This window comes from Ziziphus jujuba, chromosome 8 (genome assembly GCF_031755915.1).
Source record: "Ziziphus jujuba cultivar Dongzao chromosome 8, ASM3175591v1".
In the NCBI taxonomy this organism is placed as follows: domain Eukaryota; kingdom Viridiplantae; phylum Streptophyta; class Magnoliopsida; order Rosales; family Rhamnaceae; genus Ziziphus; species Ziziphus jujuba.
The window spans coordinates 7,027,936-7,100,024 of NC_083386.1; the positions used below are offsets into that span (position 1 = coordinate 7,027,936).

Here is a 72,089-nt window from a genome sequence, read left to right on the forward strand (position 1 = left end):
TTTTCTTTTTTCTTTTTCTTTTCTTCTCCCCACATGGGAAAAAAAGGGGGGACGGGCATGGGATTTCTTTTTTTCTTCTTCTTCTTCTTCTTCCTCCTGATGGCCTCTCTCTTTCGGTCTGCAATTTTTTTTTCCTGACCATCGGACGGCCACATGCTCTAGGCGACGGGACGGCCCACGGCCAGGCGAGCTCAGCTGTCGATTCTCCGGCTGGTTGGCCGACGGATGCGCTGGGATCGGTGCCCAACATCGGCGGCCGGCGTCCTCTCTGTTGACCCGTTTTTCGGCGGCTACCGGCGGCATGACTAGTCCTTTCCCATGGCTCAAATCTTGCTCATTCGTGAGATATGACAAGAGCCCATTTCGGCAGCAACTTCATGGCAGGATTCCGGTGACCTCCGGCGGCGGTTGGACCAATTGAAGGTACCTTCTTGACGCTCTCATCATAAGCTTCAAATTGGTAGCTAGAATGTGAATTATAATTGAGTAATTAGGAAGTTGCCATTAATGGAGTTAAGTTGTGTTTATGTTGAAATTGGATAGAGATTGGACAAGTCCTTAGCCAATTGCCATTACATTTGGGTTCTTAATGATTGTTAGAGGCTAAAGGAATGGTTAATTTGAATTAATTGTCAATATATTGAAAAATCCCAAATTTGCAGTTTAGGCCATACGGTTCATCTGATTTTCTATCAAATTAGAGTGGACAATGTTGATAATATTACGCAGAAGGTGTAAAAGGATTGTTATAGATTTTGTGAGTTTACTTGTTATGTTGATTGGAATTATTATACAAAAATTATAGTTAGCATGTGTATAGATTGATATATATATATATATATATACACATGTACGGTAAACATATGATGCATATATGTATGTATATATATATACACATGTACGGTAAACATATGATGCATATATGTATGTATATATATATTTATTTATATGTATAGTTAATGGGCATATACATATATATATATATATATGGAGATGTGTGATGTTATATGAAAATACATAATTATATATATGTGGATATATATGTGTGTGTGTGAATATATATATCTATGTACTTGTGCTACATATGTATTTTATATCATTCAAAATTTTGAAGTATATCATATATGTTTTAAATTGTAAGAGATATTGTTATTTGATTTTAATGTGATTTAAATACATTCGTTATATAGAATTTATTAGATCATATGTGTTCAATATTTAAGAAACTGCTATTTAAATTTATGATGCTAAGTTATGTTGATTTAGTATATATATTGCCTCATATTTATATTTTGGGTTGTTAAATTATGTATATTTTGTGTTAATTAAATATTTGAAGAATGAATTTTATGTGTTGGATATTTAACTAAGTAATTATTTATATTGAAAATGCCAAATTGTGTTGAATTGAATTATTGTGGAAGAGACTAATTTTCTGAAATTAAGATTTAAATTTTATTATGTTTATTGATGCTAAATGGAAATTTGGTTTATTAAGGAATTCTTGATTTTTATTATTATGATTTAATTGTATTCATTACGTATGAGCAATGTGTTTTCATTTAATTAATTGCATACTATTATCAGTGGATTTATGCTGGTGTTATTAAAGAAAAATGTGGGATGGTGATGGTATAATTCCCACGGTGAATTTTGGAAAAATTGCATATTTTAATAATAAATATGGTTATTTATTTTAGATGCACCCATACATGTACCGGTGTTCTATACTATATGTGTGATTATGATAAGCGCGCAAGTTGTAATGTCTCCCGTGAGTTGTCATCAGACCGAGGACAGGCAAGTTTGATATTGGCCATAAGCCGCCCCCCTCCATGGCCGGGATGATGGTTTAAGCAGCGGCGCTGTCAGGACGCCGAAGCGATCGTATGCAAGTTTCTCTCTTTAACCTCCTGTCAGTCGATGCTCGGGACGCCGGATACCTTCGGGCACCACTGGTATATAGTATGGTGCATCAAGTATTTTTTATATGTTCGTACATATATTTGTATGTTATATTATTAATATTATACTGTATATACTGCACCATACAGAGGCGGCGAACCAATGTGGTCCACGTAGAGCTAGCCTCATAACCATGTTGCCTACGAGTCCAGGGGATCGGACGGCCAATATAGGCAACCATCCTGGTTTGTATTGGTAGCAAAGTGCCGGTGACAGCTGGAACCATGGATCACGTAGCATGTCAGAAGGTATCGTACGTATCTCCATTACGAGCGTGCATATTTCATTTTATGCTATGGATTTTAAGATATGATTTTATGTATTTACGTTATGTTATCTATTTGTGGTTTAATTTCTTACTAATATTCTTAATCGATGTTATTATATTCTTATTACTATTAATTATATTTGACTATTTATTTCATCATTATTGTCACTGTTATTGGGATTGTTATTATTATTTATAATGATTATTTTTATTGTAATTCCAATTTCTATTATTATCATTATTATAATTATAGTTGATATTATTGTTATTATCAATGGTATTTATTAACAAAACTATTATCAAGTATTATCGCACTTGCTATTCTTAGTTATTGAGATTTTAGTAAATAATATTGATTATTATTTTTATTTTTATTAACATTATTATGAGATCTTTAATTTTAATTTCGTTATTGTTTTTCTTATTATTACTACCATATGGTACCTTCGGATAAGTATCACAGCTTACAGGCAAGAAAGATAGCCGTCGGGCAAGTATAATAGTCCTCGGACAAGTGGTAGCCTTTGGGTAGGTGAGATAGCCCTCAGGCAAGTTGCATTAATATATGTATGGGAATATGACAGCCCTAAGGCAAGTTACATCAATATATGTATGGGAATATAATAGCCCTCAGGCAAGTTACATCAATACCATCATCATTGAAACGTTTGTTATAGTTTTTTCTTGATTGTGAATGTGATGTTGTTTTACCTTTCTTTCTATGTTACGCATTGGCATATTTGTAAAATGATATTTAAAGTGTATTTGACATGTGTAGTACTAAGGGGGTGGTGTGGGCGGACGCGAATCTATGATGGTATATCTTAATTGGTTATTTACTAAATTAATTCCATTATATGCCTTTTATATAATTTGTTATCGAAGTGCTGCCAGTTGTGGAACTTAAATTGTACTAATGTGGGAGGAATAAGGTGGTGTATATAGAAGTGTATTTTCAGTGCAGGAAAATTGTGGTAAGTCCAACCCTTAGGGGAGTTCTGCCGGATTTTCCATTGGAGGATCTGGTAGGGTTTCCCTCGGATCAGGGTTTGTCTAGGGTTCCGATAAGGAATTTTGGACGAGTCCTGACAGAGGAGTGTTGGAAGATGGATTGTACAAGTTGAAAGCTCCTAATACCTATTGAAAACGTATACAATATTAATATCATATATATATATATATATTTATAATCAATTTCAAATAATATTCATTTTACTTTATTATACTAAGATATATCTTTGATAACCATTGAATTTTATTAATTGTTGGACCTCATCTTTTAAATGAGAATCCAATAATCATAAAAAAATTATATTAGTTTAATAAAATAAAATAAATTTTGTTTAAGCCTCATTGTTTATATTTATATATGTGTATATATAATATATATTATAAATTATCTGTATTAATATTATGTACTAACATTCATATATCCTCTTTTGCCAAAATTTGAGCGGACATCCACTTGGAAATATAGAAAAATCTACCAATGCAGCCAAAGGAGGTTTGTCATATATGTCTAAAGTTGTAGCTAACCGTGGACAACGCTCCAGCAAATGCAATGCAACATCTGCAATATATATGAAATGAGAATTTTTACAATCACACACCCAAAAAAAAAAAGAAAAAATGGAAGAAGAAACAACAACAACAATAATAGTCTTTTGCACCATAATTGTTAAACATTAAATTGTACAATAAATATAAGGCTGGATCTGATACGAGTTTGATAATATATATATATATAAATGAATTCTTACCATAACATTTCATATATAATGCTTGGGCCATGAGTGTTGCAGCATGTATATGATTCTCCGGCAGTATCAAATCTTCTAGGGGTGTAACGGAATATAGATAGCGGCCCATTTCGATATAACCATTATAAATGGCCAATGCAGCGGGCATCATGGATGGAACAAGCATGGTTAATAATTTCTTGTTCTTTTTAACCATGCATTCAGCTATCTTGATATTTGCATTGTATATAATAGCTGCTGCAAGAGGTGTATAACCTCGAATGTCTTTCATTTCCAAGTCTTCGGGTGACATTTTCCCCACCAATGTCTCCACGATTTCTGTATGTCCGGCAATCGCCGCGACATAAAGAGCAGTCCTCCCTGCATGTGTGATTTTTGTTCTTACTGCATTTGGGTATCGTGTAATAAATTCCTTTATAGCATTTAGATCACCATTCTGAGCAGCTTTGTGGAAGGATGTGTATACTTGGTATTGATCTTTTAGAATATTCGCTGCAATTCAAAAAGTATACTGGTTATATTAAACAAATAGTAATTAAATTTAATTTAATATCAAACTCTTATTTAAAATATCGATAATTTTATAAAAAAAGAACTTATGCAATCGCTCAATTGAGCCCGATGGATAGGAATAAAAAGCATTTTTGTTTTCCAATTAGATAAATTATTTTATCTTATTAAGATTGATGAAAAAAGATCCGTTGTGAGGGAGTTTGAAAATACATATTATATACATATATATATATATATACATAGTTTTCTTCACTCTTGTATTTTATTTTAAGTTATTGAAGTTCTTTCTTTCAAGGCATTAAAAATAATTTAAAATTGTTATTTTTTTAATTCTTAAATATAGTTGTTGAATTCAAAATTAGATTTCTCAAATATAAAAATGGCACGCTCGTAATAATTTTTTTGGTTATCTAACTCACCTACCTCTCAAAAATTTAATCTTTTATATGAATTTGTTTAATTTAATGTAATTGTTCAAAATTATGGTAAATATTTGATTCAAATATACAAGTTAATAAAAAAATAAAATAAAATATTATAAATCATGGTAAAAATTTGATTCAAATACACAAGTTAATAAAAAATAAAATAAAATATTATACCTTCGTCGTCGGAGATTATTTTGTCTGTAGATTCTGATTGAGGCTTGAATTTTACTTCCAAGGTATCCCAAGCTTCTTTAGCAGAAGTTATATTTCTGATCTCAGAGAAAGCATCAGCGTTACAAGAAATTTGGATAACATGGAGGGCAGAGGCATTCTTGGACCTCCAATACTTGAATTCATCACCATCTTCTGGTTTTGGAGGTTCATCCATTGATTCCACAATGTCCCAAAGATCTTCACCCATCAAGTAGGTTTTCACCCAAACGCTCCAATCCAGGTAGTTTTCATTGTCAAGAAGTTGATGAACAATTCCAGCTGGGACAACACCTTGACGACTCATAATTCTAAATATCAAAAATAAATTAATATTATTAATTATTTTCCTTTTTTTTTTTATTAAAGACACAATGTAGTATGTATGTATATATATATATATATGCATGAATAATAAATAACTATTACAATATTGATTGATTTGTAATATAGCTAATAAAGAAAATTGTTTATGATCAAAATGCATGAGCCTAATTTAATCAAGATGGATTTCCATGTGATGATAATGAAAAAAAGATAATATGACTAAGTGCCTAGCTAAAGTTAAAAATATATTTGAAAAAAAAAAAAAAAAACAGAAAACTGAAAACATCAATGTTACCAAATGGACACTACTAGTGCAACGAAAGTTGAAATCTTACATTGCGAGCAATGACGATGTCCCAATAAATGAAGTTGCAGGTCTACAAACTGTTTGTAGAAAGTTTAAAAAACAAATGCAGTTTGGAGCTCTCTCAGCTGCAAAAAAGAAACCGAATTCTTTTAGGGAAAAATGCACAAAACCACTTACACATATTTACACATTTTATTTTTTATTTTTTATCATCTATATATATATATATATATATATAAATCCTTGGCGTGGTACAAAAGGCGGGATCGGATTAAAAGACGATTCTCTACAGTAAAAAAAGTAAAATTGAGGAAACCAAGAAAAGAACAAAGGAAATATGCAAACTAGAGATTGAAGGATTTTTTTTTTTTTGCCCCTTAAATTCCAAAAAGGGAATGGAAGAGTAGAAGAAGAGAACAAATAAAAATTTATGCTTATAAATATTATATATAGAGAAGCAATATTTCTCTGAACAATAAATTATATGGTTCAACAAGTTTTCTTTTTCATTTTTTTCTAATATCAAGGATGAAAGAATTTGAACTCGATTGAGAAAACAGTAGATTTTATTGCACTAGCAGTCCCCACAAGGACATCCATATGAGTTATCCTATAAGTTCATGCTTGACTTTATTTATAAGGAAAAAAAAAAGGTTATAAAAAGTAGATTTGTGGATAAAATAAAATTAAAAAAAAAAAATCCCCTGACTGTATCTCTATGGAGGCACATATACTCTAGTAGTAGTAGTGGTAGTCCTCCATAGTGCGCAAACCTTTTTTTTGGTGAACCAACAGTCCACAAGCTTTGCTTACTCTTTAGGCTATAGACTATATTAATTTGGCATTCACCAAAACAAAAAGCCTTGTTCATAAATTGTAGCCAAATTAATCTCACTCATATACCATGCAAAAAGCATAGTATATGACCAATATAAAACTTTCTAAATATAAAACAACTTATTGTGAAGCTCTTTAAACATTGTTCTGTTGAGATTTTTCTTTAAAAATATTTCCTTTTTGTACAAGAAATAATTTTTTTCTTTTTAATTTTTTTTATTTCTTCTTTGTTAAGTATTGATACATTATTTGTCTCCCTCACCCCATATAAATAAATAAAAAGTAGTATTGCTATCTTACTTAGAGCCAGTGATAGAGTTTATATCATATACAGTATAATTATGTCCTAGTGCATTAGAATCTATGCGTAAAATATTCTTTTCTCCATATTTTATTATGGTATCAAAACTTTTTACTTTTTCATTGTTGAAATGATGATTTTTGAAAAGAGAAAGCATATTCGAAAGAGAAATCTAATAGGAGAAATTAATTACTTAGGACAAGAACAAATCATGGTTAAAATTGTTAAGAAACTTAGCTAAAGATTTATTACATAAAAAGAATAGTTTTGCAGCAGGAATATATATATATATATATATTATGTTTCTACTCGTTTCTAGTAAATGTATCTATTTTTACACACACACACACACACAATCTCAACACCTAATGAAATTATTGCAGATTGAAGTGGCTCAACATTTTGGTTAAATTACCAATATCCTCATATTAGTTGCTTTAAGTGCTAGTTTTTAATCATATATTGATGTGAAGATGTATGATTAATTTGGGGAAAATTAGAAATTCTAGCATCCTATGAAACAAATAGTCATTTTCCATTGATTTTGTAATTCAATGGGAAAAAAATGTTAGAATGTATGACAGGACCCGCCCTGGGGATCCTTCCAGGATCTCCCTGGTGGTCCCACCTGGTGAAGTACCACTGGACAATTCCTAAGAATATCCAATGGAACTCCACTTGATACGTGGACAACCAACACAAGTAATATCAATAATATCCCAACATATAAACATAAATAAATCCACAACAACATAAAAGTCCACAACCGGCCTAAGGTACTATAGGCCATAACCAAAACATAAATACCGTGGCCTCTACAGAGTCCCAAATTTAATATCAGAGCATTCTAAGAGTGTTAACGAAGTCTGACAAATAAGTAATAAACGAGTCTGAAAAGATAAGATAAGATAAGAAAAGATAAATACTGCTGTTGTCGCGGAAGAACGAAGTAACGAACGGTGCGCGAGGTAGATTGCTACTAACTGCCTGAGCCTAGGGGAACGAATTTTAAACAAATGAAACGTGAGATGAGGAAATCTCAGTGAGTGGCATAGTATAATAGGAAAATAATAATTTACTTCAGTAAAAGCTTTCTCTCAAGACCTCTCATTCCTCTCGTTAGAAAAGTTCCTCGTTTAAAATCATTTCACAAAACTCAAACTTGTACCCCATTCAATATCATAAATCATAATTTAACCGTCAAGCTCAACCGCTTGTTTAAATATTTCAAAATTTTCAAATCGTCATTTCATACGAAAACCAGAAATACCACAGTGAAATATATTCACCATAAACCAATTGTAAGCACATAAAATTATAAAATATTTGATCGTGCTTAAAATTATATGATTTTCAATCTGGTTTCTTAAACCAAATAGTTTCCAAAATGATTTAAAATCTCAATTTAATTACCAAGATATTTAAATACCACAAGTCCATTTATGGACCCATTAAAATTGAAAATCACTTAAAATATTCTCAAAAAATCATATAAAAATAACACATATATGTGAAGCAAATATTTATATACGCATAAAACAACATTCCAATCAAATGATATATATACGTAAAATATTTAAACCACATATATACTATACTATATACCCAAATCATTTAAAAATAATATAACCACTCACAGTACAGATGCTGCTAAACTTTGCTCTCCTGCAGGCTCAACTCTTGTCTCAATACCAGTGCCTGTCATAATATAAAAATATTTCTCAGGCTCCAATAACTAAACTAAAGGCATTATTATAACCCAAATGCTTTACAATAATTTATTGAACTCTAAAATTTTTGAAATTGGACACCGGGCGGTCCAATTATACCGTGTCCCCTTCGAACCCGGTATCCAAATTAGGGCTTTTTGCCCTAAGCCTAATTTTTCGCAATTGACCCACCAAACAGGTTCCAATAATATCTAATTGCACTAATCCAACTCCAATTTCAACTGATTTGACCAATTGTTGTCCAAACACAATCTAATTTTATCCGAAAGATTAATAAAATAACACGAAAATAGAAAAATTACCAAACGATCTCCAAAATTCACAAATTTTATGTCTATGGAAAGCCCAAGAGACAAGGAGTTCACCAGTGGCCTTACCTTGGTCTGGTGACTCCTCAGGTGGCCAGAAAATCGAGGTATAGTTTCGACCGAGTTTAAACTTGAGGGATCTCTCAAACGGTGGGGATTATGGGCAATCTAACCCCAGAAATGGACTCAGAGAGGTTGAAAATGGTGGGATAGAGGTATGGGTTGAGCTGGGTTGGCCGGAAAACACAAGAAAAGAGGAGAGAGAAAAGTTTCGGCCGTCGGGCTTCTCCGGCCCAATCTGGACGCGTCCGGCGACTGGAGGCAGTAAAATTTTACAGCCGAGCTCGTCTCTATCTCCCGCTCCTCTCTGGCTAGAGCATGTAGCAAGGTGGTGGCCGAAATTAAAAAAAAGGGCAAGAACCCGAGAGGGAGTAAGGAAGGGAAAGGAAGAAGAAGAAGAAAGAAGAAGGGGCCCATGGCCCTTTTTTCCCACATGGGGGAAAGGAGAAAAAAAGAAAAAAAGAAAAGAAAAAGAAAGAAAAAGAAATAAAAAGAAAATAAAGTAAAATAATTAAATAATAATAAAAATAATATTATTATATAAAATAACAATAATAAATAATATGGTATTAAGCATGGTTGACATGTGGCATCTCATCATGGTGACACATGGTCACATTTATTAAGCCACACGTGGTACATTGTTACATGTTTAAAAATAATATTAAAATAATACAGTGTTTGAAAAATTTTACAGGTCCATAATTTTCGAACCATATGTCCAAATCGGACGTGCCACTAGTCTACGGACTCATATCGATGAGTACTTTGTAACGGTACCTCAGTCAACCTAGAATTCCATCCGAGTCAAAAAGTCAACTTTTGACCCCTTCGGTCAACGGTCAACGGTCAACCTCGGTCAAAGTTGGAAAATTTCCGTTGTACTTCGGGCGGGGTGTTACAATTTTCCCCCCTTACAAAAATTTCATCCTCAAAATTTTGTACGTCACAGAACGCATAAGAATATTGGTTGCGAATTTATGCCTCGAGCTTCCACATTGTTTTCTCGACTAGATTAATTCACCACGAGACTTTTGACTTGAGAAAATAGCCTTATTGACCCATACGCATTCTTCATGACTTAAAATCTGCACTGGTTGCTCCTTAGATGATAAGTCTTCGATGTCCTTTCGTAGCAACAATACGTGAATTACGCTGCATACCCATGTCTGCTTTCCCAAAAATACTAACTTGTATACCACCAAAACCAATTCTTCCCATAACCCCTTAGAAACTAAGATAACGAGAACTTAGTTCTCTCAATCAACCAAAGCGTACGACTCTCTTCTACGAAGATAATTTCAAAAACTTAATCTCGGACTCGAATTCAAGATCTTTTCCATCCATGTCGGCTTAACTCATTGTTGATCTTGAGCGGTCTTCAAACTCTCTCGGATGACCTTCACCTTATTCATAGTCATCCTGTCAGGACCCGTCCAAAGTTCCCCACCGGAACCCTAGACAAGCCCTGATCCCAGGGAAACCCTACCGGACCCTTCTGTGGAAGATCCGGCAGAACCTCCCCTAAGGGATGGACTTACCACAAAATTCCCTGCACTGAAAACACACTTCTATAATTGTCCCCTTATTCCTCCCACAGTACTACAAACTGGTTCCACAAATTTCAGCACCCAAAATAAAAATACAGTAATCTAGTGCAATACAAATACATAAGTGTCCCATACAGTATACAGAGCTTTATGAAATACTACAAAGTATCGAATACAGCAAGACTGAAAGAAATAATACAACTGCAGTAAAAGAAGAACAAGGTACTGCACGAACTAATACAGCAAGGAAGATCAAGTCCGCTCCGGGTGAACACCGACAACCTGGTACCTAGAGGAACGGAATTTAAGAGTGTGAGATGCTAATTATCTCAGTGAGCGACCCTACTACTATCCAATATAATACCACGGTAATAGGTATATAAATAATAATTATTTGAAAATAATATTTTCTCTCAAAACCCTTACAATTCTCTCAGTTGGAAAGGTTCCCATTTTAAAACATTTTCACAAAACCCTTTATTCATATTCCCCGAAAACCAAGACATCAAATAAATATCCGAACAGTAAATATTAATTTTAAATCCAATACAGTTTTAAAACATTTTATTTTTAAAACACAGTTCCGAAATCAGTTGATGCACCCACTATATACCAGTGGCGTCAACAGTACCCAGCGTCCCGAGGTACCGCCAGACAGGAGGTTATAGAGAGAAACCGGCATACGGTCGCGTGGCGTCCCACTGCACCGCTGCTAACCTGGTGTCCCGGCCAAAGGGGGGTGGCCGCCCTCTCCGATGGCATCCACAGGACACCCTCATAATATCAACCGCGCGCTACTCACACCCACCTGCGCGCTAATCACAATCGTGTGCACACTAACCATATCACATATAAACAGAACACTAGTACGTGCACGGTGCATCCAAAAATCATAAAATCCACATGTTTAAATTATATAACAAATTTCACATTTTTCATAAACATAGCGGGCATAGTCCATCCGCTTGAACCTGGAAATTCTCCGTAATTTCTTTATAATCAACACCATAAATTCCATGATTTTCAAATCCACCAACTACCAAAATCCACCAATTCAAATATCCACATTTTCTCAATAGCATAAATAATTCTCGAAATATAATAATCAAATCTCATAATATTCCATGGGCATATTTTATAAAAATTGAAATCACCAACATAACCAAATATTTTCCTTGAAATATTTGAAAATCAAATTGTGCCCAATTTACCATTAAAACCACACCAATTTCAAAATCCTCAAAACCATAAAATAATTTCACATGGCATAAATTTGTAAAATACACATTTTCTTAAATCCAATAAATTCACAAATAATTCCACAATAAATTAAATAAATATTTGGCACATAGAAATTAAATTCCAAATATTTAAATCACACACATATTATATTCACAAATTAAATTCCCCAAAATTAATTTGAAGGTGGATCACTCACCTTGTGCACGTATCTCAATCAAGATCCTCCGCAGGATCGACTCCGCTACTCGCACGTGCACCTAAAACATCCACAGTACCAAACCACAAATATTAATATTTTATTCGGGTAATCCCCAAATGGGTACCCGGGGAGCGAACACCAACGATAACTAAAATTTACGAATTATATACCGAATCGAAGCTCGAGTGATGCTAATCACAGATCCGGTCTTAATTTTCGATGATCGTACTCGACGTGGTCGAAATTTTATCGGGAAGCTTTTCGGGTTTCGGCTCCGCAATTCTCCCAAACTATCCCGAACTGGCGGAAACGGAAGCCGGATTCAGGTTCAGGAGGTCGAACATAGCGGACTGGAGCCGGCCGGAATTTCGGGTACTCGCTGGAACAGTGTTTTCTGGCGTGCGTGCGGTGGCCGTTGGCTGTGAAATTTTGCAGTCTAGTAGATCTTGATGAGAGCAACCCAACGGGACCGGCGGTGAGCAAAACGGAGGTTGGACCGCGGAGCAATCTCGGTTTGAAGATTTCCGACCCCTCGCCGGAAAACGCTCCGATCCCGGCGCGTCGGTGGTCCGATGGCCGTGATTTTTGGTGGGTCGACCGGACTTGAGGAGAGGATCAAGGCTGTCAGGCGCGTGTGGCTGGAAAATGGCCGGAACAGTGCCGATTCGCGGTGGCCGGCGGTGGAGGGGGAAAAATCGCCGCCAAACTTCGGACGTCTGATCCAGGCGCGTCCGGCGGCCGTTCGCCGTGAAATTTGGAGGTTTTGCCGGAAATGAGGTGGAAAATCTGGCTGGCCGGTGCGTGTACAGTAACTAGGCCGGAAAACTTGAAAATCTCCGGTGGCCGGCGACTCTCTCTCTCTCTCTTTCTCTCTCCTCTCTCTCTTTCTCTCTCTTCCCCGAGAGTTTTAACAAATAAAAACCCCTGTGTGACACTGTTCATGCCATGTGGACCAATCAGAAGCTGACACGTGGCTTTACTGTGCACCTAAGCCAGATATATTAAAATAATACGGTACCCGGCGAATTTCAAACATTCGTAACTTTTTAACCACATGTCCGATTTAAGCGTGCCGCTAGTCTATGAACTCGTATCGACGAGTACTTTACAACCATATAAGAGTCAACTCAAAATTACATCACAAGAAAAAGTCAACTCCCGGCACCTTTTGGACAGTTTGCACTTCAACTTGTTTCGTCCATAACTTTCAAACCGTAGCTCCGTTTCCGACGTGCTACTAGTCTACGAACTCAGGGCGTCATGCACTTCGCCACGGTACCCTGGTCAACTCGAAATTCCCACCGAGTCAAAAAGTCAACTTTTGACCCCTTTGGTCAATGGTCAACGGTCAACCTCGGTCAACGTGCACGGATTCCGGTGCGATTCGGGACGGGGTGTTACACATCCGTAGGTGTTCGCATCCAATTTAGGTTGGTCGTCGTATGGTACTTCTCCTCACCCACTTCACTTCAACATGGTGGAGTTCGACGTTGTCTCTTATATAGAATCTCATACGAAGACACCTCGATGCTCGCTTGGTAGCTAATATTGTAATGAATCCTATCGATGCCAATTGCTCAATCCAGCTTCTTTCGACATTGCATAATGCACGGTCTCAACATAACTTCCAAGTGTGAATTATGCACTTTGCTTGTCCAATGACCTGTGGTGGAAGGCGATGCAGTAGTTAAGTCTTGCTCCAAATGTATCTGTTAATCTTCGTCATAGTTTTGAAGTAAAGCTCTAATCTCAATTAGACGTTGTAACATCCCACATCGGTTGGAAAGGGGCACGAAGCGGTCTTTATAAGGCTGTGGATACCTCTCCCTTCGAGACACGTTTTGACAAAACCTTGAGGCCAGGGGGGAGAGAGGGAGTGAACTCTGGGCCAAAGAGGACAATATCTTGATGCGGGTGGTACTGGGCTGTTACAGACGTAATGGCGATTGATGCTCTGTGTAGACTCATAATACGCTTTACGAACAGCTTGGCCGACTTGTCTCAGAGAGAACTACTCTACTACCAGTAAAAAGTGCGCTAACATTTCTACTTCTCGCTTCCACTTGTCGGCAACTTACGTACCTTGATTCTAATTCGGCAACTTCCTTTATCGTGCCAATCCACCAACAATACTTAGTGAGCATTCGATATATCTTTATACCTTTGGGGTGTATCACATACATCGAATCATGTGCTTCTTTTAGGATCTTCTTTTTTGAACTCAACGATATCCTACTTTGGACTCTCGATTAGCGATACTTAAATCTTAAGTCGCTCTTGGAAAAAACATAACATAAAACAAATAATGAAATATATTTTTCAAATATACCACTAACATAAAATATATACAATTTGTCAACCCAAATTAAATTTCCAAACTTCTTCAAAAATGAAAATATAATTTATGAAATTTACTAATTAAATCAATGAAATAATAAATAATAAGAAAATTATTTTAATTAGTTTAAAATACCTTAACTTGCATAGGTAATTGTTAAAATTCCACATTGGAACAATAATAAAAACATGAATAAATGCATAAAATCATATCTTAAAATCCATAGCATAAATGAAATATGCATGCTCTTAACGGAGGTACGTACGATACCTTCTAACATGCTACGTGATCCATGATTCCAGCTATCGCCGGCACTCTGCTACCAATACAAACCAGAGTGGTTGCCTATATTGGCCGTCCGATCCCCTGGACTCGTAGGCAACATAATTATGGGGCTAGCTCTACATGGACCACATTGGTTCGCCGCCTCCGTATGGTGTGGTATATGCAATATAATATCAAACAATATAACATACAAATACATGTACAAACATAAACAACAAAAAAATACTTGAATAAAATACCTTTAATTTCAAGTGTCACTTTGAAAAGTATTTAATTTTTGATAATCAATCGGAAAAATATCTTGACACCTTGAGGTTGATCGACACACATCCATACTCGACAACAAGTATCGATTATGGGTGGTGACCTTGTTAAGTCGTTGGTAGCTGATACACACCCTTAGGCAATCATCCTTCTTCCCCATGAACGAAACGGATGTCATTCACGATGATAAGCCTGATCTAGTGAAACCATTATTCACCAAATCTTGCAGCTAAGCCTTTAAGTCCTTTAACTTTAATGGAGTCGCACGGCATGGCGGTACTGAAATAGATCGATGTCCAAAGCCAATTTAATAATGATTCAATTTCCTTTTTACGGTCGTAATCCAGGTAACTTGTTGGGAAAACGCTTTCGAATTGCTTCCCACTATGAGCACTTCCAACGCTCACCACCTACTCGGGCATCAACCACATGGATCAAATACCTTTGACAACCATTCTCCGGTAGCTCCTTGGAGACGAGGAGAGAAATTAACCACGATAAAGGCCTCCTAACTCCTCCACGAAGCACCACTTCAGGTAAGCTGAAACACTTTAACTTTACTCCTTTATGCTAGCGGCCCATAAACATAAGAACTACTCAATCCATATCTACGACCACTGCGAATCTCAAAAAGATTCACAGAATTGGATCTGCCCCATTACTTGACCTTCGATAAAGAAAAGGCAATCCTTGACCATTGACTAGGCCATAGGAATTCTCCGTTAGGATAGGTGATTCTAATTGACACCCTAGAATATTAGAGTTATTTCAACTCGGGCAACAAATTTGCTTCGAGACAAAGGGAAAGAACGCTTCAAGACAGGTAAAATGAGAGATTAGACGCGGATGGGATGCACAACAATGCACAGTCCCTTAGGAATGCTAAAACCTAGAGCTCTGATACCAAGCTGACAGGACCTGCCCCGGGGACCCTTCCAGGATCTCCCTGGTGGTCCCACATGGTGAAGTACCACTGGACAAATTTACTTTTTCATTGTTGAAATGATGATTTTTGAAAAGAGAAAGAATATTCAAAAGAGAAATCCAATAGGAGAAATTAATTACTTAGGACAAGAATAAATCATGGTTAAAATTGTTAAGAAACTTAGCTAAAGATTTATTACATAAAAAGAATAGTTTTGCAGCAGGAATATATATATATATATATTATGTTTCTACTCGTTTCTAGTAAATGTATCTATTTTTACACACACACACACAATCTCAACACCTAATGAAATTATTGCAGATTGAAGTGGCTCAACATTTTGGTTTAATTACCAATATCCTCATATTAGTTGCTTTAAGTGCTAGTTTTTAATCATATATTGATGTGAAAATGTATGATTAATTTGGGGAAAATTAGAAATTCTAGCATCCTATGAAATAGATAGTCATTTTCCATTGATTTTGTAATTAAATGGGAAAAAAATGTCAGAATGTATGACAGGACCCGCCCCGGGGACCCTTCTAGGATCTCCTTGGTGGTCCCGCCTGGTGAAGTACCACTAAACAATTCCTAAGAATATCCAATGGAACTCCACTTGATACGTGGACAACCAACACAAGTAATATCAATAATACCCCAACATATAAACATAAATAAATCCACAACAACATAAAAGTCCACAACCGGCCTAAGGTACTGCAGGCCATAACCAAAACATAAATACCGTAGCCTCTACAGAGTCCCAAATTTAATATCAGAGCATTCTAAGAGTGTTAACGAAGTCTGAGAGTACAAATAAGCAATAAACGAGTTTGAAAAGATAAGATAAGATAAGAAAAGATAAATACTACTGCTATCGCGGAAGAACGAAGTAACGAACGGTGCGCGAGGTAGACTGCTACTAACTGCCTGAGCCTAGAAGAACGAATTTAAAACAAATAAAACGTGAGATAAGAAAATCTCAGTGAGTGGCATAGTATAATAGGAAAGTAATAATTTACTTCAGCAAAAGCTTTCTGTCAAGACCTCTCATTCCTCTCGTTAGAAAAGTTCCCCGTTTAAAATCATTTCACAAAACCCAAACTTGTACCCCATTCAATATCATAAATCATAATTTAACTGTCAAGCTCAACCGCTTGTTTAAATATTTCAAAATTTTCAAATCGTCATTTCATACGAAAACTAAAAATACCACAGTGAAATATATTCACCATAAACCAATTTTAAGCATATAAAATTATAAAATATTTGATCGTGCTTAAAATTGTATGATGTTCAATCTGGTTTCTCAAACCAAATAGTTTCCAAAATGATTTAAAATCTCAATTTAATTACCAAGATATTTAAATACCACAATTCCATTTATGGACCCATTAAAATTGAAAATCACTTAAAATATTCTCAAAAAATTATATAAAATGATAACGCATATATGTGAAGCAAATATTTATATACTCATAAAACGACATTCCAATCAAATGATATATATACATAAAATATTTAAACCACATATATACTATACTATATACCCAAATCATTTAAAAATAATATAACCACTCACAGTACAGATGCTGCTCAACTCTGCTCTCCTGCAGGCTCACCTCCGGTCTCAGTACCAGTGCCTGTCATAATATAAAAATATTTCTTGGGCTCCAATAACTAAACTAAATGCATTATTATAACCCAAATGCCTTACAATAATTTATCAAACTCTAAAATTTTTGAAATTGGACACCGGGCGGTTCAATTATACCGTGTCCCCTTCGAACCCGGTACTCCAAATTGGGGCTTTTTTTTCTAAGCCTAATTTTTCGCAATTGACCCACCAAACAGGTTCTAATAATATCTAATTGCACTAATCCAACTCCAATTTCAACTGATTTGACCAATTGTTGTCCAAACACAGTCTAATTTTATCCGAAAGATTAATAAAATAACCCGAAAATAGGAAAATTACCAAACGATCTCCAAAATTCACAAATTATATGTCTATGAAAAGCCCAAGAGACAAGGAGTTCACCAGTGGCCTTACCTTGGTCCAGTGACTCCTCCGGTGGCCGGAAAATCGAGGTAAAGTTTTGGCCGAGTTTAAACTTGAGGGATCTCTCAAACGGTGGGGATTTTGGGCAATCTAACCCTGGAAATGGACTCAGAGAGGTTGATAGTGGTGGGATAGAGGTATGGATCGAGCTGGGTTGGCCGGAAAACACAAGAAAATAGGAGAGAGAAAATTTCCCGCCGTCGGGCTTCTCCGGCCCGATCTGGGTGCGTTCGGTGACTGGTGGCCGTAAAATTTTGCGGCCGAGCTCACCTCCATCCCCCGCTCCTCTCTGGCCGGTGCGTGTAGCAAGGTGGTGGCCAGAATTAAAAAAAAGGGCAAGAACCCGAGAGGGAGAAAGGAAGGGAATGGAAGAAGAAGGAGGAAGAAGAAGAAGAAAGAAGAAGGGACCCGTGGCCCTTTTTTCCCACGTGGGGGAAAGGAGAAAAAAGGAAAAAAAGAAAAGAAAAAGAAATAAAAAGAAATAAAAAGAAAATAAAATAAAATAATTAAATAATAGTAAAAATAATATTATTATATAAAATAACAATAATAAATAATATGGTATTAAGCATAGTTGACATGTGGCATCTCATCATGGTGACACATGATCACATTTCTTAAGTCACACGTGGCACATTGTTACACGTTTAAAAATAATATTAAAATAATACAGTGTTTGAAAAACTCTACAGGTCCATAACTTTTGAACCACATGTTCAAATCGGACGTGCCGCTAGTCTATGGACTCGTATCGAAGAGTACTTCTTAATGGTACCTCAGTCAACCTAGAATTCCATCCGAATCAAAAATTCAACTTTTGAACCCCCTTGGTCAACAAACAACGGTCAAAGTCAACGGTCAACCTCGATCAAAGTTGGAAAATTTCTGTTGTACTTCGGAACGGGGTGTTACAATGTAAATTAAATATAAAATAAATTTATATTGTTTTAAAAATAAATAAGTTATTTATTTATTTAGTTTGTAGGCATATAAGTTAGTTACATATAAAAACGGAGATAATGAAAAATTAAAGTATACATATAAGAAATAATAATAATAATTATATAAATTTCCAACCTATTATGCCCGTTTCAGGCAAGACCTTATGTGAAGCCCACGGAACTGGACTACCCAAAAATTAATGAAAGGACTTCGGCTCGAGCTCACGCAGGCTTGGCCCAATTCTTTTTTGTGTTCTCAATTGGGGCTTAGGACGTCTGTGTGTGTATGGTTTTATTTCTTATTCTTTTTATTTTTTATTTTTTTATTTTTATTTATTTTAATTTTTTAAATAATTTATTTTTATTTTCATTTTATTTTTACTATTATTATCTTTTTTGAGAGAGAGAGCGAGGGAGAGAGAATGTGTGTACAATTTTTGTAAATTTTTTCACACCCTTAATTATTTGTTCCTGGTATAATAATTATAATAACTCATCACCTCATTTTTCAAGAAAAAATACAAAATTACAAGTGAATAATATGCTTCAAAAGTCTTGATTTAGATTTAGGGACTTTGCCCCCTGGGACTTGTAGGTGCATATATTGCCTATAGCCAAATTTTCACTTTTATCTAAAAAATCCAAAATTCATAGATAAAAAATGTAAATTTCAATGAGAAAAAGAAATTGCATCAATACAAATAATCTAATCGGAATTTATACTAGCTACCACCAAAATGACTAGTATAACAAACCTTGACTTTTGATGAAGCATAATGAAAAATTAATGAAGCACTAAAAACTAAGTTGTCATCATTGTTGCAACCGATAGAAAAAAGTGTTGAAAGACCTATTATCATCTTCTTAGGCAAAGATTTTAGGAAATGTTGTTCAGCGTAACGCGATATAATAAGGATACCAAGGAACATCGACACCGTATTAGTTGTGGAGGAAATGAGTGATATGGCATCTGAAGTTATGAAGAGCATGGACATTTTCTTCTATATCAAGGAATAATCGAGGGTACCCATAAATATAATATTCTAAATTTGATAAACAAAAGTGCAAAGCTCTCGTGCTAGTGGAAATAAAATTGAATTATATATAACCCTTAAAAAAATTAATGACTAAGATAAAACTAACCTGGAGACACTTCACTGTTAGCCAAATATTCCTGCAAACAAAAAGTCCAAAAGTTCACAACTTTCACCCCTTTACTCCGTTCAATATCTCTTCCTTTTTCCTGACTGCTTAGTGAATTTCTCCTTACAATTTAGTCATATTTCCACTTCTATGAAGTACATTTCTTTACTACACCTGATAAAAATCATTACACGAATAGAGTATGGTTATAGATCAGCCGGAAGAAGTATGCATAAAAGTATTTGCCCCAAGAAGGAATCCTAGAATTCTATCTGTTTTTTGGGTTTGGAAAAGTGCGGATTTTCAAGAAAGGGAATCTTATGATATGTTGGGAATCTTTTATAATAATCATCCTGGCCCTTACGTAAGGATTATATTGCCCCAAATTTTATGAAGTACAAGATGCTCATTGAATAATCAGAAACTCATCTTCACTTCTACAACTCCAGATATTCAAAGAATATTTATACGTTTTTTTATAGATCAAAGAGCTGAAAAGTTCCATTCGTTTCATAAATCATGTATAAGTTAAAAAAAAAAGAAATCCTAAATAAAAAAAATAAAAATAAAAAACAATTAAATTAGAGGGATTCAGTATGATTTTCAAATTTTGAAAGATTCTTTTTCCACATGAGCTGAGCTGAGTCAATAGGATGAAAGAGTTAATGATGCAGATGAAGAAATAAAGAATAATTTGATAAAACTTGTATTTTCTTATCTGTATTCTTCATTAAGAAAAACTATGGTATTTGTCCAAAAGAGAAGACCACTCATAAGGCAAGTTTTAGGAGCGTCTTTAAGAAATTTCTATATACAAGTGAAAGATAAAAAAATAACCCTTTGATAGAAAACAAAGAAATCCTAACGGGTATACGTTGCCTTGCACAGGAGGTCAACCAGCAGATCCTTGGAGAAAGTTTCTTTTTAGATAGAAACTTCCTTAATGTATTTCTGCAATATCATTTCTTCCCTTGTTTGTTGATTTGAGTGTTTCCTTCCTTTCTGGAGGTAGATTTGGTATTGATGGTGTGAGTGTTAGCTTGTTTGGAGTAAACTGGTCTGATGTAGGCTGCGTATAAGATAGCTTTTTATCTGGTGTTGGTGTGAGTTGTAGATCTAGCTCATTTGGCTTATCTGCATTCTTGTCATGCCCCGTTAAGCTTGTGAGTGCTTGTAAAGAGAGTAGTCCAAGCTTGGAATGAAAAAGTCAAAACTTATCACTTGGTAAGGACTTGGTCTGTATATCAGCAATTTGGCAAAAGGTGGGAACGTATTTGGTAACCAAATGTCCAGCAGCAAGTTTCTCACGAACAAAATGGTAGTCAATCTGGATATGCTTAGTACGACCATGAATGATGGGGTTTATTGTCATGTGTAGAGCATTGATATTATCACAGAGAAACTATGGAGGTTTGTGTAAAGGAATGCCAATGTCAAGAAGAAGAAAACAAAGCCAAGTTAGTTTTGTTGTAGCAGTGGCCAGGGCCCTCTATTCTACTTCAGTGCTGGATCGAGCCACAGTGGGTTGTTTCTTGGAAGACCAGAAGATGCAATTGGTCCTAAGGAAGATGCAATAATCACAGGTGCTGCGATGAGTAATGGGACACCCACCCCAATCAGCATCACAAAAGCCAGACAAGTTCAGAAAGCTTTGCTGAACAAATCGAAGGCCATAGTCCATTGTTCCTTTAAGATAACAAAGTGTTCTTTTAACTTCGTGTAGATGGAGCATAGTCGGATTCTGAAAATGTTGGCACACTCTGTTGACTGCTTGTGTAATATCTGGCCATGTGAAAGTACGATATTGCAAGCTGCCTACCAACGACGATAGTCAGTGGGGTTAACAGAAATGAGGTCATCTGGCTGAGTGGTGAGTTTTGTGGCCATTGGAGTCTTGATGTGAGCTGCTTCAATCATCTTAGCACGAGTGAGAAGGTTGTGGGTGTATTTGGTTTGAGTGAGAAGCATGCTCCATGAGAAATACCGTGCTTCGATGCCAAGGAAGAAATGAAGTTGGCCAAGGTCTTTGATTGCAAATTCCTGACTGAGTGTTATGATGAGATGATGAAATAGATCAGGATCATTACCTATCAAGAGCAGATCATTGATATATATAAGAAGTAAAATAACAGAATTGTTTTTATGAAGCAAAATAAGGAAGGGTCTGCCTTACTACACAAGAAACCAAGAATAATTAGAAACTGGGATAATCTATCAAACCAGGCCCGAGGAGCCTGTTTGAGTCCATACAAAGATCGTTTTCAAAGACAAACAGGATGTGGATGAGTGTGAGAAACAAAACCTAGGGGTTTCTCCATGTAGACTGTCTCCTTGAGGTATCCATGCAAAAATGTGTTTTTAATATCTAACTGCATAATCTGCCAGTTACAGGTTACAACAACTGAAATAATTAGTCTTACCGTTATGTGTTTTATGACTGGATTATAAGTTTCTTCAAAATCTTATCCCTCTATCTGAGTGAAGCCTTTAGCTACCAAGTGTGCCTTGTATTTATCTATGGTTCCAACTTCCTTATATTTGGTTTTGAACACTCATTTGGAGCCAATGATGTTGGTGTGCTGTGTTCGTGGGACAAGTGTCTAGGTTTCATTTTTGTGTAAAGCATCTAGTTCTTCATGCATTACGGCAAGCCAGTGAGGACCTTTTAAGGTTGTTTTGATGGTTCGAGGTTCTATATTTGTTAATAAAGCCATTTGAGATGCCAAATTAGGATTGGTTTGAAGCTTGTGAGGACTTTTTAAGGTTGTTTTGATGGTTCGAGGTTCTATATTTGTTAATAAAGCCATTTGAGATGCCAAATTAGGATTGGTTTGAAGCTTGTGCTTAATGATCATGGGATGTGCGTTTGCTAGTAACAGAATTTTTGTGGTAGGTATCTGCAGGTTAACAAATATGTTATTTTGTAAACCTTCGGGATTATGGACCGAGACAACATTATCTGTTTTGTTTTCTTCACTGGTGAGCTGGTCTAAAATTGAAGTGCCACCTGTATTACTTTGGTGAATGTTACCATGCTCGATAGTAGGATTGGAAATGGAAATGCTTTCTGGAGTGTTTTGAGAATCATCTTCATGCCCGTCAGTAGGATTGGTGTACTTACCAAGAGATTCCATGGCCTCTGTAGGTGAGTTGGGTTTTGTTATTGTTACCTGTTGAGACTCAATAGAATTTGCACAAACACAGTTATTAGGAACTAAAGAAGGTTTTGTTTCGGTTGCATTTGTTTTTGCAGCGTGAAATTCTTGATCTTGCAACTTATATTCATTTTCAGGAAAATTGATCAGTTTAATTTGTTAGGCATGTTTTATCAAGAAAATGATAAGGTAGGTTGGTTTCATTGAAAACCACATGCTAGAAATATAAATGCAATTTGTTGGAGGATGTAGACACTTAAACCCTTTATGTTGAGGACTATAACTAGCAAACACACAAGGCAATGTTTTTCTTGAGAATTTATTCTTTCCATAATCTCTTAAATAAGGATAGCATCTGCAACCAAAGGTTCTTAAATATGTATAGTTAGGATATTTGTTAAAAAGACAAAAATAAGGAATTTCATGTTTCAAGGCATTAATAGGCAATCTATTTAAAAGGTATTTTGCTGTTCTGAAAGCTTCAACCCATAGTTTCATTGGTGAATTTGCATGAAACATCATAGTGAGTCCCATCTCAACGATGCTCCTGTGTTTCCTTTCTGCAATACCGTTTTGTTCAGGTGCACCAGGACAAGACATTTAGTGCAAAATACCACATTTATGCAGATGTTGTTGAAAAATATTTGATTTGAACTCACCCCCTCCATCACTTTGGAAGACTTTTATCTTGTGATCAAGTTGGTTTTCTACCAACCTTTGATATTTGAGAAAACAGTCAAAGAAGTCAGATTTTCTCCTCAAAGGATAAAGCCATGTGTACCTGGAAAAATCATCAACAAAAATAGCATAGAATCGAATATTTTGTGAGGAAATGTTGGGACAGGTCCCCATAAATCACAGTGAACATTTTCCAAAGAAAACTTGAAAATTTATTAGATAAACCAAAAGAAAGTTTGCAACTTTTTCCTAATTGACAACTTTCATAGACTCTAGACTTGTTTTTCCAACTAGAAATATTAATAATATCTTTTGATTGAAGAATTTCTAAAAAAATTTTATTTGGGTGCCCCATCCTTTGATTCCAAGTCTCTAAATAAGCCTTTATTGTGCTTAAAGCATGATGTTCTTCACCATCAAGGATGTAGAGCTTCCCTTTCTTATGGCCCATGGCTAGAATTTTGTTGCTCCAATCCTTTATAACAAAGCCATTAAAAGAAAACTCAAAAACACAGTCATTATCTTTGGTCAATTGACTAACAGATAGCACATTTTTTCTCAATTTAGGAACTACTAAGACATTTTTAAGTTTTAAATCTCCTTTATTTGTTCTAATGGTTGTATTTCCTACATGAGTTATTGATAGACCATGTCCATTTCCAACATATATATGATCTTTACCTATGTAGGAAAGGGATTATGAATCTTACCTGCATTGTTGGTCATGTGTGCTGTTGCTCCTGAGTCTGCATAAAACTTTTCATCATTTTCTATGATTTTGAGAGCTGCTAATGGTTCTGGAACTTCCTTTTCGATGCAGGAGTGATTAAACCTATGCCAGCAATCTAAAGCAATATGGTTGGGTTTGTCACAAATTTGGCAGAAAACTTTACCTTTAGTTCTCTGATTTGAGCCTTGACCATTAAATGAATGCTGTTCTGGATTCTACTTATCTGTGTTCCCAATGAACTTACCTGCTGGTGTAAAGCCTTTTCCTCCTGAGTTGAATCTACCACCTTGATTTCCATGTCCTTTTCCTCTGCCACGTTTTCCAAAGTAGACTTGATGTTGATGAAGTTCTAGTTTGCTTGTCTCATTTTCAGTTTCGGTCATTTGATCATGGCCTTGTAAAGCTAGAACAAATTGATTAAATGATGGATAAGGTGGTTTTGTAAGCATGGCTACCTTGAAATCCTTATAATTTGGGCTAAGTCCTCTAGCAAAGGAAAACACCTTGTCCACATCTGAAATAGGTGCATTAATAGCACTCAAATTATCGCAAACATGTTTGAACTTACGTAGGTATTCATCTCTTGAAGAATATCCCTTTTTGATAGATGCAAGTATGTCCCTGAGAAGATACTCTTGCTATTTGGTTGTAAGTAGCAGCTGATCTTCCACGGATTTCCAGAGAGAATAGGCAATATTTATTCCCACATTCAAACTTAAAATATCATTGGACATAGCACTAAGTAACCAGGTTGTGAGAAGTCCATCATTATTAATCCAATTGCCGTGATTTGGATTAAATACCAGGACCTCTTGTTCATCGATACAAAATTCACGGGGTGGCTTAGGGTTGGTAAGATGATGTGAGATTCCAGGGCTACGAACCAATGAAAGTATTTGTGAACGCTAGAGAAGGAAATTAGAACTGTTTAGTTTTACAGAAACTAAATTGGAACACTGATGGAGGGCTTGAATTGTGAGTACAGGTTCTGTAGGGGAGTTTAAAGGAATTCTGTTTTGGGAGGAGTTTTCATTCTGAGCAACCATGACAGAAGAGAGTCTTGTAGAAGTTAATTGCTCTGATACCATGAAGAAATAAAGAATAATTTGAAAAAAATTGTATTTTCTGATCTGTATTCTTCATTAAGAAAAATTGTGGTATTTGTACAAAAGAGAAGACCACTCATAAGGCAAGTTTTAGGAGTATCTTTAAGAAATTTCTATATACAAGTGAAAGATCAAAAAATAACCCTTTGATAGAAAACAAAGAAATCCTAACGGGTATAAGTTGCCTTGCACAGGAGATCAACCAGCAGATCCTTTGAGAAAGTTTCCTTTTAGATAGAAATTTCCTTAATGTATTTCTGCAATATCATTTTTTCCCTTGTTTGTTGATTTGAGTGTTTCCTTCCTCTCTAGAGATAGATTTGATATTGATGGTGTGAGTGTTAGCTTGTCTGGTGTAAGCTGGTCTAATATAGACTGCATATAAGATAGCTTTTTATCTGGTGCTAGTGTGAGCTGTAGATTTGACTCATTTGGCTTATCTGCATTCTTGTCAGCAAAACTATGTACCTCGCACATCATGTAGATGGGTTCCAAAAAGTAACAACCCAGAAAGTAACAACACAGGGGGAAATGGGGAAATAAAATATGAAAAGAAAATTGAAAGAAATGAATGCAATGGGATCAGATTCTATTTGTATTATATCTGAAATGAATCTTGGCTATTCGTACCCCTCAACGCCCCTTGTATCTCACTTAATGACAGATCACGGCCATATTATTAAAAGCTTGGGGTAAGAATGGGTTCCGCTCTAGTGCCGGAAAATAATATTCCAAAGCTTTCGTATGTTCTCCGTTCCTTGTGAAACTTCTTCACGGCAAAACTTGACCGCATATGCATGTGCTCTAAGTATGGAATGCTAATAATATCGATCATGATTATGATTTTGTAGTGTAAGAACTGAATTATATTAGACTTCTTAAATTAAAGGAAGGACAATGTAATTGAAGGTACTGATATAAGATATGAACAAAAGCATATCATCTGACATCGAATATGCATGCACAAAGCATAGAATGCAAGAATTTGGGCCATAATTCCATAAAAGAGTCAATTATATGAGATTTATTTGCACGAAGGTATCAAATGTAGAATTTATGAGGGATGAGAGACATTTCTTTCATGTTAAGAGGCTGGAGTAGTTAGGCATGGTAGGCTAGGCTTGCAATAAGTTGCAGTGAAGGAAACCCAATCTCAAGTGCTTTTTCTATTTCTAAAATGTGATTTTATATATATGGGAATTGGTAAATTTAGTAGCTCTAGTTTTGGACCTGATTGCATGGCAATTGTTAAATTTAAAGAGCATTAATTCATAGGGAGTTAAAATTAAGAATTGTGTGTTTCACTTGAGCCTTAATTGTTCATGGAGATTTCTATTCCAACAAGAGAGAAAGTTAGAAATTATTTTGAGATTGAATGCGGTTGCTCATTCATGTATGATCTATTGCACGCACAAATTGAAGAACTACTTTATTCTTGGTTCTCCCAAGAGTTTTAGTGAAAACTTTCTTCCCTTTTGGAGATTCCCAGAATGTGGCTACCAAATGATTTGGCTTGATTATTCTTATGATATGATTCATTCAACCTTTGGATATATGTAGATGAAGAGGCAATCTGCTTAATTATTGTGCAATATTTTCTTGTCTTAACCCAAGTATCCCAAGCAATTTTGGTAGAATTAAAGTCTCTGGACTCACAGAAAGCATCTGAGGCACAAGGCACCTGGATGGCATGGAGAGCAGATCAGGCATTCTTCTTCATCCCAAGCTTGGAGTTCAGCTTCATCACAACAATCTACATTTGGTTTTGGAGGTTCATCCATCGATTCCACTATGTCCCCACAAATCTTCACCTATCAAGTAGGTTTGAACCTTGAACTCCCCAATCCCATAGTTTTCTTTGTTAAGAAGTTGATGAACAATTCCATCCTTGACACAATACCTTGTTTCTTAATCATAGTCAAACTTCAGAACACACAATAAAAAATTTAAAAAGAAAATTGCTCAAAAGAATTTAAAAGAAAAAACCGAAAATGGAGAAACAATAATATGTGGTAGCAGATTTTGAGTTTTTAAGCAAAAACGTAGGAAACTGCAGATTTTGAGTTTTATGACTTATGATAAGTTACAGAACTAGGGGTCAAAACTTTGATGAGAAGTTATTCACAATAATGCAATCATAGTTGAACTTGTAAAGATTATCTCATTTGAGGGAAGGTGTTATTCCATGCACCCAAGGAAGGTAACTGAATGAGTATTTACTAACTTCCCTGGACCCTCCAACCCCCAAATTTTACTACATGATGCATTCTGCAGGTCACCAGTGCAGAAATCCTAACCAAGGATGCGGAGAACTTAAAAAAAATAATAAATAAAAAATACTCTATCACTTGTTAATGAAAAACAATGCAAGTTTTTCAAGAAAAAAGTTGGAAATCAAAATCTAATCACCCAAAAAAAAAAAAAAAAAAATGATGAACATCAGCGTTTGGAGTGGTTCATAAATGCCAGGATGCACCATATAGAGGATGCATACGGGTATGGTCTATAAAGCACTGGTGCAGATATATTTTCTTATATCCTCTCTATGAACTAGCTATATCCATCTTCAAGAAAATAAGGTATCTCAGATAAAGGTCTCGATGATAGTGCAACATTTTAATAGAAACGAAAATACATGTTATTTTATGTTTCCAACAATATTTTGTAGTGAACATAGTCAAAGGTCAAAAAAATATGCTTAACACAAAGAAACAAAAGAATACTGCAAAATCAAATTCCAGGAAACAATATGTTTCGCAATGAAACACTCAAATGTTCCATCTATATAAGGCATATTTATGAATGTATTATACAGTTCAGGAAAGAAACAACTTATTTATTTGCCTATTTAATTCTAAAAGGCTATCAGTACGGGTTGGAAAATTGAGCATGAATGTTTTGGCTAACATACCTTATTACGTCTAGACTAGATCCTTTTTCATGTACAAAGATACTCATTTCCAATATTTCATTGAGATATCTAAGTATAGGCATATGGAATTGAAATGAAATTGCTTAAAGTTTTCAATAATCTGATTAACCACTACTAGAGCAAACGTAATGTCAGATATCGATGTTGTCTGAAATCCCATGTTTGAAATGTCCTTTTTAACTGGTTCTTGACCGCTAGACACGCTTCTGCTCATCTTTAATTTGGAAAAATAAATCCTCCATGTACAAGAAAGACTTGTTGGACTCAACAGAGAAGAAGAACCATCCCTTCTAATAAGGTCAAAAGAAAAAACGTTTTTAAAGTCTTTCAACCCTCCAAATACTCAATGAAAGAACTGAACTTTGACATAACTACTTATACCACAATCTGTTCATTCATGAGAATTCCTATAGAAAACAGAGAGAAATTAAAAAACACATAATGATCAGAGTAGTGAAATTGTTTGTGTTAAATTCTCCTCGAACTTCTTATAGAAAATTGAAAACCTACAAAACAATTAGTACTGTAATTTATATATCAAATCACAAGTAACAAAACCAGCAGAAACCAAAGAACAAATGCAAAAAAATTTGGAACTTCATGCAGCAACACAATTAGCAATGAAAAAAACAATCCCAAAAGCCAAAAAATGAAAAAGGGACTGCGGACCTTTGGTTGGACCGGTAATCAGAACATGGTACGGGGGCAGCATAGGCTCTCTGTTGATGCTGGGTTCGGATTCGGACCTTACAGTAAGGGAATTGAAAACCCATTTGCCATACATGCTCATCAGACGGTGAGGAGGAGTTTGGCGGGAAGAAACAGTGGGAAAAGTGCTGTGGTAGAGAGAATGAGAATATGGATATTGTTGAGACAGAGGAGAGGGTAAGGAATGACAGGTTTTGGAAGAGAGAAGAGGAAAGAAAGATGGGGAAGGAAGATGGAGGAGAGAAGCACTATTCGTCGCCATTGTTGCGCACAGAGACACCAGCCAATAAACAAGTGTCTCTACATTTCTTGTACGTACTTGCTACTTTTGAAGTCTGTTTAGTCCAAAATTACCTTGTCTCATACCTTCGATATTTCTCACATAACAAGGTAAAGATGATAAGGGCATTTTTGGAATTTAATGTTAGAGGGGTGTATAAAGTAGGTTTTGGCTGTTTGCCTTTAACTGTAGGATATAAAAAATAAAATTTTGCTGTGATAGAGAAGGTTGCTTACTTCAAAATTAATGGGCGTTTCACGCTGGATTATACATAATTAGAAATAATATTTTTATGAGTTATATTTGTTCTCAATATATATATATATATATATATATATTTATAAATTATGTGTATTCAAATAATATATCGCTGTATATGAACATCCTCGTTGAACATAACGAAACAGTATAGAAATACATATGTTTTCTATTTTCTCCTCAAATATCATATATCTATTACAACAACCCCTATATCAACTTCATAAATCTTCCAAGGAAAATTAAATAAAATAAGAAAAAAAAAAACATTGGTATATGATATCCTAAAGAGTTTTGAAACAAAAGTTTATTATAGATAACAATTTTGATACATGAAAATTGGTAAATAATAATAATAACACACAATTTGCATGCACTTTCTATATATAATCAAGGTTATGGTTTCCTATTAAAGATATTAGGCCTATAAGTAGAAAGGTAAATCTCAATAAGAAGAGGGAATTGCATCAAAACAAACAAAGTAACTGGAATACTAGCCAGAGAAATTATAAAAAGCGCAACCCAAGATTTCTTACCATCAAGCATCAAACAAACAGCAGCACAGAAAGATATCATCATTGCAGCAATGGAGAGGAAAAGTGTGCCAAGACCAATCATGAGCTTCTTAGGCAAAGATTTGAGGAAATCATCTTCAGCATATGTTGAAGTGAGGATTCCCAAGAACATCAAAACTGAAGTAGTGGAAGAGAAAAGTGAGATTGCATCCGATATGATGAAGAGCATGAATGTTTTGTCATCAAGAAACTTTGGGTAACCAGTTTCTTCGTCGTTCCCACCAGGAACAGTGAATGTTGCAGCAAACATGATGGTAACAATGAGTGCACCAACAACAGTACATGAAGTTGCTGTCTCTTTCATCCATTTTTCTCCTTCAGATAGCAATTGTTTGTGTTCTCTTGTAAATAGTTGTCGAGGCGTCAAGAACTTTGAGTTTGTCCATCCACATGTCCATGGAGGTACAACTGACTCCACCGCCTATACATATTTGTTTATAATTATTTTAATTGATAGAAAACAAATACATGCATATATGTGTGTGTGTATATATATATATATATATAGATATATATACATACATATATAGATATATATATATATATATATCAAATGTTATAGCAAAAAAATATAATTAGAAACTTTATTTTAACCATACAAGATTCGGGGAAGTGACACTTCACAGCCCGTTAAGTTTCAATTGTTATATTTATTTTAGTCCAATCATGCTTTATTTTTTTTGGGGTTAAGAATGTTAATGGTTAAAGGGTACTAAAATATAAAAATTTTAAACTAGTAGAGAACTCAAATTATAATGAAATTAAAACTAGACTCTAGAGGGATCAAATTACTACATAATAACTACATATTTTTGTTTATGTGTGATGGAGACTAATGCTAGTCAAAATATCTACGTGCCCCAAAATGCAATCAATTTTAACTTCAGAATCTAAATTAAAATGTTTTAAATTTAAAAGATGCAAATTTAACCTTTTCAAAATAAAAGACACTAAAATATAATTGATATTTATTTAAATTAACCAACTATTAGTTAATGGTTGTTGTTTCTATAAGGACAATTTAATAACAAAGCCAATAAAGACAATCTAATAACAAAGTCATTATTTTATTGGACAATGATTTTAAAATTTAGATTCTTTTCTAGATTTTTACTAGAAAAAATAATAGTTTTCCCATTATGATATTCTTAGAATTGCATGGTTATATTAAATATATTTTAAAACATACAGGTCAAGAAATTAATATACATATATATATATATATACTGTACCTTAAACCATTGTAATTCTCTCTGCATTTGTAAAGCAGCTCCTGAAATACGATCAAGTTGCGGGTGAGGCGATAAAAAGCCAGCCATATGTAGCATGCTATTTTTATCTGCATCTACATCATTTGTTGCTGCTAATTTGGTGCCAACACCATGAATAAGGCTAAAAATTTTGTCCTGGCGACAATTAATTGCAGCCATAAATATGTTCCTCCCATGGATATCGTAGGCCTCCGCTAGATCGGGAATCAACTTTAATATACTTTCAACAAATTCAAAATTTTCCTTTTCAACAGCTCGAAAAAGCGCAATTATAATATCTGATCTTGATATTTGGTTCTCATCTAATTTTTTTATTTCTTCACACATTCGCCGTAGAAGTTCAGAGGTTTGAATGTGGAGCAATTTCATTTCATATATTTTGTTGAACCCTACGTAATTATTAATAATGAAGAAAATTATTTTAGCTATTATTGGACGTATGAAACATATAAACAAATAAATAAATGGGAGGAAGAATTTAAACAATAATTGTAATAATAAAAATTGAATTTAACTTATTAATTACCTAAAATGTCAAAGTGCATTGCGACTCTTTGTAATGACCAAACTTTGCCACGTAATTCCTTATCTGAATTATTAATAGTATATTCAGAAGAAATATTATTTTACAATTAGAGCTACAAACATTTATTAAGCAAAATTATAAATAAGCTATCGTGCAAGATTAACATATATGCCTAACCTTTCAATTCACTATATATATATATATATATATATATATATATATATTTTTTTTTTGATTTTTTGATATTGTGAATGTAAGGAATTAATTCAAATTCTAGATCATTATACAAGTGGAAACAACAGTTTTTGCCGCTCTTTTGTATTCATGAAACAAGATCTTAATATTTTTTACTTAATTTAAATATTCAATGTCATTTATAAAGTACTTAATAATTTATTTTTTTTTTCAGATGCTCATTGATAGTAATTTTTATTAATTGAATATAATACTAAAACGAGAGTAGTTTGTAAAAGTTACCTGCAGGAAATTATAACAAAGTTTCTCAAATATTTTTGCATTAATTGTACATGTGCTTCAACCTTAATAATCTAAATTAAAATAACGTATGAAATTTAACATACCTGAGCTCATATCAATATTGGTAGGGAGTTTTGTATATATCTCTTTAATGACACGGTCTCCATATATAACTATAGCTATTGAAAACAAAGGACTATTAATATCAATATCATATACGTATATGTAGACAGATATAAATTATATTCTGTATTAATTAATATATGTACTAACATTCATTTATCCATTTTTGCCAAAATTTGAGCGGACGTCCACTTGAATAAATTGCCAATATATGCACAGGAGTATATTGATAGATTCCCAAAGTTGTGGCCAACTGTGGACAACGGTGCAGAAGATGCAAAGCAACATCTACATTGTACATATGAAATGAGAATTTTTAGAATCACCATCCAAAAAAAAAAAAAAAAAAAAAAAAAAACACAACAACGATAATCATTTGCACCACAACTATCAACACTAAATATGTTATATATTAATAAATATGAGATATGATGACATGAGTCTGACAATATATATAATATGTGTATTATACTTTTACCATAACATTTCGTAATTATTGCTTGGCTTATGAGCTCAGCAGCATATCCATGATTTTCCCACGATATTAAATCTTCTATCGTTGTAACTGAATATAGATAACGAGCCATTTTAATAGGACAATACCGAAAGGCCCATATCACCGGCATCCCCCATGAATCAACCACGGTTGGTAATTTCTTGCTCTTTTTAACCATGCATTCAACTATTTTGGTATTTGCATTGTAATACAGAGCTACTGTAAGAGCTGTAATACCATTTGAGTCTTTCATTTCCAAGTCTTCTGGTAACATTTTCTCCACTAGTGTCTCCACAATTTCTGTATGTCCGGCAATGGCCGCGACATAAAGAGCCGTCCTCCCTGTACGTGAGATTATTTTACTTACTGCATTTGGGTATTGCGTAATGATTTCCTTTGTAGCATCTAGGTTTCCATCTTTCAAAGCTTTGGGAAACCGTTCGTATAGTTGGTATTGATCGTCTGGATTATTCACTACAATACAAAAAAATACTGTATTTAACTTGATATCAAATCAAAGATCCATAATATTCAATGTTCAAAATTTAATAATTTCTGTTTAAAACATATGAAATGGTTCAACTGAGGAGGAAAGATAGTCATAGTGTATCTACATAAGAGAAAATATTAAAAAAATATATAATTCAATATAATGATAACCTGCCTATCAATAGCATAATCTATTATATAAATATGTTTAATGCAATGTAATTATTTAAAACTATAATGAAAAGTTTGATTCAAATAAATGTTAGTAAAAATGAAAAAAAAAATCAAATATTATACAAGATTAAATAGTCTTTGGAATACAAGTTAGTAAAAAAGGAAATAAAATAAAATAAAATATTATGCCTATGTCGTGGAAGATTAAATGGTCTTTGGGTTCTACAGGCTTACACATATTTATACAAAGCCACTTACAGCTGCCAAAAAGAAACCACTTACACATATTTATCTTAGAGCTCTCTCATTGTAAAATAGAAACCGAATTCTCCTTTTAGGGCAAGATGCACAAAACCACTTACACATACTTATACAATTTCATTTTTTTTTTTTTTCAATCATCTATATATATATATATATATATCCTTGGCGTGGTACAAAAGGCTGGCATCAGATGAAAAGACAATTCTCTACAGTAAAAGTAAAATTGAGAAAAACAAGAAAAGAACAAAGGAAATATGCAAACTAGATTGAAGGATGTCTTTTTCTTTCTTTCTTTCTTTTTTTTTTTTTTTCTTTTTTTTTATTCCAAAGAGAGAATGGAAGAGTAGAAGAAAAGAACAATAAAAATGTATGCCTATAAATATTATATATAGAGCAGCAATATTTCTCTGACCAATAAATTATCTGTTTCAACTAGTTTTCTTTTTTTATTTTTTCCTAATATCAAGGATGAAAGGATTTGAACTCCATTGAAAAAACAGTAGGTTTTATTGCACTAGCTGTCCCCACAAGGACATTCAAATGAGTTATCCTATAAGGTCATGCTTAACTTTATTTATCAGAAAAAAAAAAAAAGCTATAAAATGTAGATTTGTTGATTAAAAAAAAAAAATCCCTTGACTGTATCTCTATATGGAAGTACATATACTCTAATAGTAACTCCGCAAGCTTTTTTGGGTGAATGCACAGTCAACAAGTAATGATTTGTAAAATCTCTTGTTCAAATTATCAACAACTTTTATTTAAAAAAAAAAAAATGCAATGGCTCAATTGAGCCCAATGGATAGCAATAAAAAGCCTTTTTGTTTTCCAATTAAATATATCATTTTATCTTATTAAGATTGAAGAAAAATGATCCGTTGGGAGCTTTAAAATATATATATATATATATATATATATATCATTTTAAACTAATTATATGCATATATAATTAGTTTTCTTCACTATTGTATTTTATTTTAAGTTATTGAAGTTCTTTCTTTTTAAGACATTAACCAAAAAAATTTACAATTGTTATTTTTTTTATTCTTCAATATAGTCTTTGAATTCAAAATTAGATTATATTACGATATTATCTTTTCCTTTTACTATTCTTTCTCAAATTTAGAAATGATACGCTCGTAATAACTTTTTGGTTATCTAACTCACCTAACTCTCAACAATTTAGTCCAATATATGAATTTGTTTAATTCAATGTCAGCTTTTATATGAATTTGTTTAATTTAATGTAATTGTTCAGAATTATGGTATATATTTGATTCAAATATACAAGTTAATTAATAAAAAATAAAATAAAATATTATAAATCATGGTAAAAATTTGATTAAAATATACAAGTTAATAAAAAGTAAAATAAAATATTATACCTTCGTCGTCGGAGATTATTTTGTCTGTAGATTCTGGTTGAGGCTTGAATTTTACTTCCAAAATATCCCAAGCTTCTTTAGCAGAAGTTATATTTCTGATCTCAGAGAAAGCATCACCGTTACAAGACATTTGGATAACATGGAGGGCAGAGGCATTCTTGGACCTCCAATACTTGAATTTATCACCATCTTCTGGTTTTGGAGGTTCATCCATGGATTCCACAATGTCCCAAAGATTTTCACCCATCAAGTAGGTTTTCACCCAAACGCTCCAATCCAGGTAGTTTTCATTGTCAAGAAGTCGATGAACAATTCCAGCTGGGACAACACCTTGAAGACTCATAATTCTAAATATAAAAAATAAATTAATATTATTAATTATTTCTTTTTTTATTAAAGACACAATGTAGTATGCGTTTGTATATTTATATATATATGCATGAATAATAAATAACTATTACAATATTGATCGATTTGTAATATAGCTAATAAAGAAAAGTATGATCAAAATGCATGAGCCTAATTTAATTAAGATGGATTTCCATGTGAATGACAATTAATAAAGAAATTATAACTAAGTGCCTAGCTAAAGTTAAAAATCTTTTTTTTTTTATAAAAAAAGAAAAAAAAAAAGAAAGAAAACTGAAAACATCAATGTTACCAAATGGACACTAATAGTGCAACGAAAGTTGAAATCTTACATTGCGAGCAACGACGATGCCCAATAAATGAAGTTGCAGGCCTACAAACTGTTTGTAGAAAGTTTAAAAAACAAATGCAGTTTAGAGCTCTCTCAGCTTCAAAAAACAAACCGAATTCTTTTAGGGAAAAATGCACAATACCACTTACATATATTTATACATTTTTTATTTTTTATTTTTTATCATCTATATATATATAAATCCTTGGCGTGGTACAAAAGAATCCTTGGCGTGGTACAAAAGGCGGCATCGGATTAAAAGACGATTCTCTACAGTAAAAAAAGTAAAATTGAGGAAACCAAGAAAAGAACAAAGGAAATACGCAAACTAGATTGAAGTATTTTTTTCATTTTTTTATCCTTAAATTCCAAAAAGGGAATGGAAGAGTAGAAGAAGAGAACAAATAAAAATTTATGCTTATAAATATTATATATAGAGGAGCAATATTTCTCCGACCAATAAATTATATGGTTCAACAAGTTTTCTTTTTCATTTGTTTATAATATCAAGGATGAAAGAATTTGAACTCGATTGAGAAAATAGTAGATTTTATTGCACTAGCAGTCCCCACAAGGACATCCATATGAACATCCATAAAGTTCATGCTTAACTTTATTTATCAAAAAAAAAAAAAAAAGGTTATAAAAAGTATATTTGTGGATAAAATAAAAAACTAAAAAAAAAATTTCCCTAACTGTATCTGTCAGGACCCCTTGAAAATTTCTCACCGGAACCCTAGACAAGCCCTGATCCCAGGAAAACACCACCGAACCTTTCAACGGAAAATCAGACAGCATCTCCCCTAAAGGTAGGACTTATGTAACACCCCGTCCCAAACTACATTGGAATTCTGGCACGTTAACCGAGGTTGAGGTTGACTGAGTGGGTACAAAGTTGACTTTTTGTTCCGAATGAAATTTCTAGTTGATCGTGGTACCATAGCAAAGTACATGATGCCCCGAGTTCGTAGACTAATAGCATATCCGAATGGAGTTACCGTTTAAAAGTTATGGGCAAAATAAGTTGAGATCCAGACTTTTTATGGTTGTAGAATTTTATTTTGACTTTTATATGGTTGTAAAATACTCGTCGATACGAGTTCATATACTAGCAGCACGCTTAAATTGGATATCTGGTTAAAAAGTTATGAACATGCAAAGTTTCTGAATACTGTAATATTTTATTATATTTGGCTTGAGTGAACAGTGTGTGCCATGTGTAACACCCCGTCCCGAACCATGTCAGAATTTTTGCACGTTGACCGAGGTTGACTGTTGACCGTTGATCGAAGGGGTCAAAAGTTGACTTTTTGATTCGATTGGAATTTTAGGTTGACTGAGGTACCATTACGAAGTACACGTTGGCACGAGTTCGTAGACTAGTAGCACATTGAAAACGGAGCTACGGTTTGAAAGTTATGAGCAAAAAAAGTTGAGGTCCCAATTGTCCAAGGGGTGCCGAAGTTGACTTTTTTATTCATGCAATGTTGAGCTTTGACTCATGCATGGTTGTGAAGTGCTCATCGATACGAGTCCGTAGACTAGCAGCACGTCCGATTTGGACATGTGGTTTAAAAGTTATGGACCTATAATTTTTTTCAAATACTGTATTATTTTAATATTATTTTTGAATGTGTAACGATGTACCACGTGTGACTTAATGAAGGTGACCATGTGTCACCATGTTGAGAAGCCACATATCAACCATGTGTAAAATCAAATTATTTTATTATTATTTTAAATAATAATATTATTATTAATATTATTTAATTATTTTTTAATTTATTCTATTTATTTTCTTTTCTTTTTCTTTTTCTTTTTCTTTTTCTTTTTCTTTTCTTTTCCCCCACGTGGGAAAAAGGGCCAGGGGGCCCGATCCTCTCCTTCTTCTTCTTCTTCTTCTTTCTTTCTTTCTTTCTTTCTTTCTTTCTTCCTTCCCACCACCCGTCTCTCTCTCTCTCCCTGCTGCACATTTTCCGGCCACCGAAACCACTTACGCGCCGGCTGATGTGAAAGCCCACAGCTGGGCGACACCGGCAGCCAAATTTCTGGCCGAATGGCCAGCGGACGCGCCGGGATCGGCCTCCAACGCCGGCGGCCGGTGTGTCGCTGGTTTGGCCATTTTCCGGTAGCCACCGGTCGTGCAACCGGTCCTTTCCCACTAATTTCGACCCTCTGATTTCGATTCTGAGCTCCAATTAACTCAACTCCCGTCGATTTGCGAGATACGAGGAATTGAAAACCGGTCGAAGCTTTCCGGCCAAATTCCGGCCACCTCCGTTGGAATTGGGGTCGATGGAGACCGGATTGGTAATCCTCGTCGCTCAAGCTTCGATTCGGTATATAATTTGTCAATTTTGGATAACGTTTGTGTTTGACCCCCCCGGGTACCAGGTATTATTTACCCGAATAAAATATTAATTTATTTGACTGTGTGTGAATTTTGTTCTAGGAGCACGGGTGAGTCATGGAATTGATCCCATGGTGGATCATGGTTTAATTGCGTGCTCCAGGTGAGTGACCCACCTTCAAAAAAATATTTTGGGCAATTAATTATGTTTAATTGGTATTTAAATTATGCTCATGTGGTGCGATTTAATTATGAATTTTATTGTGGTTTAATTTATTTATTATGCATGAGCAAAGTGTATTTCGATAATATTCGTACGTGGTTTAAGTATTATTTTCGGGCATAATTAGGTTAAATATTTTATGAAAATATTTGTTTAAATTTTATAAATTATGCCCGCGGTATTTTTTTATTGTTGAACCTCGTACTTCGAGAAAATTGTGGCTTATGTGTTATCGATGGTTCGTACCGATTTGTTAAATAAAAATATGTGGGATGGTAAGTGTGAGAATTTAATGTATTTCCCACAGTAATTTTGGAAAACGGTACGGTTGGTTAATAATGATTATTTTAGACGCACTCATACAGTATTGGTGTTCTGGTGCATGGACACATGGTAGCGCGCAAGTATTATATGGTTTAGCGAGCAGGTATTATTTCTCCCGTGGTTGCCATTGGACTGGGCAGGCAAGTTTGATATTGGCCACAGCCGCCCCTCCCTTGGCCGGGATGATGGTTTCAGCAGCGGTACTGTCGGGACGCCGAAGTGCCGTTTGCAAGTTTCTCTCTTTAACCCCCCCGCCAGTCGGTGCTCGGGACGCTGGGTATCGGAGGGCATCACCGGTATATGGTGTGGTGCGTCAAGTGTAATTTGCAAATAATGTTTCAAACCCCAAAGGTGTTCAAAATTTATTTATTATAATTTATTACATTTTAATTAAATATATTAGGATATGTATTTATTTATTTATTGTTTATCAAATGGTTAAATCCCTTGGTCTTCGGGAAGTACGTACATCGGGTTTTATGAAATTGTTTTAAAAAGGGAACATTTCAAACGGAGTGATTGGTGAGAGTTTTGAGGGAAATTATTGTTTCCAACAGTTATTATTTATTATTATTTATTTATTAATTGTTGGTATTTATTCAATTTCCTTAACTGTTATTATTATTATTATTATTATCATTAAAAGTGTTCAGTAGTTAGGGTCACTCACTGAGATGATTAGCATCTCACACTCTTAAATTCCGTTTCCCTAGGTCCAGGTTGGAGACGTTGATTGTCCGGGGCGAGCCCAACGTCTCAACTCGTTGCCGGAAGTTCAAGAAGTATTTCTTCCCTTTTTCCTCTCTATCCTGTATTACTTCTTATCTATCATTGTATAAATTCCACATGTATCTGTATAATGCTCTATATACTGTATTGGACGTGTAGTTGTTCTTATGCACTAGGTTGCTACTGTTATTGTTTGAAATGCTGAAATTTGTGGAATCAATCTGTAGTAATGTGGGAGGAATAAGGGGATATTTTTAGAAGTGTGTTTTCAGTGCAAGTAATTTTTTTGGTTAGTCCTACCCTTAGGGGAGGTGCTGCCGGATTTTTCGTTGGAAGGTTTGGTGGTATTTCCCTGGGATCAGGGCTTGTCTAGGGTTCCGGGGAAGGAATTCTGGACGGGTCCTGACACCATGTGTCGCAATTTCAGCCAATCCCATGAGTGAACAGTGTCACCCATGGGTGGCTTTTATTCCGGCTAAAATGCGTGAACCAGGGAAGGAGAGAGAAAGAGAGGAGGGGAGAGAGAGAGAGAGAGAGAGAGAAACCGACCGGCCACTGCCCCTTAGCCATTTTCTGGCCACCCTTTCCTTACACGCGCCATCCCACCTTGAAGCCCACCTGAAAACCGGCCGACCAACCAAAAATCATGGCCAACCGACCGCCGACGCGCCCGAAGCGAGACTTTTTCCGGTGGCGGCGTCGATTCCTTCAAATCCAGATTTCTCCCTATTCTGTCCTCCGTTTGCCTCACCGTCAGTCTCGTTGAGTTACCCATCACCAGATCTACCTTCCCACCAAAAATCACGGCCAGTGGCCATCGGACGCACCGCCGGCGGTGACGGGTTCTGGTGACCATGGCGACTCGCCGGGAAATTGACTTTTCGGCGAGTTTCCAGCTGCACCGCCTATCCTTTCCCACTAATTTTGATCCTCTGAACCCAAATCCGGTGTCCATTTTCCTCAATTCTTAACGGATTTGAGAATCGATGATCTAAAATCTGAGAGCTTTCCAGCGAGATTCCGGCCACCTCGGGTCTGATCTCCGGGAAGTAAGACCAGATTCGTAATCCTCATTACACAAGCTTTGATTCGGTATATTACTCGTCAATTTTGGTTGTTGTTTGTGTTCGCTCCCCGGGTACCCATTTGGGAGTTACCCGATTAAAATATTAAAATAATTAGTTTTGTATATTGTGGATATTTTAGATGCACGTGCAGGTAGTGGAGTTGACCCTACAGAGGATCTCAATTGATACACGTGCTTGAGGTGAGTGGCCCACCTTCAAAACTATTTTGGGTTGATAAATTTCATATATTTTATGTTGAATATGTGTTTGGAAATTATATTCATGTATTAATTGTTTATAAATTATATTTGGGGATTTTGATGCCACAATTGAATAAAATTATAGTATATTTGTGCATTAAAATATAAATTGATTTTGGTAAATTATGAAAATTTTATTTTATAAAATTGTGGTTTTAATTTTATTTAAATTGTGGTTGCAATAAATTCTGGAATTATCTATGTTTAATAAAAATGTATTTATCCATCGATGAATTGTGAGATCCAATTATATTTGAATTTTGAGGAATTGAAGTAATATTTATTTTTAATTATTGCTACATTCGTGGATGGATTTGAAATTGATGGAAAGTATGCGATGGATTTGTGACAATGAATTATAAAGGAATTGTGGAAAAAATTACGAGTTTAATTGAATAGAATAAACCCGGTGAAAATTTTTTTGGGATTTTAAACTATATGGATTTTAGAATTTTTATGATGCACCAGACACGTATCGGTGTTCTGTATATGTGTATATAATTAGTGCGCATATGGATATGATTAGCCCGCAGATGGGTGTGAGTAGCGCGCAGGTGATTTATGGGTTGTCCTGTGGTTGCCATCGGACCGAGGGTCGGCAAGTTGATATCAGCCGTAGCCACCCCCCGCCATGGCCAGGACGCTTGTTTGCAGCAGCACGGTGGGGCGCCCAGCAACCGTATGCCGGTTTCTTTCTTTAAACTCCTGTCTGGCGGTACCTCGGCACGCTGGGTACCGTTGGCTCTACTGGTATATAGTGTGTGCATCAAATGGTTTTCACGATCTGATTTTTAATAAAATGTATTTAATAGTGTTTCATTAATTATTGAATTTAAAGGTTACGCAATTTTTTATAAAAATGCTTTTACGAAATTATTATCCAAATTGTTTTGGTATTTTGAAATCCATTCTAATATATTATATTTTTCTTCATTTTATTATATTCTTAACATTTATATCAAATGGATGTTTTATTTTGATTAAATTATTCTTTATTTAATTGTTCAATTAATTGAATTGTTCTAATTATTTGATTATTTTTCTGAATTGTTTAAATATGATTATCATGATATCTTTGTATTATCTGTTGATGATATGTTATTATTCTTTCAGGATTGTTACACAAGTCATTTTCATTTCTATTATTATTCTCATTCAAATTTTAAATTCTTAATTTGTTGTGTTGTATTTGTAAATTATTTGGTTAATTATTTTTCAGAATCTTGGGCATAAAACATCGGGTTTTGTGAAAATGTTTTTAAAAGGGAACATTTCCAACTGAGTGACCGTAATGGTTTTGAGAGAAAAATTATTTTCCACCATTCATGTATTTATTTATTTAATAATTATTTATTCATTTGCTTATTACTAAATTACTTGATTATTAGTAGTTAGTAGACTGGGTCACTCACTGAGATGATTAGCATCTCATGGTTTCAAATTTTGTTCCCTTAAACTCAGGTGGTAGATATTGTTCGATCAGGCGAGCTCGACAGTTTGATCATTCCTGGAACTTCGAGAAGTCTTCTTTCCTTCGTTTCTTACTATGTAATTTTCTTTCTACTTTGTTGTATAACTTTCGTACTTAATTGTATCTTATGATGCTCTGTATACCGTGGGATATATTTCCTTAATTATTGTAATGATTCCCTGTTGTTATTTTAAAGTGCTGAAATTTGTGGTAATATTTTGTAGTAAAGTGGGAGGAATAAGGTGGTGCATTTAGGAGTGTGTTTTCAGTGCAGGAAAAATTGTGGTAAGTCCAACCCTTAGGGGAGGCTCTATCGGATTTTCCATTAGAGGGCCCGGTAGGGTTTCCCTAGGATCAACGCTTGTTTAGGGTTCCGGTGAGGGATCTTGGACGGGTCCTGACACTTACCACAAAATTTCCTGCATATAAAACACACTCCAATAAACACCACCTTATTCCTCCCATCTTACTACAATTTGTTTCCATAAATTTACAGCACTCCAAAATAATAATAGGGATTTAATGCAGTATTTAATAAAATGCATCCAATACAGTATACAGAGTATTATACAAATAAATATGAAATTAATATAATGTTAGATAAAGAAGCAATACAAGATGAAGAGGAAAAAGGGAGGAAATGCTTCTTGGACTTTCGGCAATGAACTGAGACGTCGGACTTGTCCCGGACGATCAATGTCTCCCAATCTTGTACCTAGGGGAACAGAATTTAGAAATATGAGATGCTAATCATCTCAGTGAGTGATCCTACCTACTATACGACTATAAAGCAACGATAATTATAGTACATTTGGTTAATTAAGAATAAATAAGTAAGTAAATAATAATTAATTGAAAATAATATTTTCTCTCAAAACCCTCACCATTCACTCCATTGGAAAGGTTCCCCTTTTAAAATATTTTTGCAAATCCAATCTTTTATGCCCCAAAAATCAAGTAATAATTAATTTAATAAAATTTAAATAATCCAAATACAAATAAAATGTAATGAAATATAATAAAAAAATTTAGAATACTTGCATTAAAAAAATATAATATAAAAGAAAAAATTCAATATATAATTCATACAATTTGAGTTAATAAACTAAAATAAACGGCGCCAAATATATAATTTAAATAATTATATTCAATCATGTAAAATAAGTGATAAAAATATATTATAAAATTCATTTTGAAATGTTCAATCAATCTATATAATAGAAACATGACAAGATACATAAAAAAAAAAAATTATTTTAAAATAAGGGTCATAAAATATGAGTGAATACATTTTAGAAAATACTAATTGGAAATAGATGATAAAACAAATTAAATACATTTAATTTAAATACGATTTAAAATTTTTAGGATTTGAAATTTATATTCGAAAAATAATACTTGACGCACTATACTATATACCAGTGATGCCCTATGATACCCAGCGTCCCGAGCACCATCTGGCGGGAGGTTAAAGAGAGAGACTTGCATACGATCGCTTCGGTGTCCCGACAGCGCCGTTGCTTAAACTGTCATCCCGACCATGGAGGGGGGCGGCTTATGTGCACTATATAAAACTTACCTGCCCTCGGTCCGATGGCAACTCACGGGAGACATTATAACTTGCGCGCTCATCCACATACACAATACAGAACACCAGTACTGTATGAGTGCGTCTAAAACCAGTAATCAAATTTATTATTAAAAATACGCAATTATTTCCAAAATTCACCGTGAGAATTATACCATTTTTCAAACTCACATTCCTACATTTTTCTTTAATATTCCCAGCATAAATCCATCGATAATAATATACAAATAATTTTTCCTCAAATCATAAAATCAATCAAATAATATTCCAAGGGCATAATTATATAATTTGAAACCACCAAACTTAAACCAATATTTTTCTTGAAATACTAAAAATCAAATCATGCCCAAAAATAATATCAAAACCACATGAATTTCATATATAATTTAATTCCACAAATCCTCAATACCATAAAATAATTTCTACAATGCATATATTTATATAAATGCATTTTTTATTAATCAAAATAAATTCATAAATAAATTCCATAATAAATTAAATAATATTACTTTTACAATTCCTTTAAATATCAAATTGTCATAAAATCTAGATAGAAATTCTCATAATATCGAACCCGTAAACATATTTATGAAACATTCAATTATGAAATATTCCAACAAATTAATTTAATAATTAATAATTTCATAAAATTCTTTAAATCAAAATATTTCTTAATATATAAATATTTTGTTTCACTCAATTGAGCATCAAATTTCCAAATATAAATCCACTAAATATTTGAAACATAAAATATAAATTTCAAATATTCAATTCACACAAAATATTCACCAATTTAATTTCCGAAATTAATTTGAAGATGGGTCACTCACCTCGAGCACACAATTAACCCAAGATCCTCCATGGGATCAATTCCACGATGCACACGTGCTCCTAGAACAATAATATTACACAACTTAAATAAATTAATATTTTATTCGAATAAATAATACCCGGTACCCGGGGGGTTTAACACAAATTTTGTCCAAAATTCACAAATAAGGTGCCTATGGAAAGCTAAGGAGATGAGGATCACATTACCGACCTTCATTGGATCCAATTTGATCGGTAGGGACCGGCAGAATGGACGAGAAGTTTCAACCGAACTTCAACTTGTCGTATCTCTCAAACGACAGGGAATTGAGCTGAAGGGACCTCAAAATCGAGCTCAGGAGGTCCAAAATAGGTGAAAAGGAGTATCAATATGGCTGGGTGGTGGCCGGATCGCCAACAGAGCCAATCTTGCCGTCGCTGGCAACGAAGCCCGATCCGGCCGCATCCGACGACGGTTGGCCACCATTTTCCGGCTGCTGGCCGGAATCTTCCCCCTTTTCCTCCCCATCAGGTGCGTGTGGCTTCATATGGTTGAAAAAAAAGAAAAATGGGGTGGAGCCGAGAGGGAGAAGGAAGGAAGAAGGAAGAAGGAAGAAGAAGAAGAAGAAGAAGAAGAAGAAAAGATAAAGAAAAAGAAAAAGAAAGCCATTTTTCATGGGTGTTTCCCAAGTGAGGAAAAAAGAATTTTTTTTTAATAATAATAAAATAATAAAAATAATAAAATAATAAAATAAATAAATAATATTAAGATAATATAGTATTTAATATTATTGACATGTGGCATCTCCTCATTGTAACACATGGCATCCTTTATTAAGTTACACGTGGCATATTGTTCACATATTTAAAAAATAATATTAAAATAAGATTATATTTGAAAAATTCTACAGGTCCATAACTTTCAAACCACATGTCCAAATCGAACGTACCGCTAGTTTGTGAACTCATATCGACGAGTACTTCACAATCATGCATGAGTCAAAACTCAACTTTGCATGAACAAAAAGTCAACTCCGGTACCCCTTGGACAGTTTGGACCTCAACTTGTTTGGCTCATAACTTTCAATTTGTAGCTCTGTTTTCAACGTGCTACTAGTCTATGGACTCGTAACAACGTGTACTTCGTAACAATATCTCGGTCAATGTGAAATTTCATCAGGAACAAGAAGTCAACATTTGGCCCCTTTTTGGTCAAAAACGGTCAAACTCGGTCAATCTTGGTCAAATTTGAGAAATTCCGATGTATTTCGGAACGGGGTGTTACAGTATCTCTATGGAGGCACATATACTCTAGTAGTAGTAGTAGTCCTCCACAGTGCGCAAGCTTTTTTTTGGTGAACCAACAGTCCACAAGCTTTGCTCACTCTTTAGGCCATAGTTTATATTAATTTGGCATTCACCAAAAAATTAAATAAATATAAAACAACTCGTATACCATGCAAGAAGCATAGTATATGACCAATATAAAACTTTGTAAATATAAAACAACTTATTGTGAAGCTCTTTAAACATTGTTTGGTTGAGATTTTTCTTTAAAAAACATTTCCTTTTTGTACAAGAAATAATTTTTTTCTTTTTAAGTTTTTTATTTCTTCTTTGTTAAGTATTGATATATTATTTGTCTCCCTCGTCTCATATAAATAAATAAATAAAGAGTAGTATTGCTATCTTACTTAGAGCCAGTGATAGAGTGTATATCATATATAGTATAATTCTGTCTTAGTGCATTAGAATCTATGGGTAAAATATTCTTTTCTCCATATTTTATTATGGTATCAAAACTTTTTACTTTTTATTGCTTTTTAATGGAAATGATGATTTTTGAAAAGAGAAAGCATATTCAAAAGAGAAATCTAATAGAAGAAATTAATTACTTAGGACAAGAATAAATCATGGTTAAAATTGTTAAGAAACTTAGCTAAAGATTTATTACATAAAAAGAATAGTTTTGCAGCAGGAATATATATATATATATATATATATATATTATGTTTCTACTCGTTTCTAGTAAATGTGTCTCTTTTTACACACACACGCACACAATCTCAACACCTAATGAAATTATTGCAGATTGAAGTGGCTCAACATTTTGGTTTAATTACCAATATCCTCATATTAGTTGCTTTAAGTGCTAGTTTTTAATCATATATTGATGTGAAAATGTATGATTAATTTGGGGAAAATTAGAAATTCTAGCATCCTATATAACAAATAGTCATTTTCCATTGATTTTGTAATTAAATGGGAAAAAATATGTTAGAATGTAAATTAAATATAAAATAAATTTATATTGTTGTAAAAATAAATAAGTTATTTATTTTTTTGCGAAATAAGTTAATTACATATAAAAACGGAGATAATGAAAAATTAAAGTATGCATATAAATAATAATAATAATAATTATATAAATTTCCGACTAATTGCGCCCGTTTCAGGCAGGGCCTTAAGTGAAGCCCACGTAACTGGACTACCCAAAAATTAATGAAAAGGGAATTTGGCCCAATAGCCCTGTAGGACCGAGCTTCATGAATTTTGCCCCCTCAATTCATTTCTTTTTTGATCTACCCCTTAATATCCCTTATAACCTTCAAACAAAAAACAATTACTTACATATCCTCTTATTTTTATAACCAAACAAAAATCAACTATTCCTTTTCTAAGCGTCTTTACACTTTCATACAAATACAAAAATACAAAAAAAGCAAACAAACGGCTTTATACACGAACACACAAATACAAACAACCAAACCGAAGCTATCATGGAAAAGCCAAACATTAGGATCTCATCTCAGCACAGGGAATAAGGTAATTGGTTGAATCTTTTTCTTTATTTGTTGCCGTGGGATTGGTGTGGGTTGTTTTTGTGTGGATTTGACTTTATGTTTATTTCTTTCGTTGCCGTGGAGTGGGGTTTTATTTATAATTTTTGTGTTTATATTTTTTGAAGATTTAGGATAGATTGATATTGGGCATTAGTAGGAAATGAAGAGAGGAAAAAAATGGGACCGGTTTGGCCTTGATCAGTGGCCGGAGGTGGAAGAAATAACCCGGTGAAGAATCGGGTCGGTAGTGGTTTAGGCGGGTTTATTTTTTAAAGATTTAGGATAGATTGATATTGGGCATTAGTAGGAAATGAAGAGAGGAAAAAAATGGGACCGGTTTGGCCTTGATCGGTGGCCGGAGGTGGAAGAAATAACCGGGTCAAGAATCGGGTCGGTGCTGGTTTAGGCGGGTTCGGGTCGACCCGGACAAGGGTTGAAGATGGATTGAACGACATGTCGTCTGGGATGAACGACACCCAGACGACACGTCGTTTTTTTTTTTTTTAAATTTTTATAAAAAATGTTTTTTTTTGGGTATAGATATATATATAGAATTGAAGATAAGAGAAAGAGAGAAAGAGAGAGAGAGAGAGAGAGAGAGAGAAATTAATTAGAGAAAAAATGAGAGAAATACTTTATGATTATTTTTTTTGGGCATTTTTTGGGAAAGAATGAGAGAAAGAGAGAGAGAGAGAGAGAGAGAAATTAATAGTAATTCATAAAGGAATGTAATACCGTCAAGAATTCCCTATTAGATTTTTTTCCTTGTATTCATATACAAAATAATGAAATATATTATGAATTTTGTGTCACAAATATGTATGAAAACTAGGATGGCGTTTATTTGATCCAAAAAGCATAAAAGCATCCTGTCTAGATAAAGGTAATATGTTTTAACGGTTGTTGACTAAGACCAAAAGGACCCTTACAAGCAGCAACATCAACATACCCATCCTTTCCACAAATTCCAACACATGCTGAAACCCTTAAATTACCATAATATATATATATCAGAGAGAGAGAGAGAGAGAGAGAGAGAGAGAGAGAGCAAAAAGAAGTGAGGTCGCCGACTACTAGAAGACTGCACTTTGTTCTACAAATAAATAGAAAAGAAAAAATGCTTATACATGTCAAAACTCTCCAATGGGGAATAAACTGTACAGTATCAAAGTGCTCTTGCTCTGCTGGCTGATGCTATTGCTATGGATATGTTAAAACTAAAACCTCTCAAGTGTGCATATAATCACAAGAAGCACCCTTCTTGCAATGACCACTCTCATGATACTTGCAAACTCTCTGTCCCTGAAACGGAGGCCTTGAAGAACCTCCCCCTCCCCCTCCCCCTCCATTACCAAACGATGACTGCCTATTCCAAGGTTTATTACCCCCACCATAACCAGAATCCCCACCGTGAGATCCTCTATCCCTCTAATTTGAGTATCTATCTGCATTATGATTCCGTTCGCTTCCCCATTTCCCTTGGTTCCCTGTTGGTGCGCCCCAACCCGGATTTGGATTTCCTGGTGGTGGCCCTTGACCAGGAGAAAAGAGAAAAATACTTTATGATTAATTAGAATTGAAGTTGAGAATTCCAGAGTTAGTACTTTCTAAAGGTATAGATATATATATATATATAGAGAGAGAGAGAGAGAGAGAAAGAGAGAGAGAAGATCGATGCATAAAATTTTAGGTACATGGTTAGCTAGAAGCAAACACGCAAACACTTTATCCCCAAAAAAGAAAAAAATAAAAAATTAAAGAAGAAGAAGATAGAAAGATTTAGATGGCATGCACACTGTTATACATTAAATGTTCAGTAAATATTATGGCATTGTCAGGACCCGTCCAGAATTCCTCCTCCGGAACCCTAGACAGCCCTGATCCCAGGGAAATACCACCGAACCTTCCAACGGAAAATCCGGCAGCACCTCCCCTAAGGGATTTACTTACCACAAATTTACCTGCACTGAAAACACACTTCAAAAATATCCCCTTATTCCTCCCACAAACTACAAACTGGTTCCACAAATTTCAGCACTTCAAAACAAAAATACAGTAATCCAGTGCAAGATAAATACAACAAGAGTGAAAGAAATAGTACAACTGCAATAAAGAAGAACAGGGTACAGTACGAACTAAAACAGCGAGGAAGATCAAGTCCGCTCCGAGTGAACGCCGACAACCTGGTACCTAGAGGAACGGAATTTAAGAGTGTGAGATGCTAATCATCTCAGTGAGCGACCCTACTACTATACCATATAATATCACAGTAATAAGTATAAATAATAATTATTTGGAAATAATAATTTCTCTCAAAACCCTTACAATTCTCTCAGTTGGAAAGGTTCCCCTTTTAAAACATTTTCACAAAACCCTTTATTCATATTCCCCGAAAACCAAGACATCAAATAAATATCCGAACAGTAAAAGTAATTTTATTTTTCCAATACAGTTTCCAAACATTTTATTTTTAAAACACAGTTCCAAAAATCAGTTGATGCACCCACTATATACCAGTGGCGCCAACAGTACCCAGCGTCCCAAGGTACCGCCAGACAGGAGGTTATAGAAAGAAACCGGCATACGGTCGCGTGGCGTCCCACTGCGCCGCTGCTAACCTGGTGTCCCGGCCAAAGGGGAGTGGCCGCCCTCTCCGATGGCATCCACAGGACACCCTCATAATATCAACCGCGCGCTACTCACACCCACCTGCGCGCTAATCACATCACCTGCGCGCTAATCACACCCACCTGCGCGCTAATCACAACCGTGTGCACACTAACCATATCACATATACCATATCACATAATCAGAACACCAGTACGTGCACGGTGCATCTAAAAATTATAAAATCCATAAATTTAAATCATAAAACAATTTTCACATTTTTCATAAGCATAGCGGGCATAATCCATCCGCTTGAACCGGGAAATTCTCCACAATTTCCTTATAATCCATACCATAAATTCCATGATTTTCAAATCCACCAACTCCCAAATCCATCAATTCAAATATCCACATTTTTTCCAAGCATAAATAATTTCTCGAAATATCATAATCAAATCCCATAATATTTTATGGGCATATTTCATAAAAATTGAAATCACCAACATAACCAAATATTTTCCTTGAAATATTTGAAAATCAAATCGTGCCCAATTTACCATTAAAACCACACCAATTTCAAAATCCTCAAAACCATAAAATAATTCCACATGGCATAAATTTGTAGAATTCGCATTTTCTTAAATCCAATAAATTCATAAATAATTCTACAATAAATCCAATAAATATTTGGCACATAGAAATTAAATTCCAAATATTTAATTCACACATAATATATTCATCAATTAAATTCCCCAAAATTAATTTGAAGGTGGGTCACTCACCTGGAGCACGCAATTAACCCACGATCCACTACGGGATCAATTCTACGACTCACCGGTGCTCCTAAAACAAAATTCACAGACAGTCAAATAAATTAATATTTTATTCGGATAAATAATACCCGGTACCCGGGGGGTCAAAACACAAACGATAACTAAAATTTACGAATCATATACCGAATCGAAGCTCGAGTGATGCTAATCACAGATCCGGTCTTAATTTTCGATGATCGTACCCGACGGGGTCGGAATTTTATCGGGAAGCTTTTCGGGTTTCGGCTCTGCAATTCTCCCAAACCGTCGCGAATTGGCGGAAACGGAAGTCGGATTTGGGTTCAGGAGGTCAAACACTGCGGACTGGAGCTGGCCGGAATTTTCGGGTACTCGCCGGAACAGTAATTTCCGGCGGACCGCCACGTCACCGGCAACAGTCGCCGGAACAGTAATTTCCGACGGTGGCCGTTTGCTGTGAAATTTTGCAGATTTGTAGATCGTGAGGAGAGCAATCCAACGGGACCGACGGTGAGCAAAACGGAGGTCGGACGGCGGAGAAATCACCGTTTGAAGATTTTCGACCCCTCGCCGGAAAACGCTCCGATCCCGGCGCGTCGGTGGTCCGATGGCCGTGATTTTTGGTGGGTAGGCCGGACTTGAGGAGAGGATCAAGGCTGTCAGGCGCGTGTGGCCGGAAAATGGCCGGAACAGTGCCGATTCGCGGTGGCCGGCGGTGGAGGGGAAAAATCGCCGCCAAACTTCGGACGTCCGATCCGGGCGCGTCCGGCGGCCGTTCGCCGTGAAATTTGGAGGTTTTGTCGGAAATGAGGTGGGCAAGCTTTCTGTCCGGTGCGTGTACAGTAACTCGGCCGGAACAGTGGCAAAATCCGGTGGCCGGCGGTGGCTCTCTCTCTCTCTTTCTCTCTCCTCTCTCTCTTTCTCTCTCTTCTCTCTCTTTCTCTCTCTTCCCCGAGAGTTTTTCAAAATTAAAACCCTGCGTGACACTGTTCATGCCACGTGGACCAAGCAGAAGCTGACACGTGGCATTTCACTGTTCACCGACCCAAAAAAAACATTAAAATAATACGGTATCCGGTAAACTTCAAACGTCCATAACTTTTTAACCACATGTCCGATTTAAGCGTGCCGCTAGTCTATGAACTCGTATCGACGAGTACTTTACAACCATACAAGAGTCAACTCACAATTACATCACAAGAAAAAGTCAACTCCCGGCACCTTTTAGACAGTTTACACTTCAACTTGTTTTGCCCATAACTTTCAAACCGTAGCTCCGTTTTCGACGTGCTACCAGTCTACGAACTCGTGGCATCGTGCACTTCGCCACGGTACCCTAGTCAACTCGAAATTCCCACCGAGTCAAAAAGTCAACTTTCGACCCCTTCGGTCAACGGTCAACGATCAACCTCGGTCAACGTGCACGGATTCCGGTGCGATTCGGGACGGGGTGTTACAGCCTTCCCCCCTTACAAAAATTTCGTCCTCGAAATTTCCGCACGTCACTGGAACAAACAAGGGTTCTGATCACGCACCTGCGCTTCGGGCTCCCATGTCGCTTCCTCAACTAAGTAGTTCCTTGCCAACCAATCCATGCCCAACACTACTTCAAGTCCGGATAGATCCAACAGGATCAGGTCTGCTTCCATCACTTGATCTGTGAAATCGTCGGGCGTAGTCCTGGCTCCCTGCTGCGTCATAGCAAACACCCGACCTTGACTTGTCTGCTGGGGTCTCTTTCCTCTACCTCGACTCGATCCTGCAGACGGCTGGACTGATCCCGAAGAAACTCCTACTGGCTGACTCCCCTGGGAATTCTGTCCTGGAAATATCCCCGTATGCTGTGTCCGTTGACCTGCTTCTAGCACACTGCCGCTACCATAAGGGCAATCCCTCCTTATGTGGCCTGGCTGCCCACACCGAAAGCATAAACCATCCATCTGACACTGCCCAGAATGATTCCCCCTACAAAGTGGACAAATCCGCGGAGAACCAATGCGTGACTGCTGATACGAGCTTGCATCCACACTGATCGAATGGCGAGCTGGCTGGGGCATGCGATAACTATCTCTCCTCTGGAATCTGCCTCGTGGGCTTAACCCATCACTGTCTGAGCCTGAGCTATGGCTCTTCTTAGCTGCCCCCTGTCGAGGTACTCCGCTATACGAACCTTCGAATGATCTGCGCCTCGCGGGTCTGTGTATCTCCTCCTGTCTCTCTAGCTCAAGCGCTGCATCCCTGGCGGACTGATAGGTGGGATGTACTGATCCGGAAAGGGTGTAGCCGATGCTCTCTTTCAATCCGTCTATGAACCTCACCTTCTTCGTGTGATCGTCGGGAATCAGGTGCATGCAGAATTCTGATAGTTCTCGGAATCTCCTCTCGTACTCGATCACTGTCATGTTCCTCTGTCGCAGTTCCTCGAACTCTCTCCTTCTTGCTTCACGGTAGGCAGGAGGACAAAACTCTATCAATGGCAGTTGTTCATCCCAGCTACCACGAAACTGCATAATGCAAGACCTTAGCAGGTCTTCTAATGTCTGAATTGTGCACTCTGCTTGTCCATCAGATTGCGGGTGAAAAGCGGTGCTGTAGTTAAGTCTTGCTCCTAGTGCATCAGCCAATTTCCGCCATAGTCGTGAAGTAAAGCGCGGATCTCGATCGGAGACGATGGCTAACGGTACTCCATGAAGACTTACAATGCGTTGCACGAACAACTAAGCTAACTTCTCGGGTGAAAAATGTTCTCGTACCGGTAGGAAGTGTGCTGACTTGGTGAGACGATCAATGATTACCCAAATGCCGTCGTACCTTCTAGGTGTGGAAGGAAGCTTGAATACGAAGTCCATGTTGAGTTCTTCCCACTTCCACACGGGAATCGGTAAAGGTTGGAGTAATCCCGAAGGCTTCTGTCTTTCTGCTTTCACTTGTTGACAAAGCAAACACTTTGATACGAAGTCTGCCACTTCTCTCTTCATACCAATCCACCAATAATGTCATCTTGGTCATAATCGAACGCTAACCATAAAGTGCTTCTGAAGCATGCATCCTTAAACCAACAACCAACTCTCGTAACTCGATCAGCAATTCAAAAGGTAAGATTAGAACTTAAGTCTAATTTCCTCAAATACTGGTATCACCAAGTTAAGGTTGAGATTAATTCACTTGTCCTTGATTACCCTCCTAGTACTTACAATTATAAAACCCTTGCTCCTCATTGATTAACCAATAGTCTTAACCTCGACAAACATCAATCTTTCTTTTAACTAAATCAAGGTCATGAATAAAATTTCTCAACATCCAAATACCATTCTTGAAAACCCTAAGTTTCCCCCATTTCAAATAGATTCCATGAATCCACACCTCAAGCAATAAGGAATTTAAATCCTAATTCTAGCATCACCACCAAGACTATGAACAAATCACTAGATCCTTAACCCATAAAAGTATTCCACACTTCTTAAATTCTAACTCCGTCCCAAAAATCATACTCCTTATCATTGTAAATTATCACCAACAATATCAACCACCTTGAATCGATAAAGCACCACCAATACGAACCTTAAATCTCCAAGGAAATAAGATATCAAGATCTTAGCTTCTAGAATGAAAATAACCATGCTTAAACATCCAACCATGCCTAAGGAATCATCCTCATCTCATTAACCTCATCAACCACCAAGTAGAACTTTAGTCGCTATCCGGATCTTGCTTGATTCTCTAAACGCTGTCGTACCTTCTCTTTGTGAATGATAGTTTAAGCACGAAATCCATATTTACATCTCCCTACTTTTACTTATCGATGACCTAAGTACCTTTATTCGGATTTTGCAACTTCCTTTATCGTGCCAAACCACCATGTCATCCAGTGAGCATTCCATACGTCTTGGTACCCTTGGGGTGTATCGCATACATTGAATCACGTGCTTCCTTTAGGATCTCCTTTTTGAACTCAACGATACCCTGCTTTGGATTCTTAATTGGCGATACTTACCCTTAAGTCGCTTTTGGAAAAACCATAACATAAAACAAATAATAAAATATATTTTTCAAATATACCTAACTTGCATAGGCAATTGTTAAAACTCCACATTGAAATTCATATCTTAAAATCCATAGCATAAAATAAAATATGCACGCTTGTAATGGAGGTACGTACAACACCTTCTACATGTTACGTAATCCATGATTCCAACTGTCGCCGACACTCTGCTACCAATACAAACCAGGGTGGTTGCCTATATTGGCCGTCCAATTCCCCGGGCTCGTAGGCAACATGATCATGGGGCTAGCTCTACATGGACCACATTGGTTCGCCGCCTCCATATGGTGCAGTATAATATCAAACAATATAACATACAGATACATGTATGAACACAAACCAAAAATACTTGAATAAAACACCTTGAAAAGCATTTAAATTTTGATAATCGATCGGGAAAATATTTTTGACGCCTTGAAATCGATCGATCGACACACATCCTTAGACAATCATCTTTCTCCTCCATGAACGAAACGGATACCATTCACGATGATAAGCTTGACCTTCAAAAAGAAAAGGCATCCTCGACCATCGACTAGGCCATAGGAATTTCCTGTTAGGCTAGATGATCCTAATTGACACCCTCGAAGATTAGAGTTATTCAAACTCGGGCAACGAATTTACTTCGAGACAAACAGAAAGAACGCTTTCACACGGGTAAAACGAGAGATTAAACACGGATAGGATGCACAACAATGCACAGTCCCTTAGGAATACTAGAACCTAGAGCTCTGATACCAACTGTCAGGACCCGTCCAGAATTCCTCCTCCGGAACCCTAGACAGCCCTGATCCCAGGGAAATACCACCGAACCTTCCAACGGAAAATCCGGCAGCACCTCCCCTAAGGGATTTACTTACCACAAATTTACCTGCACTGAAAACACACTTCAAAAATATCCCCTTATTCCTCCCACAAACTACAAACTGGTTCCACAAATTTCAGCACTTCAAAACAAAAATACAGTAATCCAGTGCAAGATAAATACAACAAGAGTGAAAGAAATAGTACAACTGCAATAAAGAAGAACAGGGTACAGTACGAACTAAAACAGCGAGGAAGATCAAGTCCGCTCCGAGTGAACGCCGACAACCTGGTACCTAGAGGAACGGAATTTAAGAGTGTGAGATGCTAATCATCTCAGTGAGCGACCCTACTACTATACCATATAATATCACAGTAATAAGTATAAATAATAATTATTTGGAAATAATAATTTCTCTCAAAACCCTTACAATTCTCTCAGTTGGAAAGGTTCCCCTTTTAAAACATTTTCACAAAACCCTTTATTCATATTCCCCGAAAACCAAGACATCAAATAAATATCCGAACAGTAAAAGTAATTTTATTTTTCCAATACAGTTTCCAAACATTTTATTTTTAAAACACAGTTCCAAAAATCAGTTGATGCACCCACTATATACCAGTGGCGCCAACAGTACCCAGCGTCCCAAGGTACCGCCAGACAGGAGGTTATAGAAAGAAACCGGCATACGGTCGCGTGGCGTCCCACTGCGCCGCTGCTAACCTGGTGTCCCGGCCAAAGGGGGGTGGCCGCCCTCTCCGATGGCATCCACAGGACACCCTCATAATATCAACCGCGCGCTACTCACACCCACCTGCGCGCTAATCACATCACCTGCGCGCTAATCACACCCACCTGCGCGCTAATCACAACCGTGTGCACACTAACCATATCACATATACCATATCACATAATCAGAACACCAGTACGTGCACGGTGCATCTAAAAATTATAAAATCCATAAATTTAAATCATAAAACAATTTTCACATTTTTCATAAGCATAGCGGGCATAATCCATCCGCTTGAACCGGGAAATTCTCCACAATTTCCTTATAATCCATACCATAAATTCCATGATTTTCAAATCCACCAACTCCCAAATCCATCAATTCAAATATCCACATTTTTTCCAAGCATAAATAATTTCTCGAAATATCATAATCAAATCCCATAATATTTTATGGGCATATTTCATAAAAATTGAAATCACCAACATAACCAAATATTTTCCTTGAAATATTTGAAAATCAAATCGTGCCCAATTTACCATTAAAACCACACCAATTTCAAAATCCTCAAAACCATAAAATAATTCCACATGGCATAAATTTGTAGAATTCGCATTTTCTTAAATCCAATAAATTCATAAATAATTCTACAATAAATCCAATAAATATTTGGCACATAGAAATTAAATTCCAAATATTTAATTCACACATAATATATTCATCAATTAAATTCCCCAAAATTAATTTGAAGGTGGGTCACTCACCTGGAGCACGCAATTAACCCACGATCCACTACGGGATCAATTCTACGACTCACCGGTGCTCCTAAAACAAAATTCACAGACAGTCAAATAAATTAATATTTTATTCGGATAAATAATACCCGGTACCCGGGGGGTCAAAACACAAACGATAACTAAAATTTACGAATCATATACCGAATCGAAGCTCGAGTGATGCTAATCACAGATCCGGTCTTAATTTTCGATGATCGTACCCGACGGGGTCGGAATTTTATCGGGAAGCTTTTCGGGTTTCGGCTCTGCAATTCTCCCAAACCGTCGCGAATTGGCGGAAACGGAAGTCGGATTTGGGTTCAGGAGGTCAAACACTGCGGACTGGAGCTGGCCGGAATTTTCGGGTACTCGCCGGAACAGTAATTTCCGGCGGACCGCCACGTCACCGGCAACAGTCGCCGGAACAGTAATTTCCGACGGTGGCCGTTTGCTGTGAAATTTTGCAGATTTGTAGATCGTGAGGAGAGCAATCCAACGGGACCGACGGTGAGCAAAACGGAGGTCGGACGGCGGAGAAATCACCGTTTGAAGATTTTCGACCCCTCGCCGGAAAACGCTCCGATCCCGGCGCGTCGGTGGTCCGATGGCCGTGATTTTTGGTGGGTAGGCCGGACTTGAGGAGAGGATCAAGGCTGTCAGGCGCGTGTGGCCGGAAAATGGCCGGAACAGTGCCGATTCGCGGTGGCCGGCGGTGGAGGGGAAAAATCGCCGCCAAACTTCGGACGTCCGATCCGGGCGCGTCCGGCGGCCGTTCGCCGTGAAATTTGGAGGTTTTGCCGGAAATGAGGTGGGCAAGCTTTCTGTCCGGTGCGTGTACAGTAACTCGGCCGGAACAGTGGCAAAATCCGGTGGCCGGCGGTGGCTCTCTCTCTCTCTTTCTCTCTCCTCTCTCTCTTTCTCTCTCTTCTCTCTCTTTCTCTCTCTTCCCCGAGAGTTTTTCAAAATTAAAACCCTGCGTGACACTGTTCATGCCACGTGGACCAAGCAGAAGCTGACACGTGGCATTTCACTGTTCACCGACCCAAAAAAAACATTAAAATAATACGGTATCCGGTAAACTTCAAACGTCCATAACTTTTTAACCACATGTCCGATTTAAGCGTGCCGCTAGTCTATGAACTCGTATCGACGAGTACTTTACAACCATACAAGAGTCAACTCACAATTACATCACAAGAAAAAGTCAACTCCCGGCACCTTTTAGACAGTTTACACTTCAACTTGTTTTGCCCATAACTTTCAAACCGTAGCTCCGTTTTCGACGTGCTACCAGTCTACGAACTCGTGGCATCGTGCACTTCGCCACGGTACCCTAGTCAACTCGAAATTCCCACCGAGTCAAAAAGTCAACTTTTGACCCCTTCGGTCAACGGTCAACGATCAACCTCGGTCAACGTGCACGGATTCCGGTGCGATTCGGGACGGGGTGTTACAGCCTTCCCCCCTTACAAAAATTTCGTCCTCGAAATTTCCGCACGTCACTGGAACAAACAAGGGTTCTGATCACGCACCTGCGCTTCGGGCTCCCATGTCGCTTCCTCAACTAAGTAGTTCCTTGCCAACCAATCCATGCCCAACACTACTTCAAGTCCGGATAGATCCAACAGGATCAGGTCTGCTTCCATCACTTGATCTGTGAAATCGTCGGGCGTAGTCCTGGCTCCCTGCTGCGTCATAGCAAACACCCGACCTTGACTTGTCTGCTGGGGTCTCTTTCCTCTACCTCGACTCGATCCTGCAGACGGCTGGACTGATCCCGAAGAAACTCCTACTGGCTGACTCCCCTGGGAATTCTGTCCTGGAAATATCCCCGTATGCTGTGTCCGTTGACCTGCTTCTAGCACACTGCCGCTACCATAAGGGCAATCCCTCCTTATGTGGCCTGGCTGCCCACACCGAAAGCATAAACCATCCATCTGACACTGCCCAGAATGATTCCCCCTACAAAGTGGACAAATCCGCGGAGAACCAATGCGTGACTGCTGATACGAGCTTGCATCCACACTGATCGAATGGCGAGCTGGCTGGGGCATGCGATAACTATCTCTCCTCTGGAATCTGCCTCGTGGGCTTAACCCATCACTGTCTGAGCCTGAGCTATGGCTCTTCTTAGCTGCCCCCTGTCGAGGTACTCCGCTATACGAACCTTCGAATGATCTGCGCCTCGCGGGTCTGTGTATCTCCTCCTGTCTCTCTAGCTCAAGCGCTGCATCCCTGGCGGACTGATAGGTGGGATGTACTGATCCGGAAAGGGTGTAGCCGATGCTCTCTTTCAATCCGTCTATGAACCTCACCTTCTTCGTGTGATCGTCGGGAATCAGGTGCATGCAGAATTCTGATAGTTCTCGGAATCTCCTCTCGTACTCGATCACTGTCATGTTCCTCTGTCGCAGTTCCTCGAACTCTCTCCTTCTTGCTTCACGGTAGGCAGGAGGACAAAACTCTATCAATGGCAGTTGTTCATCCCAGCTACCACGAAACTGCATAATGCAAGACCTTAGCAGGTCTTCTAATGTCTGAATTGTGCACTCTGCTTGTCCATCAGATTGCGGGTGAAAAGCGGTGCTGTAGTTAAGTCTTGCTCCTAGTGCATCAGCCAATTTCCGCCATAGTCGTGAAGTAAAGCGCGGATCTCGATCGGAGACGATGGCTAACGGTACTCCATGAAGACTTACAATGCGTTGCACGAACAACTAAGCTAACTTCTCGGGTGAAAAATGTTCTCGTACCGGTAGGAAGTGTGCTGACTTGGTGAGACGATCAATGATTACCCAAATGCCGTCGTACCTTCTAGGTGTGGAAGGAAGCTTGAATACGAAGTCCATGTTGAGTTCTTCCCACTTCCACACGGGAATCGGTAAAGGTTGGAGTAATCCCGAAGGCTTCTGTCTTTCTGCTTTCACTTGTTGACAAAGCAAACACTTTGATACGAAGTCTGCCACTTCTCTCTTCATACCAATCCACCAATAATGTCATCTTGGTCATAATCGAACGCTAACCATAAAGTGCTTCTGAAGCATGCATCCTTAAACCAACAACCAACTCTCGTAACTCGATCAGCAATTCAAAAGGTAAGATTAGAACTTAAGTCTAATTTCCTCAAATACTGGTATCACCAAGTTAAGGTTGAGATTAATTCACTTGTCCTTGATTACCCTCCTAGTACTTACAATTATAAAACCCTTGCTCCTCATTGATTAACCAATAGTCTTAACCTCGACAAACATCAATCTTTCTTTTAACTAAATCAAGGTCATGAATAAAATTTCTCAACATCCAAATACCATTCTTGAAAACCCTAAGTTTCCCCCATTTCAAATAGATTCCATGAATCCACACCTCAAGCAATAAGGAATTTAAATCCTAATTCTAGCATCACCACCAAGACTATGAACAAATCACTAGATCCTTAACCCATAAAAGTATTCCACACTTCTTAAATTCTAACTCCGTCCCAAAAATCATACTCCTTATCATTGTAAATTATCACCAACAATATCAACCACCTTGAATCGATAAAGCACCACCAATACGAACCTTAAATCTCCAAGGAAATAAGATATCAAGATCTTAGCTTCTAGAATGAAAATAACCATGCTTAAACATCCAACCATGCCTAAGGAATCATCCTCATCTCATTAACCTCATCAACCACCAAGTAGAACTTTAGTCGCTATCCGGATCTTGCTTGATTCTCTAAACGCTGTCGTACCTTCTCTTTGTGAATGATAGTTTAAGCACGAAATCCATATTTACATCTCCCTACTTTTACTTATCGATGACCTAAGTACCTTTATTCGGATTTTGCAACTTCCTTTATCGTGCCAAACCACCATGTCATCCAGTGAGCATTCCATACGTCTTGGTACCCTTGGGGTGTATCGCATACATTGAATCACGTGCTTCCTTTAGGATCTCCTTTTTGAACTCAACGATACCCTGCTTTGGATTCTTAATTGGCGATACTTACCCTTAAGTCGCTTTTGGAAAAACCATAACATAAAACAAATAATAAAATATATTTTTCAAATATACCTAACTTGCATAGGCAATTGTTAAAACTCCACATTGAAATTCATATCTTAAAATCCATAGCATAAAATAAAATATGCACGCTTGTAATGGAGGTACGTACAACACCTTCTACATGTTACGTAATCCATGATTCCAACTGTCGCCGACACTCTGCTACCAATACAAACCAGGGTGGTTGCCTATATTGGCCGTCCAATTCCCCGGGCTCGTAGGCAACATGATCATGGGGCTAGCTCTACATGGACCACATTGGTTCGCCGCCTCCATATGGTGCAGTATAATATCAAACAATATAACATACAGATACATGTATGAACACAAACCAAAAATACTTGAATAAAACACCTTGAAAAGCATTTAAATTTTGATAATCGATCGGGAAAATATTTTTGACGCCTTGAAATCGATCGATCGACACACATCCTTAGACAATCATCTTTCTCCTCCATGAACGAAACGGATACCATTCACGATGATAAGCTTGACCTTCAAAAAGAAAAGGCATCCTCGACCATCGACTAGGCCATAGGAATTTCCTGTTAGGCTAGATGATCCTAATTGACACCCTCGAAGATTAGAGTTATTCAAACTCGGGCAACGAATTTACTTCGAGACAAACAGAAAGAACGCTTTCACACGGGTAAAACGAGAGATTAAACACGGATAGGATGCACAACAATGCACAGTCCCTTAGGAATACTAGAACCTAGAGCTCTGATACCAACTGTCAGGACCCGTCCAGAATTCCTCCTCCGGAACCCTAGACAGCCCTGATCCCAGGGAAATACCACCGAACCTTCCAACGGAAAATCCGGCAGCACCTCCCCTAAGGGATTTACTTACCACAAATTTACCTGCACTGAAAACACACTTCAAAAATATCCCCTTATTCCTCCCACAAACTACAAACTGGTTCCACAAATTTCAGCACTTCAAAACAAAAATACAGTAATCCAGTGCAAGATAAATACAACAAGAGTGAAAGAAATAGTACAACTGCAATAAAGAAGAACAGGGTACAGTACGAACTAAAACAGCGAGGAAGATCAAGTCCGCTCCGAGTGAACGCCGACAACCTGGTACCTAGAGGAACGGAATTTAAGAGTGTGAGATGCTAATCATCTCAGTGAGCGACCCTACTACTATACCATATAATATCACAGTAATAAGTATAAATAATAATTATTTGGAAATAATAATTTCTCTCAAAACCCTTACAATTCTCTCAGTTGGAAAGGTTCCCCTTTTAAAACATTTTCACAAAACCCTTTATTCATATTCCCCGAAAACCAAGACATCAAATAAATATCCGAACAGTAAAAGTAATTTTATTTTTCCAATACAGTTTCCAAACATTTTATTTTTAAAACACAGTTCCAAAAATCAGTTGATGCACCCACTATATACCAGTGGCGCCAACAGTACCCAGCGTCCCAAGGTACCGCCAGACAGGAGGTTATAGAAAGAAACCGGCATACGGTCGCGTGGCGTCCCACTGCGCCGCTGCTAACCTGGTGTCCCGGCCAAAGGGGGGTGGCCGCCCTCTCCGATGGCATCCACAGGACACCCTCATAATATCAACCGCGCGCTACTCACACCCACCTGCGCGCTAATCACATCACCTGCGCGCTAATCACACCCACCTGCGCGCTAATCACAACCGTGTGCACACTAACCATATCACATATACCATATCACATAATCAGAACACCAGTACGTGCACGGTGCATCTAAAAATTATAAAATCCATAAATTTAAATCATAAAACAATTTTCACATTTTTCATAAGCATAGCGGGCATAATCCATCCGCTTGAACCGGGAAATTCTCCACAATTTCCTTATAATCCATACCATAAATTCCATGATTTTCAAATCCACCAACTCCCAAATCCATCAATTCAAATATCCACATTTTTTCCAAGCATAAATAATTTCTCGAAATATCATAATCAAATCCCATAATATTTTATGGGCATATTTCATAAAAATTGAAATCACCAACATAACCAAATATTTTCCTTGAAATATTTGAAAATCAAATCGTGCCCAATTTACCATTAAAACCACACCAATTTCAAAATCCTCAAAACCATAAAATAATTCCACATGGCATAAATTTGTAGAATTCGCATTTTCTTAAATCCAATAAATTCATAAATAATTCTACAATAAATCCAATAAATATTTGGCACATAGAAATTAAATTCCAAATATTTAATTCACACATAATATATTCATCAATTAAATTCCCCAAAATTAATTTGAAGGTGGGTCACTCACCTGGAGCACGCAATTAACCCACGATCCACTACGGGATCAATTCTACGACTCACCGGTGCTCCTAAAACAAAATTCACAGACAGTCAAATAAATTAATATTTTATTCGGATAAATAATACCCGGTACCCGGGGGGTCAAAACACAAACGATAACTAAAATTTACGAATCATATACCGAATCGAAGCTCGAGTGATGCTAATCACAGATCCGGTCTTAATTTTCGATGATCGTACCCGACGGGGTCGGAATTTTATCGGGAAGCTTTTCGGGTTTCGGCTCTGCAATTCTCCCAAACCGTCGCGAATTGGCGGAAACGGAAGTCGGATTTGGGTTCAGGAGGTCAAACACTGCGGACTGGAGCTGGCCGGAATTTTCGGGTACTCGCCGGAACAGTAATTTCCGGCGGACCGCCACGTCACCGGCAACAGTCGCCGGAACAGTAATTTCCGACGGTGGCCGTTTGCTGTGAAATTTTGCAGATTTGTAGATCGTGAGGAGAGCAATCCAACGGGACCGACGGTGAGCAAAACGGAGGTCGGACGGCGGAGAAATCACCGTTTGAAGATTTTCGACCCCTCGCCGGAAAACGCTCCGATCCCGGCGCGTCGGTGGTCCGATGGCCGTGATTTTTGGTGGGTAGGCCGGACTTGAGGAGAGGATCAAGGCTGTCAGGCGCGTGTGGCCGGAAAATGGCCGGAACAGTGCCGATTCGCGGTGGCCGGCGGTGGAGGGGAAAAATCGCCGCCAAACTTCGGACGTCCGATCCGGGCGCGTCCGGCGGCCGTTCGCCGTGAAATTTGGAGGTTTTGCCGGAAATGAGGTGGGCAAGCTTTCTGTCCGGTGCGTGTACAGTAACTCGGCCGGAACAGTGGCAAAATCCGGTGGCCGGCGGTGGCTCTCTCTCTCTCTTTCTCTCTCCTCTCTCTCTTTCTCTCTCTTCTCTCTCTTTCTCTCTCTTCCCCGAGAGTTTTTCAAAATTAAAACCCTGCGTGACACTGTTCATGCCACGTGGACCAAGCAGAAGCTGACACGTGGCATTTCACTGTTCACCGACCCAAAAAAAACATTAAAATAATACAGTATCCGGTAAACTTCAAACGTCCATAACTTTTTAACCACATGTCCGATTTAAGCGTGCCGCTAGTCTATGAACTCGTATCGACGAGTACTTTACAACCATACAAGAGTCAACTCACAATTACATCACAAGAAAAAGTCAACTCCCGGCACCTTTTAGACAGTTTACACTTCAACGTGTTTTGCCCATAACTTTCAAACCGTAGCTCCGTTTTCGACGTGCTACCAGTCTACGAACTCGTGGCATCGTGCACTTCGCCACGGTACCCTAGTCAACTCGAAATTCCCACCGAGTCAAAAAGTCAACTTTTGACCCCTTCGGTCAACGGTCAACGATCAACCTCGGTCAACGTGCACGGATTCCGGTGCGATTCGGGACGGGGTGTTACAGCCTTCCCCCCTTACAAAAATTTCGTCCTCGAAATTTCCGCACGTCACTGGAACAAACAAGGGTTCTGATCACGCACCTGCGCTTCGGGCTCCCATGTCGCTTCCTCAACTAAGTAGTTCCTTGCCAACCAATCCATGCCCAACACTACTTCAAGTCCGGATAGATCCAACAGGATCAGGTCTGCTTCCATCACTTGATCTGTGAAATCGTCGGGCGTAGTCCTGGCTCCCTGCTGCGTCATAGCAAACACCCGACCTTGACTTGTCTGCTGGGGTCTCTTTCCTCTACCTCGACTCGATCCTGCAGACGGCTGGACTGATCCCGAAGAAACTCCTACTGGCTGACTCCCCTGGGAATTCTGTCCTGGAAATATCCCCGTATGCTGTGTCCGTTGACCTGCTTCTAGCACACTGCCGCTACCATAAGGGCAATCCCTCCTTATGTGGCCTGGCTGCCCACACCGAAAGCATAAACCATCCATCTGACACTGCCCAGAATGATTCCCCCTACAAAGTGGACAAATCCGCGGAGAACCAATGCGTGACTGCTGATACGAGCTTGCATCCACACTGATCGAATGGCGAGCTGGCTGGGGCATGCGATAACTATCTCTCCTCTGGAATCTGCCTCGTGCGCTTAACCCATCACTGTCTGAGCCTGAGCTATGGCTCTTCTTAGCTGCCCCCTGTCGAGGTACTCCGCTATACGAACCTTCGAATGATCTGCGCCTCGCGGGTCTGTGTATCTCCTCCTGTCTCTCTAGCTCAAGCGCTGCATCCCTGGCCGACTGATAGGTGGGATGTACTGATCCGGAAAGGGTGTAGCCGATGCTCTCTTTCAATCCGTCTATGAACCTCACCTTCTTCGTGTGATCGTCGGGAATCAGGTGCATGCAGAATTCTGATAGTTCTCGGAATCTCCTCTCGTACTCGATCACTGTCATGTTCCTCTGTCGCAGTTCCTCGAACTCTCTCCTTCTTGCTTCACGGTAGGCAGGAGGACAAAACTCTATCAATGGCAGTTGTTCATCCCAGCTACCACGAAACTGCATAATGCAAGACCTTAGCAGGTCTTCTAATGTCTGAATTGTGCACTCTGCTTGTCCATCAGATTGCGGGTGAAAAGCGGTGCTGTAGTTAAGTCTTGCTCCTAGTGCATCAGCCAATTTCCGCCATAGTCGTGAAGTAAAGCGCGGATCTCGATCGGAGACGATGGCTAACGGTACTCCATGAAGACTTACAATGCGTTGCACGAACAACTAAGCTAACTTCTCGGGTGAAAAATGTTCTCGTACCGGTAGGAAGTGTGCTGACTTGGTGAGACGATCAATGATTACCCAAATGCCGTCGTACCTTCTAGGTGTGGAAGGAAGCTTGAATACGAAGTCCATGTTGAGTTCTTCCCACTTCCACACGGGAATCGGTAAAGGTTGGAGTAATCCCGAAGGCTTCTGTCTTTCTGCTTTCACTTGTTGACAAAGCAAACACTTTGATACGAAGTCTGCCACTTCTCTCTTCATACCAATCCACCAATAATGTCATCTTGGTCATAATCGAACGCTAACCATAAAGTGCTTCTGAAGCATGCATCCTTAAACCAACAACCAACTCTCGTAACTCGATCAGCAATTCAAAAGGTAAGATTAGAACTTAAGTCTAATTTCCTCAAATACTGGTATCACCAAGTTAAGGTTGAGATTAATTCACTTGTCCTTGATTACCCTCCTAGTACTTACAATTATAAAACCCTTGCTCCTCATTGATTAACCAATAGTCTTAACCTCGACAAACATCAATCTTTCTTTTAACTAAATCAAGGTCATGAATAAAATTTCTCAACATCCAAATACCATTCTTGAAAACCCTAAGTTTCCCCCATTTCAAATAGATTCCATGAATCCACACCTCAAGCAATAAGGAATTTAAATCCTAATTCTAGCATCACCACCAAGACTATGAACAAATCACTAGATCCTTAACCCATAAAAGTATTCCACACTTCTTAAATTCTAACTCCGTCCCAAAAATCATACTCCTTATCATTGTAAATTATCACCAACAATATCAACCACCTTGAATCGATAAAGCACCACCAATACGAACCTTAAATCTCCAAGGAAATAAGATATCAAGATCTTAGCTTCTAGAATGAAAATAACCATGCTTAAACATCCAACCATGCCTAAGGAATCATCCTCATCTCATTAACCTCATCAACCACCAAGTAGAACTTTAGTCGCTATCCGGATCTTGCTTGATTCTCTAAACGCTGTCGTACCTTCTCTTTGTGAATGATAGTTTAAGCACGAAATCCATATTTACATCTCCCTACTTTTACTTATCGATGACCTAAGTACCTTTATTCGGATTTTGCAACTTCCTTTATCGTGCCAAACCACCATGTCATCCAGTGAGCATTCCATACGTCTTGGTACCCTTGGGGTGTATCGCATACATTGAATCACGTGCTTCCTTTAGGATCTCCTTTTTGAACTCAACGATACCCTGCTTTGGATTCTTAATTGGCGATACTTACCCTTAAGTCGCTTTTGGAAAAACCATAACATAAAACAAATAATAAAATATATTTTTCAAATATACCTAACTTGCATAGGCAATTGTTAAAACTCCACATTGAAATTCATATCTTAAAATCCATAGCATAAAATAAAATATGCACGCTTGTAATGGAGGTACGTACAACACCTTCTACATGTTACGTAATCCATGATTCCAACTGTCGCCGACACTCTGCTACCAATACAAACCAGGGTGGTTGCCTATATTGGCCGTCCAATTCCCCGGGCTCGTAGGCAACATGATCATGGGGCTAGCTCTACATGGACCACATTGGTTCGCCGCCTCCATATGGTGCAGTATAATATCAAACAATATAACATACAGATACATGTATGAACACAAACCAAAAATACTTGAATAAAACACCTTGAAAAGCATTTAAATTTTGATAATCGATCGGGAAAATATTTTTGACGCCTTGAAATCGATCGATCGACACACATCCTTAGACAATCATCTTTCTCCTCCATGAACGAAACGGATACCATTCACGATGATAAGCTTGACCTTCAAAAAGAAAAGGCATCCTCGACCATCGACTAGGCCATAGGAATTTCCTGTTAGGCTAGATGATCCTAATTGACACCCTCGAAGATTAGAGTTATTCAAACTCGGGCAACGAATTTACTTCGAGACAAACAGAAAGAACGCTTTCACACGGGTAAAACGAGAGATTAAACACGGATAGGATGCACAACAATGCACAGTCCCTTAGGAATACTAGAACCTAGAGCTCTGATACCAACTGTCAGGACCCGTCCAGAATTCCTCCTCCGGAACCCTAGACAGCCCTGATCCCAGGGAAATACCACCGAACCTTCCAACGGAAAATCCGGCAGCACCTCCCCTAAGGGATTTACTTACCACAAATTTACCTGCACTGAAAACACACTTCAAAAATATCCCCTTATTCCTCCCACAAACTACAAACTGGTTCCACAAATTTCAGCACTTCAAAACAAAAATACAGTAATCCAGTGCAAGATAAATACAACAAGAGTGAAAGAAATAGTACAACTGCAATAAAGAAGAACAGGGTACAGTACGAACTAAAACAGCGAGGAAGATCAAGTCCGCTCCGAGTGAACGCCGACAACCTGGTACCTAGAGGAACGGAATTTAAGAGTGTGAGATGCTAATCATCTCAGTGAGCGACCCTACTACTATACCATATAATATCACAGTAATAAGTATAAATAATAATTATTTGGAAATAATAATTTCTCTCAAAACCCTTACAATTCTCTCAGTTGGAAAGGTTCCCCTTTTAAAACATTTTCACAAAACCCTTTATTCATATTCCCCGAAAACCAAGACATCAAATAAATATCCGAACAGTAAAAGTAATTTTATTTTTCCAATACAGTTTCCAAACATTTTATTTTTAAAACACAGTTCCAAAAATCAGTTGATGCACCCACTATATACCAGTGGCGCCAACAGTACCCAGCGTCCCAAGGTACCGCCAGACAGGAGGTTATAGAAAGAAACCGGCATACGGTCGCGTGGCGTCCCACTGCGCCGCTGCTAACCTGGTGTCCCGGCCAAAGGGGGGTGGCCGCCCTCTCCGATGGCATCCACAGGACACCCTCATAATATCAACCGCGCGCTACTCACACCCACCTGCGCGCTAATCACATCACCTGCGCGCTAATCACACCCACCTGCGCGCTAATCACAACCGTGTGCACACTAACCATATCACATATACCATATCACATAATCAGAACACCAGTACGTGCACGGTGCATCTAAAAATTATAAAATCCATAAATTTAAATCATAAAACAATTTTCACATTTTTCATAAGCATAGCGGGCATAATCCATCCGCTTGAACCGGGAAATTCTCCACAATTTCCTTATAATCCATACCATAAATTCCATGATTTTCAAATCCACCAACTCCCAAATCCATCAATTCAAATATCCACATTTTTTCCAAGCATAAATAATTTCTCGAAATATCATAATCAAATCCCATAATATTTTATGGGCATATTTCATAAAAATTGAAATCACCAACATAACCAAATATTTTCCTTGAAATATTTGAAAATCAAATCGTGCCCAATTTACCATTAAAACCACACCAATTTCAAAATCCTCAAAACCATAAAATAATTCCACATGGCATAAATTTGTAGAATTCGCATTTTCTTAAATCCAATAAATTCATAAATAATTCTACAATAAATCCAATAAATATTTGGCACATAGAAATTAAATTCCAAATATTTAATTCACACATAATATATTCATCAATTAAATTCCCCAAAATTAATTTGAAGGTGGGTCACTCACCTGGAGCACGCAATTAACCCACGATCCACTACGGGATCAATTCTACGACTCACCGGTGCTCCTAAAACAAAATTCACAGACAGTCAAATAAATTAATATTTTATTCGGATAAATAATACCCGGTACCCGGGGGGTCAAAACACAAACGATAACTAAAATTTACGAATCATATACCGAATCGAAGCTCGAGTGATGCTAATCACAGATCCGGTCTTAATTTTCGATGATCGTACCCGACGGGGTCGGAATTTTATCGGGAAGCTTTTCGGGTTTCGGCTCTGCAATTCTCCCAAACCGTCGCGAATTGGCGGAAACGGAAGTCGGATTTGGGTTCAGGAGGTCAAACACTGCGGACTGGAGCTGGCCGGAATTTTCGGGTACTCGCCGGAACAGTAATTTCCGGCGGACCGCCACGTCACCGGCAACAGTCGCCGGAACAGTAATTTCCGACGGTGGCCGTTTGCTGTGAAATTTTGCAGATTTGTAGATCGTGAGGAGAGCAATCCAACGGGACCGACGGTGAGCAAAACGGAGGTCGGACGGCGGAGAAATCACCGTTTGAAGATTTTCGACCCCTCGCCGGAAAACGCTCCGATCCCGGCGCGTCGGTGGTCCGATGGCCGTGATTTTTGGTGGGTAGGCCGGACTTGAGGAGAGGATCAAGGCTGTCAGGCGCGTGTGGCCGGAAAATGGCCGGAACAGTGCCGATTCGCGGTGGCCGGCGGTGGAGGGGAAAAATCGCCGCCAAACTTCGGACGTCCGATCCGGGCGCGTCCGGCGGCCGTTCGCCGTGAAATTTGGAGGTTTTGCCGGAAATGAGGTGGGCAAGCTTTCTGTCCGGTGCGTGTACAGTAACTCGGCCGGAACAGTGGCAAAATCCGGTGGCCGGCGGTGGCTCTCTCTCTCTCTTTCTCTCTCCTCTCTCTCTTTCTCTCTCTTCTCTCTCTTTCTCTCTCTTCCCCGAGAGTTTTTCAAAATTAAAACCCTGCGTGACACTGTTCATGCCACGTGGACCAAGCAGAAGCTGACACGTGGCATTTCACTGTTCACCGACCCAAAAAAAATATTAAAATAATACGGTATCCGGTAAACTTCAAACGTCCATAACTTTTTAACCACATGTCCGATTTAAGCGTGCCGCTAGTCTATGAACTCGTATCGACGAGTACTTTACAACCATACAAGAGTCAACTCACAATTACATCACAAGAAAAAGTCAACTCCCGGCACCTTTTAGACAGTTTACACTTCAACTTGTTTTGCCCATAACTTTCAAACCGTAGCTCCGTTTTCGACGTGCTACCAGTCTACGAACTCGTGGCATCGTTCACTTCGCCACGGTACCCTAGTCAACTCGAAATTCCCACCGAGTCAAAAAGTCAACTTTTAACCCCTTCGGTCAACGGTCAACGATCAACCTCGGTCAACGTGCACGGATTCCGGTGCGATTCGGGACGGGATGTTACAGCATGCACAATATCCTTAGGAAGAGAGCGTATGAAATTGAGGATTGCGGATATTTATACATGTATGTATACATAGTTGACAATGTTGTTAAAGGTAGATAAAAGTTTATTAATGTTGTCAATGTACATTTGTAGGTTGTACTTTATAATGGCACCAAAGAGGAACTTGCGACGTCAACCGAAGAAGGGAGTTAAGAAGGTGGAAAGTAAGAGACGCGGTGGTAGC

General features: G+C 37.3%; 4 protein-coding genes across 4 annotated transcripts in view; 1 reads left to right on the top strand and 3 right to left on the bottom strand.

Annotated features, from left to right (window-relative positions):
• Positions 1-3,580: 3,580 nt before the first annotated feature.
• Positions 3,581-5,911, bottom strand: LOC107435631 (ankyrin repeat-containing protein ITN1-like). Its single transcript, XM_060819351.1, has 4 exons — positions 5,807-5,911; positions 5,109-5,455; positions 3,994-4,485; positions 3,581-3,803 (listed from the first exon to the last, which is right to left on the bottom strand). Exons 2-4 carry the CDS (start codon positions 5,449-5,451, stop codon positions 3,652-3,654), a joined length of 987 nt encoding a protein of 328 aa, XP_060675334.1. The 5' UTR covers positions 5,452-5,455; positions 5,807-5,911; the 3' UTR covers positions 3,581-3,651.
• A 21,281-nt stretch (positions 5,912-27,192) lies between these two features.
• LOC112489462 (uncharacterized) lies at positions 27,193-29,620 on the bottom strand. The gene is made up of 2 exons (XM_060819947.1): positions 29,237-29,620; positions 27,193-27,542 (listed from the first exon to the last, which is right to left on the bottom strand). Exons 1-2 carry the CDS (start codon positions 29,535-29,537, stop codon positions 27,409-27,411), a joined length of 435 nt encoding a protein of 144 aa, XP_060675930.1. The 5' UTR covers positions 29,538-29,620; the 3' UTR covers positions 27,193-27,408.
• Positions 29,621-29,909: 289 nt separating this feature from the next.
• On the bottom strand, positions 29,910-36,395 carry LOC125421682 (uncharacterized). The gene is made up of 8 exons (XM_060819350.1): positions 36,295-36,395; positions 35,594-35,911; positions 33,264-33,755; positions 32,936-33,073; positions 32,767-32,841; positions 32,186-32,248; positions 31,621-32,048; positions 29,910-30,809 (listed from the first exon to the last, which is right to left on the bottom strand). Exons 2-8 carry the CDS (start codon positions 35,838-35,840, stop codon positions 30,210-30,212), a joined length of 2,043 nt encoding a protein of 680 aa, XP_060675333.1. The 5' UTR covers positions 35,841-35,911; positions 36,295-36,395; the 3' UTR covers positions 29,910-30,209.
• Positions 36,396-71,900: 35,505 nt separating this feature from the next.
• LOC132805034 (uncharacterized) overlaps positions 71,901-72,089 on the top strand; it is a 1,088-nt gene continuing 899 nt past the window's right edge. The window contains exon 1 of the mRNA XM_060819780.1: positions 71,901-72,089. This exon is cut by the window's right edge and continues 117 nt beyond it. Coding sequence (XP_060675763.1) covers positions 71,946-72,089 — 144 coding nt within the window. The 5' untranslated portion in view covers positions 71,901-71,945.

Coding starts and splice junctions, on each gene's coding strand:
- LOC112489462 (XM_060819947.1), bottom strand. CDS start 29,537: ATGGCGACGAATAGTGCTTCTCTCCTCCATCTTCCTTCCCCATCTTTC. Junction 27,543..29,236: donor GATTACCGGTCCAACCAAAG/GTCCGCAGTCCC, acceptor ACTATGATTAAG/AAACAAGGTATTGTGTCAAG.
- LOC125421682 (XM_060819350.1), bottom strand. CDS start 35,840: ATGGGTGAAAATCTTTGGGACATTGTGGAATCCATGGATGAACCTCCA. Junction 33,074..33,263: donor AATAATTACGAAATGTTATG/GTAAAAGTATAA, acceptor TGTACAATGTAG/ATGTTGCTTTGCATCTTCTG. Junction 32,249..32,766: donor CAATATTGATATGAGCTCAG/GTATGTTAAATT, acceptor TTAATAATTCAG/ATAAGGAATTACGTGGCAAA.
- LOC107435631 (XM_060819351.1), bottom strand. CDS start 5,451: ATGAGTCGTCAAGGTGTTGTCCCAGCTGGAATTGTTCATCAACTTCTT. Junction 4,486..5,108: donor AATAATCTCCGACGACGAAG/GTATAATATTTT, acceptor TTTGAATTGCAG/CGAATATTCTAAAAGATCAA. Junction 3,804..3,993: donor ATTATATATGAAATGTTATG/GTAAGAATTCAT, acceptor TATATATTGCAG/ATGTTGCATTGCATTTGCTG.